The sequence below is a fragment of the Nothobranchius furzeri genome, chromosome 7 (assembly GCF_043380555.1).
Source record: "Nothobranchius furzeri strain GRZ-AD chromosome 7, NfurGRZ-RIMD1, whole genome shotgun sequence".
In the NCBI taxonomy this organism is placed as follows: Eukaryota; Metazoa; Chordata; class Actinopteri; order Cyprinodontiformes; family Nothobranchiidae; genus Nothobranchius; species Nothobranchius furzeri.
Window position 1 is genome coordinate 21,978,666 of NC_091747.1, and position 70,057 is coordinate 22,048,722.

Genomic DNA, 70,057 nt, shown 5'->3' on the forward strand with positions numbered 1-70,057 from the left:
CTTGTCACATGTCAACACTTGGTCTTTCTGAGCGCCTCCAGGAGAGAAGCCCAAGCAAGACGCGCCCCGAGGAGCGTCTTGCCACATGTCAACAATGGGTCTGACTGAGGGCCTCCAGGAGAGAAGCCCAAGCAACACGCGGCCCGAGGACCGTCTTGCCACATGTCAGCACTCGGTCTGACTGAGCGCCTCCAGGAGAGAGGCCAAAGCAAGACGCGCCCCGAGGAGTGTCTTGACACATGTCAACACTGGGTCTGACAGAGGGCCTCTATGAGAGAGGCCAAAGCAAGACGCGCCCCGAGGAGTGTCTTGCCAAATGTCAACACTGGGTCTGACAGAGGGCCTCCAGGAGAGAGGCCCAAGCAAGACGCGCCCCGAGAAGTGTTTCGCCACATGTCACCACTTGGTCTGACTGAGCGCCTCCAGGAGAGAGGCCCAAGCAACACGCGCCCCGAGGAGCGTCTGGCCACATGTGACCACTTGGTCTGACTGAGCGCCTCCAGGAGAGAGGCCCAAGCAAGACGCGCCCCGAGGAGAGTCAGGCCACATGTCACTACTCATTCTGACTGACGGCCTCCAGGAGAGAGGCCCAAGCAAGACGCGCCCCGAGGAGCGTCTTGCCACGTGTCAACACTGGGTCTGATTGAGGGCCTTCTGGAGAGAGGCCTAAGCAAGACGCGCCCCGAGGAGCGTCTTGCCACATGTCACCACTTGGTCTGACTGAGCGCCTCCAGGAGAGAGGCCCAAGCAACACGCGCCACGAGGAGCGTCAGGCCACATGTCACTACTCAGTCTGACTGAGCACCTCCAGGAGAGAGGCCCAAGCAAGACGCGCCCCGAGGAGCGTCTTGCCACATGTCACTACTCGGTCTTACTGAGGGCCTCCAGGATAGAAGCCCAAGCAAGACGCGCCCCGAGGAGCTTCTTGCCACATGTCAGCACTCGGTCTGACTTAGCGCCTCCAGGAGAGAGGCCAAAGCAAGACGCGCCCCGAGGAGCGTCTTGACACATGTCAACACTGGGTCTGACAGAGGGCCTCCATGAGAGAGGCCCAAGCAAGACGCGCCCCGAGGAGTGTCTTGCCACATGTCAACACTGGGTCTGACAGAGGGCCTCCAGGAGAGAGGCCCAAGCAAGACGCGCCCTGAGGAGTGTCTTGCCACATGTCACCACTTGGTCTGACTGAGCGCCTCCAGGAGAGAGGCCCAAGCAACACGCGCCCCGAGGAGCGTCAAGCCACATGTTACTACTCAGTCTGACTGAGCGCCTCCAGGAGAGAGGCCCAAGCAAGACGCGCCCCGAGGAGCGTCTTGCCACATGTCAACAATGGTTCTTACTGAGGGCCTCCAGGAGAGAAGCCCAAGCAAGACACGCCCCGAGGAGCTTCTTGCCACATGTCAGCACTCAGTCTGACTGAGCGCCTCGAGGAGAGAGGCCAAAGCAAGACGCCCCCCGAGGAGCGTTTTGACACATGTCAACACTGGGTCTGACAGAGGGCCTCCATGAGAGAGGCCCAAGCAAGACGCCCCCCGAGGAGTGTCTTGCCAAATGTCAACACTGGGTCTGACTGAGCGCCTCAGGGAGAGAGGTCCAAGCAAGACGCGCCCCGAGGAGCGTCTTGCCACATGTCACTACTCGGTCTGACTGAGCGCCTCAGGGAGAGAGGTCCAAGCAAGACGCGCCCCGAGGAGCGTCTTGCCACATGTCAACACTGGGTCTGACTGAGTGCCTCCATGAGAGAAGCCCCAGCAAGACGCGCCCCGAGGAGCGTCTTGCCACATGTCACTACTCTGTCTGTTTGAGCGCCTCCAGGAGAGAGGCCCAAGCAAGATGTGCCCCGAGGAGCGTCTTGCCACATGTCAACAATGGGTCTGACTGAGGGCCTCCAGGAGAGAAGCCCAAGCAAGACGCGCCCCGAGGAGCGTCTTGCCACATGTCAACACTGGGTCTGACTGAGCGCCTCCAGGAGAGAGGCCCAAGCAAGACGCGCCCCGAGGAGCGTCTTGCCACATGTCAACAATGGGTCTGACTGAGGGCCTCCAGGAGAGAAGCCCAAGCAAGATGCGCCCGGAGGAGCGTCTTGCCTCATGTCAACACTGGGTCTGACAGAGGGCCTCCAGGAGAGAGGCCCAAGCAAGACGCGCCCCGAGGAGCGTCTTGCCACATGTCACCTCTGGTTCTGACTGAGCGCCTCCAGGAGAGAGGCCCAAGCAAGACATTCCCCGAGGAACGTCTTGTCACATGTCAACACTGGGTCTGTCTGAGCGCCTCCAGGAGAGAAGCCCAAGCAAGACGCGCCCCGAGGAGCGTCTTGCCACATGTCAACAATGGGTCTGACTGAGGGCCTCCAGGAGAGAAGCCCAAGCAAGACGCGCCCCGAGGAGCGTCTTGACACATGTCAACACTGGGTCTGACAAAGGGCCTCCAGGAGAGAGGCCCAAGCAAGACGCGCCCCGAGGAGTGTCATGCCACATGTCACCACTGGGTCTGACTGAGTGCCTCCATGAGAGAAGTCCAGCAAGACACGCCCAGAGGAGCGTCTTGCCACATGTCACTACTCGGTCTGTTTGAGCGCCTCCAGGAGAGAGGCCCAAGCAAGACGTGCCCCGAGGAGCGTCTTGCCACATGTCAACAATGGGTCTGACTGAGGGCCTCCAGGAGAGAAGCCCAAGCAAGACGCGCCCCGAGGAGCGTCTTGCCACATGTCAACACTGGGTCTGATTGAGCGCCTCCAGGAGAGAGGCCCAAGCAAGACGCGCCCCGAGGAGCGTCTTGCCACATGTCAACAATGGGTCTGACTGAGGGCCTCCAGGAGAGAGGCCCAAGCAAGATGCGCCCGGAGGAGCGTCTTGCCTCATGTCAACACTGGGTCTGACAGAGGGCCTCCAGGAGAGAGGCCCAAGCAAGACGCGCCCCGAGGAGCGTCTTGCCACATGTCACCTCTGGTTCTGACTGAGAGCCTCCAGGAGAGAGGCCCAAGCAAGACGCGCCCCGAGGAGCGTCTTGCCACATGTCAGCACTGGGTCTGACTGAGCGCCTCCAGGAGAGAGGCCCCAGCAAGACGCGCCCCGAGGAGCGTCTTGCCTTATGTCAGCACTCGGTCTGACTGAGAGCCTCCAGGAGAGAGGCCCAAGCAAGACGCGCCCCGAGGAGCGTCTTGCCTTATGTCAGCACTCGGTCTGACTGAGAGCCTCCAGGAGAGAGGCCCAAGCAAGACGCGCCCCGAGGAGCGTCTTGCCACATGTCAACAATGGGTCTGACTGAGGGCCTCCAGGAGAGAGGCCCAAGCAAGATGCGCCCGGAGGAGCGTCTTGCCACTCGTCAACACTGGGTCTGACTGAGTGCCTCCATGAGAGAAGCCCCAGCAAGACGCGCCCCGAGGAGCGTCTTGCCACATGTCACTACTCGGTCTGTGTGAGCGCCTCCAGGAGAGAGGCCCAAGCAAGACGTGCCCCGAGGAGCGTCTTGCCACATGTCAACAATGGGTCTGACTGAGGGCCTCCAGGAGAGAAGCCCAAGCAAGACGCGCCCCGAGGAGCGTCTTGCCAAATGTCAACACTGGGTCTGACTGAGCGCCTCCAGGAGAGAGGCCCAAGCAAGACGCACCCCGAGGAGCGTCTTTCCACGTGTCACCACTGGGTCTGACTGAGCGCCTCCAGGAGAGAGGCCCAAGCAAGACGCGGCCCGAGGAGCGTCTTGCCACATGTCAACACTGGGTCTGACTGAGCGCCTCCAGGAGAGAGGCCCAAGCAAGACGCGTTCCGAGGAGCGTCTTGCCACGTGTCAACACTGGGTCTGACTGAGCGCCTCCAGCAGAGAGGCCCAAGCAAGACGCACCCCGAGGAGCGTCTTTCCACGTGTCACCACTGGGTCTGACTGAGCGCCTCCAGGAGAGAGGCCCAAGCAAGACGCGCCCTGCGGAGCGTCTTGCCACATGTCAACACTGGGTCTGACTGAGCGCCTCCAGGAGAGAGGCCCAGGCAAGACGCGCCCCGAGGAGCGTCTTGCCACATGTCAACACTGGGTCTGACTGAGCGCCTCCAGGAGAGAGGCCCAAGCAAGATGCGCCCCGAGGAGCATCTTGCCACATGTCAACAATGGGTCTGACTGAGGGCCTCCAGGAGAGAGGCCCAAGCAAGATGCGCCTGGAGGAGCGTCTTGCCACATGTCAACAATGGGTCGGACTGAGGGCCTTCAGGAGAGAAGCCCAAGCAAGACGCGCCCCGAGGAGCGTCTTGACACATGTCAACACTGGGTCTGACAGAGGGCCTCCACGAGAGACGCCCAAGCAAGACGCGCCCCGAGGAGTGTCATGCCACATGTCACCACTGGGTCTGACTGAGCGCCTCCAGGAGAGAGGCCCAAGCAAGACGTGCCCCGAGGAGCGTCAGGCCACATGTAGCTACTCAGTCTGACTGAGCGCCTCCAGGAGAGGGGCCCAAGCAAGACGCGCCCCGAGGAGCGTCTTGCCACATGTCAGCACTGGGTCAACCTGAGCGCCTCCAGGAGAGAGGCCCCTGCAAGACGCGCCCCGAGGAGCGTCTTGCCTTATGTCAGCACTCGGTCTGACTGAGCGCCTCCAGGAGAGAGGCCCAAGCAAGACACGCCCCGAGGAGCGTCTTGCCACATGTCAACAATGGGTCTGACTGAGGGCCTCCAGGAGAGAGGCCCAAGCAAGATGCGCCCGGAGGAGCGTCTTGCCACATGTCAACACTGGGTCTGACAGAGGGCCTCCAGGAGAGAGGCCCAAGCAAGACGCGCCCCGAGGAGCGTCTTGCCACATGTCACCTCTGGTTCTGACTGAGCGCCTCCAGGAGAGAGGCCCAAGCAAGACGCGCCCCGAGGAGCGTCTTGCCACATGTCAACAATGGTTCTTACTGAGGGCCTCCGGGAGAGAAGCCCAAGCAAGACGCGCCCCGAGGAGCTTCTTGCCACATGTCAGCACTCGGTCTGACTGAGCGCCTCCAGGAGAGAGGCCAAAGCAAGACGCCCCCCGAGGAGCGTCTTGACACATGTCAACACTGGGTCTGACAGAGGGCCTCCATGAGAGAGGCCCAAGCAAGACGCGCCCCGAGGAGTGTCTTGCCAAATGTCAACACTGGGTCTGACTGAGCGCCTCAGGGAGAGAGGTCCAAGCAAGACGCGCCCCGAGGAGCGTCTTGCCAATTGTCAACAATGGGTCTGACTGAGGGCCTCCAGGAGAGAAGCCCAAGCAAGACGCGCCCCGAGGAGCGTCTTGCCACATGTCAACACTGGGTCTGACTGAGTGCCTCCAAGGAGAGAGGCCCAAGCAAGACACGCCCCGAGGAGCGTCTTGACACATGTCAACACTGGGTCTGACTGAGGGCCTCCATGAGAGAAGCCCAAGCAAGACGCGCCCCGAGCAGAGTCTTGCCACATGTCAACACTCGGTCTGACAGAGGGCATCCAGGAGAGAGGCCCAAGCAATACGCGCCCCGAGGAGCGTCTTGCCACATGTCACCACTGGGTCTGACTGAGCGCCTGCAGGAGAGAGGCCCAACCAAGACGCGCCCTGAGGAGCGTCTTGCCACATGCCAACACTGGGTCTGACAGAGGGCCTCCAGGAGAGAGGCCCAAGCAAGACGCGCCCCGAGGAGTGTCTTGCCACATGTCACCACTGGGTCTGACTGAGCGCCTCCAGGAGAGAGGCCCAAGCAAGACGCGCCCCGAGGAGCGTCTTGTCACATGTCAACACTGGGTCTTTCTGAGCGCCTCCAGGACAGAAGCCCAAGCAAGACGCGCCCCGAGGAGCGTCTTTCCACATGTCAGCACTCGGTCTGACTGAGCGCCTCCAGGAGAGAGGCCAAAGCAAGACGCGCCCCGAGGAGCGTCTTGACACATGTCAACACTGGGTCTGACAGAGGGCCTCCAGGAGAGAGGCCCAAGCAAGACGCACCCCGAGGAGTGTCTTGCCACATGTCACCACTTGGTCTGACTGAGCGCCTCCAGGAGAGAGGCCCAAGCAACACGCGCCCCGAGGAGCGTCAGGCCACATGTCACTACTCAGTCTGACTGAGCGCCTCCAGGAGAGAGGCCCAAGTAAGACGCGCCCAGAGGAGCGTCTTGCCACGTGTCAACACTGGGTCTGATTGAGGGCCTTCTGGAGAGAGGCCCAAGCAAGACGCGCCCCGAGGAGCGTCTTGCCACATGTCACTACTCGGTCTGACTGAGCGCCTCCAGGAGAGAGGCCCAAGCAAGACGTGCCCCGAGGAGCGTCTTGCCACATGTCAACAATGGGTCTGACTGAGGGCCTCCAGGAGAGAAGCCCAAGCAAGACGTGCCCCGAGGAGCGTCTTGCCACATGTCAACACTGGGTCTGACTGAGGGCCTCCAGGAGAGAGGCCCAAATAAGACGCGCCCCGAGGAGCGTCTTGCCACATGTCAACACTGGGTCTGACTGAGGGCCTCCAGGAGAGAAGCCCAAGCAAGATGCGCCCCGAGGAGCGTCTTGCCACATGTCAGCACTTGGTCTGACTGAGCGCCTCCAGGAGAGAGGCCCAAGCAAGACGCGCCCCGAGGAGCGTCTTGCCACATGTCAACACTGGGTCTGACTGAGCGCCTCCAGGAGAGAGGCCCAACCAAGACGCGCCCTGAGGAGCGTCTTGCCACATGCCAACACTGGGTCTGACAGAGGGCCTCCAGGAGAGAGACCCAAGCAAGACGCGCCCCGAGGAGTGTCTTGCCAAATGTCACCACTGGGTCTGACTGAGCGCCTCCAGGAGAGAGGCCCAAGCAAGACGCGCCCCGAGGAGCGTCTTGTCACATGTCAACACTGGGTCTTTCTGAGCGCCTCCAGGACAGAAGCCCAAGCAAGATGCGCCCCGAGGAGCGTCTTTCCAGATGTCAGCACTCGGTCTGTCTGAGCGCCTCCAGGAGAGAGGCCAAAGCAAGACGCGCCCCGAGGAGCGTCTTGCCACATGTCAACAATGGGTATGACTGAGGGCCTCCAGGAGAGAAGCCCAAGCAAGACGCGCCCCGAGGAGCGTCTTGACACATGTCAACACTGGGTCTGACAGAGGGCCTCCAGGAAAGAGGCCCAAGCAAGACGCACCCCGAGGAGTGTCTTGCCACATGTCACCACTTGGTCTGTCTGAGCGCCTCCAGGAGAGAGGCCCAAGCAACACGCGCCCCGAGGAGCATCAGGCCACATGTCACTACTCAGTCTGACTGAGCGCCTCCAGGAGAGAGGCCCAAGCAAGACGTGCCCCGAGGAGCGTCTTGCCACATGTCAACAATGGGTCTGACTGAGGGCCTCCAGGAGAGAAGCCCAAGCAAGACGTGCCCCGAGGAGCGTCTTGCCACATGTCAACACTGGGTCTGACTGAGGGCCTCCAGGAGAGAGGCCCAAATAAGACGCGCCCCGAGGAGCGTCTTGCCACATGTCAACACTGGGTCTGACTGAGGGCCTCCAGGAGAGAAGCCCAAGCAAGATGCGCCCCGAGGAGCGTCTTGCCACATGTCAGCACTCGGTCTGAGTGAGCGCCTCCAGGAGAGAGGCCCAAGCAAGACGCGCCCCGAGGAGCGTCTTGCCACATGTCAACACTGGGTCTGACAGAGGGCCTCCAGGAGAGAGGCCCAAGCAAGACGCGCCCCGAGGAGTGTCTTGCCACATGTCACCACTTGGTCTGACTGAGCGCCTCCAGGAGAGAGGCCCAAGCAAGACGCACCCCGACGAGCGTCTTGCCACATGTCAAAACTGGGTCTTACTGAGGGCCTCCAGGAGAGAAGCCCAAGCAAGACGCCCCCCGAGGAGCTTCTTGCCACATGTCAGCACTCGGTCTGACTGAGCGCCTCCAGGAGAGAGGCCAAAGCAAGACGCGCCCTGAGGAGCGTCTTGACACATGTCAACACTGGGTCTGACAGAGGGCCTCCATGAGAGAGGCCCAAGCAAGACGCGCCCCGAGGAGTGTCTTGCCACATGTCAACACTGGGTCTGACAGAGGGGCTCCAGGAGAGAGGCCCAAGCAAGACGCGCCCCGAGGATTGTCTTGCCAAATGTCAACACTGGGTCTGACTGAGCGCCTCAGGGAGAGAGGTCCAAGCAAGACGCGCCCCGAGGAGCGTCTTGCCAATTGTCAACAATGGGTCTGACTGAGGGCCTCCAGGAGAGAAGCCCAAGAAAGACGCGCCCCGAGGAGCGTCTTGCCACATGTCAACACTGGGTCTGACTGAGCGCCTCCAGGAGAGAGGCCCAAGCAAGACACGCCCCGAGGAGCGTCTTGACACATGTCAACACTGGGTCTGACTGAGGGCCTCCATGAGAGAAGCCCAAGCAAGACGCGCCCCGAGCAGAGTCTTGCCACATGTCAACACTCGGTCTGACAGAGGGCATCCAGGAGAGAGGCCCAAGCAATACGCGCCCCGAGGAGCATCTTGCCACATGTCACCACTGGGTCTGACTGAGTGCCTCCAGGAGAGAGGCCCAACCAAGACGCGCCCTGAGGAGCGTCTTGCCACATGCCAACACTGGGTCTGACAGAGCGCCTCCAGGAGAGAGGCCCAAGCAAGATGCGCCCCGAGGAGCGTCTTGTCACATGTCAACACTGGGTCTTTCTGAGCGCCTCCAGGACAGAAGCCCAAGCAAGACGCGCCCCGAGGAGCGTCTTTCCACATGTCAGCACTCGGTCTGACTGAGCGCCTCCAGGAGAGAGGCCCAAGCAAGACGCGCCCCGAGGAGTGTCTTGCCACATGTCAACAATGGGTATGACTGAGGGCATCCAGGAGATAAGCCCAAGCAAGACACGCCCCGAGGAGCGTCTTGACACATGTCAACACTGGGTCTGACAGAGGGCCTCCAGGAGAGAGGCCCAAGCAAGACGCACCCCGAGGAGTGTCTTGCCTCATGTCACCACTTAGTCTGACTGAGCGCCTCCAGGAGAGAGGCCCAAGCAACACGCGCCCCGAGGAGCGTCAGGCCACATGTCACTACTCAGTCTGACTGAGCGCCTCCAGGAGAGAGGCCCAAGTAAGACGCGCCCCGAGGAGCGTCTTGCCACGTGTCAACACTGGGTCTGATTGAGGGCCTTCTGGAGAGAGGCCCAAGCAAGACGCGCCCCGAGGAGCGTCTTGCCACTTGTCACTACTCAGTCTGACTGAGCGTCTCCAGGAGAGAGGCCCAAGCAAGACGTGCCCCGAGGAGCGTCTTGCCACATGTTAACAATGGGTCTGACTGAGGGCCTCCAGGAGAGAAGCCCAAGCAAGACGTGCCCCGAGGAGCGTCTTGCCACATGTCAACACTGGGTCTGACTGAGGGCCTCCAGGAGAGAGGCCCAAATAAGACGCGCCCCGAGGAGCGTCTTGCCACATGTCAACACTGGGTCTGACTGAGGGCCTCCAGGAGAGAAGCCCAAGCAAGATGCGCCCCGAGGAGCGTCTTGCCACATGTCAACACTGGGTCTGACTGAGTGCCTCCAGGAGAGAGGCCCAAGCAAGACGCGCCCCGAGGAGCGTCTTGCCACATGTCAACACTGGGTCTGACTGAGCGCCTCCAGGAGAGAGGCCCAAGCAAGACGTGCCCCGAGGAGCGTCTTGCCACATGTGAACACTCGGTCTGACTGAGCGCCTCCAGGAGAGAGGCCCAAGCAAGACGCGCCCCGAGGAGGGTCTTGACACATGTCTCCTCTGGGTCTGACTGAGCGCCTCCAGGAGAGAGGCCCAAGCAAGACGTGCCCCGAGGAGCGTCTTGCCCCATGTCAACACTGGGTCTGACTGAGCACCTCCAGGAGAGAGGCCCAAGCAAGACGCGCCCCGAGGAGCGTCTTGCCACATGTCAACACTGGGTCTGACTGAGCGCCTCCAGGAGAGAGGCACGAGGAGCGTCTTGCCACATGTCACCTCTGGGTCTGACTGAGCGCCTCCAGGAGAGAGGCGCAAGCAAGAAACGCCCGAGGAGCGTCTTGACACATGTCAACACTGGGTTTGACTGAGCGCCTCCAGGAGAGAGGCCCCAGCAAGACGCACCCCGAGGAGCATCTTGCCACATGTCAGCACTCGGTCTGACTGAGCGCCTCCAGGAGAGAGGCCCAAGCAAGAAGCGCCCCGAGGAGCTTCTTGCCACATGTCAACAATGGGTCTGACTGAGGGCCTCCAGGAGAGAAGCCCAAGCAAGAAGCTCCCCGAGGAGCATCGTGCCACATGTCAACACTGGGTCTGACTGAGCGCCTCCAGGAGAGAGGCCCAAGCAAGACACGCCCCGAGGAGCATCTTGACACATGTCAACACTGGGTCTGACTGAGGGCCTCCATGAGAGAAACCCAAGCAAGACGCGCCCCGAGGAGAGTCTTGCCACATGTCAACACTGGGTCTGACAGAGGGCATCCAGGAGAGAGGCCCAAGCAATACGCGCCCCGAGGAGCGTCTTGCCACATGTCAACAATGGGTCTGACTGAGGGCCTCCAGGAGAGAAGCCAAAGCAAGACGCGCCCCGAGGAGCTTCTTTCCACATGTCACCAATGGGTCTTACTGAGGGCCTCCATGAGAGAAGCCCAAGCAAGACGCGCCCCGAGGAGTGTCTTGCCACATGTCAACACTGTGTCTGACTGAGTGCCTCCAGGAGAGAGGCCCAAGCAAGACGCGCCCCGAGGAGCGTCTTGCCACGTGTCAACACTGGGTCTGACTTAGCGCCTCCAGGAGAGAGGCCCAAGCAAGATGCGCCCCGAGGAGCGTCTTGCCACGTGTCACTACTCGGTCTAACTGAGCGCGTCCAGGAGAGAGGTCCAAGCAAGACGCGCCCCGAGGAGCGTCTTGCCAAATGTCACTACTCGGTCTGACTGAGCGCCTCCAGGAGGGAGGTCCAAGCAAGACGCGCCCCGAGGAGCGTCTTGCCACATGTCACTACTCGGTCTGACTGAGCACCTCCATGAGAGAGGCCCAAGCAAGACGTGCCCCGAGGAGCGTCTTGCCACATGTCAACAATGGGTCTGACTGAGGGCCTCCAGGAGAGAAGCCCAAGCAAGACGCGCCCAGAGGAGCGTCTTGCCACATGTCAACACTGGGTCTGACTGAGCGCCTCCAGGAGAGAAGCCCAAGCAAGACGCGCCCCGAGGAGAGTCTTGCCACATGTCAACACTCGGTCTGACAGAGGGCATTCAGGAGAGAGGCCCAAGCAATACGCGCCCCGAGGAGCGTCTTGCCACATGTCACCACTGGGTCTGAATGAGCGCCTTCAGGAGAGAGGCCCAACCAAGACGCACCCCGAGGAGTGTCTTGCCACATGCCAACACTGGGTCTGACTGAGCGCCTCCAGGAGAGAGGCCCAAGCAAGACGCGCCCCGAGGAGCGTCTTGCCACGTGTCAACACTGGGTCTGACTGAGCGCCTCCAGGAGAGAGGCCCAAGCAAGACGCGCCCCGAGGAGCGTCTTTCCACGTGTCACCACTGGGTCTGACTGAGCGCCTCCAGGAGAGAGGCCCAAGCAAGATGCGCCCCGAGGAGCGTCTTGCCACATGTCAACACTGGGTCTGACTGAGCGCCTCCAGGAGAGAGGGCCAAGCAAGATGCGCCCCGAGGAGCGTCTTACCACATGTCAACACTGGGTCTGACTGAGCGCCTCCAGGAGAGAGGCCCAAGAAAGACGCGCCCCGAGGAGCGTCTTGCCACATGTCAGCACTGGGTCTGATTGAGCGCCTCCAGGAGAGAGGCCCCAGCAAGACGCGCCCCGAGGAGCGTCTTGCCACATGTCAACAATGGGTTTGACTGAGGGCCTCCAGGAGAGAGGCCCAAGCAAGATGCGCCCGGAGGAGCGTCTTGCCACATGTCAACACTGGGTCTGACAGAGGGCCTCCAGGAGAGAGGCCCAAGCAAGACGCGCCCCGAGGAGCGTCTTGCCACATGTCACCTCTGGTTCTGACTGAGCGCCTCCAGGAGAGAGGCCCAAGCAAGACGCGCCCCGAGGAGCGTCTTGTCACATGTCAACACTGGGTCTGTCTGAGCGCCTCCAGTAGAGAAGTCCAAGCAAGACGCGCCCCGAGGAGTGTCTTGCCACATGTCAACAATGGGTTTGACTGAGGGCCTCCAGGAGAGAGGCCCAAGCAAGATGCGCCCGGAGGAGCGTCTTGCCACATGTCAACACTGGGTCTGACAGAGGGCCTCCAGGAGAGAGGCCCAAGCAAGACGTGCCCCGAGGAGCGTCTTGCCACATGTCACCTCTGGTTCTGACTGAGCGCCTCCAGGAGAGAGGCCCAAGCAAGACGCGCCCCGAGGAGCGTCTTGTCACATGTCAACACTGGGTCTGTCTGAGCGCCTCCAGGAGAGAAGCCCAAGCAAGACGCGCCCCGAGGAGTGTCTTGCCACATGTCAACAATGGGTCTGACTGAGGGCCTCCAGGAGAGAAGCCCAAGCAAGACGCGCCCCGAGGAGCGTCTTGACACATGTCAACACTGGGTCTGACAGAGGGCCTCCAGGAGAGAGGCCCAAGCAAGACGTGCCCCGAGGAGTGTCTTGCCACATGTCACCACTGGGTCTGACTGAGCGCCTCCAGGAGAGAGGCCCAAGCAAGACGCGCCCCGAGGAGCGTCAGGCCACATGTCACTACTCAGTCTGACTGAGCGCCTCCAGGAGAGAGGCCCAAGCAAGACGCGCCCCGAGGAGCGTCTTGCCACATGTCAACACTGGGTCTGACAGAGGGCCTCTAGGAGAGAGGCCCAAGCAAGACGCGCCCCGAGGAGTGTCTTGCCACATGTCACCTCTGGTTCTGACTGAGCGCCTCCAGGAGAGAGGCCCAAGCAAGACGTGCCCCGAGGAGCGTCTTGTCACATGTCAACACTTGGTCTTTCTGAGCGCCTCCAGGAGAGAAGCCCAAGCAAGACGCGCCCCGACGAGCGTCTTGCCACATGTCAACAATGGGTCTGACTGAGGGCCTCCAGGAGAGATGCCCAAGCAACACGCGGCCCGAGGAGCGTCTTGCCACATGTCATTACTCGGTCTGACTGAGCGCCTCCAGGAGAGAGGCCAAAGCAAGACGCGCCCCGAGGAGTGTCTTGACACATGTCAACACTGGGTGTGACAGAGGGCCTCCATGAGAGAGGCCCGAGCAAGACGCGCCCCGAGGAGTGTCTTGCCACATGTCAACACTGGGTCTGACAGAGGGCCTCCAGGAGAGAGGCCCAAGCAAGACGCGCCCCGAGAAGTGTCTTGCCACATGTCACCACTTGGTCTGACTGAGCGCCTCCAGGAGAGAGGCCCAAGCAACACGCGCCCCGAGGAGCGTCAGGCCACATGTCACCACTTGGTCTGACTGAGCGCCTCCAGGAGAGAGGCCCAAGCAACACGCGCCCCGAGGAGCGTCAGGCCACATGTCACTACTCATTCTGACTGAGCGCCTCCAGGAGAGAGGCCCAAGCAAGACGCGCCCCGAGGAGCGTCTTGCCACGTGTCAACACTGGGTCTGATTGAGGGCCTTCTGGAGAGAGGCCCAAGCAAGACGCGCCCCGAGGAGCGTCTTGCCACATGTCACCACTTGGTCTGACTGAGCGCCTCCAGGAGAGAGGCCCAAGCAACAGGCGCCCCGAGGAGCGTCAGGCCACATGTCACTACTCAGTCTGACTGAGCGCCTCCAGGAGAGAGGCCCAAGCAAGACGCGCCCCGAGGAGCGTCTTGCCACATGTCAACAATGGGTCTTACTGAGGGCCTCCAGGAGAGAAGCCCAAGCAAGACGCGCCCCGAGGAGCTTCGTGCCACATGTCAGCACTCGGTCTGACTGAGCGCCTCCAGGAGAAAGGCCAAAGCAAGACACGCCCCGAGGAGCGTCTTGACACATGTCAACACTGGGTCTGACAGAGGGCCTCCATGAGAGAGGCCCAAGCAAGACGCGCCCCGAGGAGTGTCTTGCCACATGTCAACACTGGGTCTGACAGAGGGCCTCCAGGAGAGAGGCCCAAGCAAGACGCGCCCTGAGGAGTGTCTTGCCACATGTCACCACTTGGTCTGACTGAGCGCCTCCAGGAGAGAGGCCCAAGCAACACGCGCGCCGAGGAGCGTCAAGCCACATGTCACTACTCAGTCTGACTGAGCGCCTCCAGGAGAGAGGCCCAAGCAAGACGCGCCCCGAGGAGCATCTTGCCACGTGTCAACACTGGGTCTGATTGAGGGCCTTCTGGAGAGAGGCCCAAGCAAGACGCGCCCCGAGAAGCGTCTTGCCACATGTCAACAATGGTTCTTACTGAGGGCCTCCAGGAGAGGAGCCCAAGCAAGACGCGCCCCAAGGAGCTTCTTGCCACATGTCAGCACTCGGTCTGACTGAGCGCCTCCAGGAGAGAGGCCAAAGCAAGACGCCCCCCGAGGAGCGTCTTGACACATGTCAACACTGGGTCTGACAGAGGGCCTCCATGAGAGAGGCCCAAGCAAGACGCGCCCCGAGGAGTGTCTTGCCAAATGTCAACACTGGGTCTGACTGAGCGCCTCCAGGAGAGAAGCCCAAGCAAGACGCGCCCCGAGGAGCTTCTTGCCACATGTCAGCACTCGGTCTGACTGAGCGCCTCCAGCAGAGAGGCCAAAGCAAGACGCGCCCCGAGGAGCGTCTTTCCACGTGTCACCACTGGGTCTGACTGAGCGCCTCCAGGAGAGAGGCCCAAGCAAGATGCGCCCCGAGGAGCGTCTTGCCACATGTCAACAATGGGTCTGACTGAGCGCCTCCAGGAGAGAGGGCCAAGAAAGATGCGCCCCGAGGAGCGTCTTACCACATGTCAACACTGGGTCTGACAGAGGGCCTCCAGGAGAGAGGCCCAAGCAAGACGCGCCCCGAGGAATGTCTGGCCACATGTCAGCACTGGGTCTGACTGAGCGCCTCCAGGAGAGAGGCCCCAGCAAGACGCGCCCCGAGGAGCGTCTTGCCTTATGTCAGCACTCGGTCTGACTGAGCACCTCCAGGAGAGAGGCCCAAGCAAGACGCGCCCCGAGGAGTGTCTTGACACATGTCAACAATGGGTCTGACTGAGGGCCTCCAGGAGAGAGGCCCAAGCAAGATGCGCCCGGAGGAGCGGCTTGCCACATGTCAACACTGGGTCAGACAGAGGGCCTCCAGGAGAGAGGCCCAAGCAAGACGCGCCCCGAGGAGTGTCTTGCCACATGTCACCACTGGGTCTGACTGAGCGCCTCCAGGAGAGAGGTCCAAGCAAGACGCGCCCCGAGGAGCGTCAGGCCACATGTCACTACTCAGTCTGACTGAGCGCCTCCAGGAGAGAGGCCCAAGCAAGACGCGCCCCGAGGAGCGTCTTGCCACATGTCAACACTGGGTCTGACTGAGGGCCTCCAGGAAAGAAGCCCAAGCAACACGCGGCCCGAGGAGCGTCTTGCCACATGTCAGCACTCGGTCTGACTGAGCGCCTCCAGAAGAGAGGCCCAAGCAAGACGCGCCCCGAGGAGCGTCTTGCCACATGTCAACACTGGGTCTGACAGAGGGCCTCCATGAGAGAGGCCCAAGCAAGACGCGCCCCGAGGAGTGTCTTGCCACATGTCAACACTGGGTCTGACAGAGGGCCTCCAGGAGAGAGGCCCAAGCAAGACGCGCCCCGAGAAGTGTCTTGCCACATGTCACCACTTGGTCTGACTGAGCGCCTCCAGGAGAGAGGCCCAAGCAACACGCGCCCCGAGGAGCGTCAGGCCACTTGTCACCACTTGGTCTGACTGAGCGCCTCCAGGAGAGAGGCCCAAGCAACACGCGCACCGAGGAGCGTCAGGCCACATGTCACTACTCAGTCTGATTGAGCACCTCCAGGAGAGAGGCCCAAGCAAGACGCGCCCCGAGGAGCGTCTTGCCACATGTCAACAATGGGTCTTACTGAGGGCCTCCAGGAGAGAAGCCCAAGCAAGACGCGCCCCGAGGAGCTTCTTGCCACATGTCAGCACTCGGTCTGACTGAGCGCCTCCAGGAGAGAGGCCAAAGCAAGACGCGCCCCGAGGAGTGTCTTGCCACATGTCAACACTGGGTCTGACAGAGGGCCTCCAGGAGAGAGGCCCAAGCAGGACGCGCCCTGAGGAGTGTCTTGCCACATGTCACCACTTGGTCTGACTGAGCGCCTCCAGGAGAGAGGCCCAAGCAACACGCGCCCCGAGGAGGGTCAAGCCACATGTCACTACTAAGTCTGACTGAGCGCCTCCAGGAGAGAGGCCCAAGCAAGACGCGCCTCGAGGAGCGTCTTGCCACGTGTCAACACTGGGTCTGATTGAGGGCCTTCTGGAGAGAGGCCCAAGCAAGACGCGCCCCGAGGAGCGTCTTGCCACATGTCAACAATGGTTCTTACTGAGGGCCTCCAGGAGAGAAGCCCAAGCAAGACGCGCCCCGAGGAGCTTCTTGCCACATGTCAGCACTCGGTCTGACTGAGCGCCTCCACGAGAGAGGCCCAAGCAAGATGCGCCAAGGAGGAGCGTCTTGCCACATGTCAACACTGGGTCTGACAGAGGGCCTCCAGGAGAGAGGCCCAAGCAAGACGTGCCCCGAGGAGCGTCTTGCCACATGTCACCTCTGGTTCTGACTGAGCGCCTCCAGGAGAGAGGCCCAAGCAAGACGCGCCCCGAGGAGCGTCTTGCCACATGTCAACACTGGGTCTGACTGAGTGCCTCCATGAGAGAAGCCCCAGCAAGACGCGCCCCGAGGAGCGTCTTGCCACATGTCACTACTCGGTCAGTTTGAGCGCCTCCAGGAGAGAGGCCCAAGCAAGACGTGCCCCGAGGAGCGTCTTGCCACATGTCAACAATGGGTCTGACTGAGGGCTTCCAGGAGAGAAGCCCAAGCAAGACGCGCCCCGAGGAGCATCTTGCCACATGTCAACACTGGGTCTGACTGAGCGACAACAGGAGAGAGGCCCAAGCAAGACACGCCCCGAGGAGCGTCTTGACACATGTCAACACTGGGTCTGACTGAGGGCCTCCAGGAGATAAGCCCAAGCAAGACGCGCCCCGAGGACCGTCTTGCCACATGTCAACAATGGGTCTGACTGAGGGCCTCCAGGAGAAAAGCCCAAGCAACACGCGGCCCGAGGAGCGTCTTGCCACATGACAGCACTCGGTCTGACTGACCGCCTCCAGGAGAGAGGCCAAAGCAAGACGCGCCCCGAGGAGCGTCTTGCCACATGTCAACAATGGGTCTGACTGAGGGCCTCCCGGAGAGAAGCCCAAGCAAGACGCGCCCCGAGGAGCGTCTTGACACATGTCAACACTGGGTCTGACAGAGGGCCTCCAGGAGAGAGGCCCAAGCAAGACGCGCCCCAAGGAGTGTCTTGCCACATGTCACCACTTGGTCTGACTGAGCGCCTCCAGGAGAGAGGCCCAAGCAACACGCGCCCCGAGGAGCGTCTTGCCACATGTCAACAATGGGTCTTACTGAGGGCCTCCAGGAGAGAAGCCCAAGCAAGACGCGCCCCGAGGAGCTTCTTGCCACATGACAACACTCGGTCTGACAGAGGGCCTCCAGGAGAGAGGCCCAAGCAAGACGCGCCCCGAGGAGTGTCTTGCCACATGTCAACACTGGGTCTGACTGAGCGCCTCCAGGAGAGAGGCCCAAGCAAGACGCGCCCCGAGGAGCGTCTTGCCACGTGTCACCACTGGGTCTGACTGAGCGCCTCCAGGAGAGAGGCCCAAGCAAGACGCGCCCCGAGGAGCGTCTTGCCACGTGTCACCACTGGGTCTGATTGAGCGCCTCCAGGAGAGAGGCCCCAGCAAGCGGCGCCCCGAGGAGCGTCTTGCCTTATGTCAGCACTCGGTCTGACTGAGCGCCTCCAGGAGAGAGGCCCAAGCAAGACGCGCCCCGAGGAGCGTCTTGCGACATGTCACTACTCGGTCTAACTGAGCGCCTCCAGGAGAGAGGTCCAAGCAAGACGCGCCCCGAGGAGCGTCTTGCCACATGTCACTACTCGGTCTGACTGAGCGCCTCCAGGAGAGAGGCCCAAGCAAGACGTGCCCCGAGGAGCGTCTAGCCACATGTCAACAATGGGTCTGACTGAGGGCCTCCAGGAGAGAAGCCCAAGCAAGACGCGCCCCGAGGAGCGTCTTGCCACATGTCAACACTGGGTCTGACTGAGCGCCTCCAGGAGAGAGGCCCAAGCAAGACGCGCCCCGAGGAGCGTCAGGCCACATGTCACTACTCAGTCTGACTGAGCGCCTCCAGGAGAGAGGCCCAAGCAAGACGCGCCCCGAGCAGCGTCTTGCCACATGTCAACACTGGGTCTGATTGAGGGCCTTCTGGAGAGAGGCCCAAGCAAGACACGCCCCGAGGAGCGTCTTGCCACATGTCACTACTCGGTCTGACTGAGCGCCTCAGTGAGAGAGGTCCAAGCAAGACGCGCCCCGAGGAGCGTCTTGCCACATGTCAACACTGGGTCTGACTGAGTGCCTCCATGAGAGAAGCCCCAGCAAGACGCGCCCCGAGGAGTGTCTTGCCACATGTCACTACTCGGTCTGTTTGAGCGCCTCCAGGAGAGAGGCCCAAGCAAGACGTGCCCCGAGGAGCGTCTTGCCACATGTCAACAATGGGTCTGACTGAGGGCCTCCAGGAGAGAAGCCCAAGCAAGACACGCCCCGAGGAGCGTCTTGCCACATGTCAACACTGGGTCTGACTGAGCGCCTCCAGGAGAGAGGCCCAAGCAAGACACGCCCCGAGGAGCGTCTTGACACATGTCAACACTGGGTCTGACTGAGGGCCTCCATGAGAGAAGCCCAAGCAAGACGCGCCCCGAGGAGAGTCTTGCCACATGTCAACACTCGGTCTGACAAAGGGCCTCCAAGAGAAAGGCCCAAGCAAGACGCGCCCCGAGGAGTGTCTTGCCACATGTCACCACTGGGTCTGACTGAGCGCCTCCAGGAGAGAGGCCCAAGCAAGACGCGCCCCGAGGAGCGTCTTGTCACGTGTCAACACTGGGTCTTTCTGAGCGCCTCCAGGAGAGAAGCCCAAGCAAGACGCGCCCCGAGGAGCGTCTTGCCACATGTCAACAATGGGTCTGACTTAGGGCCTCCAGGAGAGAAGCCCAAGCAACACGCGGCCCGAGGAGCGTCTTGCCACATGTCAACACTGGGTCTGACAGAGGGCCTCCATGAGAGAGGCCCAAGCAAGACGCGCCCCAAGGAGTGTCTTGCCACATGTCAACACTGGGTCTGACAGAGGGCCTCCATGAGAGAGGCCCAAGCAAGACGCGCCCCGAGGAGTGTCTGGCCACATGTCAGCACTGGGTCTGACTGAGCGCCTCCAGGAGAGAGGCCCCAGCAAGACGCGCCCCGAGGAGCGTCTTGCCTTATGTCAGCACTCGGTCTGACTGAGCACCTCCAGGAGAGAGGCCCAAGCAAGACGCGCCCCGAGGAGTGTCTTGACACATGTCAACAATGGGTCTGACTGAGGGCCTCCAGGAGAGAGGCCCAAGCAAGATGCGCCCGGAGGAGCGGCTTGCCACATGTCAACACTGGGTCAGACAGAGGGCCTCCAGGAGAGAGGCCCAAGCAAGACGCGCCCCGAGGAGTGTCTTGCCACATGTCACCACTGGGTCTGACTGAGCGCCTCCAGGAGAGAGGTCCAAGCAAGACGCGCCCCGAGGAGCGTCAGGCAACATGTCACTACTCAGTCTGACTGAGCGCCTCCAGGAGAGAGGCCCAAGCAAGACGCGCCCCGAGGAGCGTCTTGCCACATGTCAACACTGGGTCTGACTGAGGGCCTCCAGGAAAGAAGCCCAAGCAACACGCGGCCCGAGGAGCGTCTTGCCACATGTCAGCACTCGGTCTGACTGAGCGCCTCCAGAAGAGAGGCCCAAGCAAGACGCGCCCCGAGGAGCGTCTTGCCACATGTCAACACTGGGTCTGACAGAGGGCCTCCATGAGAGAGGCCCAAGCAAGACGCGCCCCGAGGAGTGTCTTGCCACATGTCAACACTGGGTCTGACAGAGGGCCTCCAGGAGAGAGGCCCAAGCAAGACGCGCCCCGAGAAGTGTCTTGCCACATGTCACCACTTGGTCTGACTGAGCGCCTCCAGGAGAGAGGCCCAAGCAACACGCGCCCCGAGGAGCGTCAGGCCACTTGTCACCACTTGGTCTGACTGAGCGCCTCCAGGAGAGAGGCCCAAGCAACACGCGCCCCGAGGAGCGTCAGGCCACATGTCACTACTCAGTCTGATTGAGCACCTCCAGGAGAGAGGCCCAAGCAAGACGCGCCCCGAGGAGCGTCTTGCCACATGTCAACAATGGGTCTTACTGAGGGCCTCCAGGAGAGAAGCCCAAGCAAGACGCGCCCCGAGGAGCTTCTTGCCACATGTCAGCACTCGGTCTGACTGAGCGCCTCCAGGAGAGAGGCCAAAGCAAGACGCGCCCCGAGGAGTGTCTTGCCACATGTCAACACTGGGTCTGACAGAGGGCCTCCAGGAGAGAGGCCCAAGCAGGACGCGCCCTGAGGAGTGTCTTGCCACATGTCACCACTTGGTCTGACTGAGCGCCTCCAGGAGAGAGGCCCAAGCAACACGCGCCCCGAGGAGGGTCAAGCCACATGTCACTACTAAGTCTGACTGAGCGCCTCCAGGAGAGAGGCCCAAGCAAGACGCGCCTCGAGGAGCGTCTTGCCACGTGTCAACACTGGGTCTGATTGAGGGCCTTCTGGAGAGAGGCCAGAGCAAGACGCGCCCCGAGGAGCGTCTTGCCACATGTCAACAATGGTTCTTACTGAGGGCCTCCAGGAGAGAAGCCCAAGCAAGACGCGCCCCGAGGAGCTTCTTGCCACATGTCAGCACTCGGTCTGACTGAGCGCCTCCACGAGAGAGGCCCAAGCAAGATGCGCCAAGGAGGAGCGTCTTGCCACATGTCAACACTGGGTCTGACAGAGGGCCTCCAGGAGAGAGGCCCAAGCAAGACGTGCCCCGAGGAGCGTCTTGCCACATGTCACCTCTGGTTCTGACTGAGCGCCTCCAGGAGAGAGGCCCAAGCAAGACGCGCCCCGAGGAGCGTCTTGCCACATGTCAACACTGGGTCTGACTGAGTGCCTCCATGAGAGAAGCCCCAGCAAGACGCGCCCCGAGGAGCGTCTTGCCACATGTCACTACTCGGTCAGTTTGAGCGCCTCCAGGAGAGAGGCCCAAGCAAGACGTGCCCCGAGGAGCGTCTTGCCACATGTCAACAATGGGTCTGACTGAGGGCTTCCAGGAGAGAAGCCCAAGCAAGACGCGCCCCGAGGAGCATCTTGCCACATGTCAACACTGGGTCTGACTGAGCGACAACAGGAGAGAGGCCCAAGCAAGACACGCCCCGAGGAGCGTCTTGACACATGTCAACACTGGGTCTGACTGAGGGCCTCCATGAGATAAGCCCAAGCAAGACGCGCCCCGAGGACCGTCTTGCCACATGTCAACAATGGGTCTGACTGAGGGCCTCCAGGAGAAAAGCCCAAGCAACACGCGGCCCGAGGAGCGTCTTGCCACATGACAGCACTCGGTCTGACTGACCGCCTCCAGGAGAGAGGCCAAAGCAAGACGCGCCCCGAGGAGCGTCTTGCCACATGTCAACAATGGGTCTGACTGAGGGCCTCCCGGAGAGAAGCCCAAGCAAGACGCGCCCCGAGGAGCGTCTTGACACATGTCAACACTGGGTCTGACAGAGGGCCTCCAGGAGAGAGGCCCAAGCAAGACGCGCCCCAAGGAGTGTCTTGCCACATGTCACCACTTGGTCTGACTGAGCGCCTCCAGGAGAGAGGCCCAAGCAACACGCGCCCCGAGGAGCGTCTTGCCACATGTCAACAATGGGTCTTACTGAGGGCCTCCAGGAGAGAAGCCCAAGCAAGACGCGCCCCGAGGAGCTTCTTGCCACATGACAACACTCGGTCTGACAGAGGGCCTCCAGGAGAGAGGCCCAAGCAAGACGCGCCCCGAGGAGTGTCTTGCCACATGTCAACACTGGGTCTGACTGAGCGCCTCCAGGAGAGAGGCCCAAGCAAGACGCGCCCCGAGGAGCGTCGTGCCACGTGTCACCACTGGGTCTGACTGAGCGCCTCCAGGAGAGAGGCCCAAGCAAGACGCGCCCCGAGGAGCGTCTTGCAACGTGTCACCACTGGGTCTGATTGAGCGCCTCCAGGAGAGAGGCCCCAGCAAGCGGCGCCCCGAGGAGCGTCTTGCCTTATGTCAGCACTCGGTCTGACTGAGCGCCTCCAGGAGAGAGGCCCAAGCAAGACGCGCCCCGAGGAGCGTCTTGCGACATGTCACTACTCGGTCTAACTGAGCGCCTCCAGGAGAGAGGTCCAAGCAAGATGCGCCCCGAGGAGCGTCTTGCCACATGTCACTACTCGGTCTGACTGAGCGCCTCCAGGAGAGAGGCCCAAGCAAGACGTGCCCCGAGGAGCGTCTTGCCACATGTCAACAATGGGTCTGACTGAGGGCCTCCAGGAGAGAAGCCCAAGCAAGACGCGCCCCGAGGAGCGTCTTGCCACATGTCAACACTGGGTCTGACTGAGCGCCTCCAGGAGAGAGGCCCAAGCAAGACGCGCCCCGAGGAGCGTCAGGCCACATGTCACTACTCGGTCTGACTGAGCGCCTCCAGGAGAGAGGCCCAAGCAAGACGCGGCCCGAGCAGCGTCTTGCCACATGTCAACACTGGGTCTGATTGAGGGCCTTCTGGAGAGAGGCCCAAGCAAGACACGCCCCGAGGAGCGTCTTGCCACATGTCACTACTCGGTCTGACTGAGCGCCTCAGTGAGAGAGGTCCAAGCAAGACGCGCCCCGAGGAGCGTCTTGCCACATGTCAACACTGGGTCTGACTGAGTGCCTCCATGAGAGAAGCCCCAGCAAGACGCGCCCCGAGGAGTGTCTTGCCACATGTCACTACTCGGTCTGTTTGAGCGCCTCCAGGAGAGAGGCCCAAGCAAGACGTGCCCCGAGGAGCGTCTTGCCACATGTCAACAATGGGTCTGACTGAGGGCCTCCAGGAGAGAAGCCCAAGCAAGACACGCCCCGAGGAGCGTCTTGCCACATGTCAACACTGGGTCTGACTGAGCGCCTCCAGGAGAGAGGCCCAAGCAAGACACGCCCCGAGGAGCGTCTTGACACATGTCAACACTGGGTCTGACTGAGGGCCTCCATGAGAGAAGCCCAAGCAAGACGCGCCCCGAGGAGAGTCTTGCCACATGTCAACACTCGGTCTGACAAAGGGCCTCCAAGAGAGAGGCCCAAGCAAGACGCGCCCCGAGGAGTGTCTTGCCACATGTCACCACTGGGTCTGACTGAGCGCCTCCAGGAGAGAGGCCCAAGCAAGACGCGCCCCGAGGAGCGTCTTGTCACGTGTCAACACTAGGTCTTTCTGAGCGCCTCCAGGAGAGAAGCCCAAGCAAGACGCGCCCCGAGGAGCGTCTTGCCACATGTCAACAATGGGTCTGACTGAGGGCCTCCAGGAGAGAAGCCCAAGCAACACGCGGCCCGAGGAGCGTCTTGCCACATGTCAACACTGGGTCTGACAGAGGGCCTCCATGAGAGAGGCCCAAGCAAGACGCGCCCCAAGGAGTGTCTTGCCACATGTCAACACTGGGTCTGACAGAGGGCCTCCATGAGAGAGGCCCAAGCAAGACGCGCCCCGAGGAGTGTCTTGCCACATGTCAACACTGGGTCTGACAGAGGGCCTCCATGAGAGAGGCCCAAGCAAGACGCGCCCCGAGGAGTGTCTTGCCACATGTCACCACTTGGTCTGACTGAGCGCCTTTAGGAGAGAGGCCCAAGCAACACGCGCCCCGAGGAGCGTCAGGCCACATGTCACTACTCAGTCTCACTGAGCGCCTCCAGGAGAGAGGCCCAAGTAAGACGCGCCCCGAGGAGCGTCTTGCCATGTGTCAACACTGGGTCTTATTGTGGGCCTTCTGGAGAGAGGCCCAAGCAAGACGCGCCCCGAGGAGCGTCTTGCCACATGTCAACAATGGTTCTTACTGAGAGCCTCCAGGAGAGAAGCCCAAGCAAGACGCGCCCCGAGGAGCTTCTTGCCACATGTCAGCAATCGGTCTGACAGAGGGCCTCCATGAGAGAGGCCCAAGCAAGACGCGCCCCGAGGAGTGTCTTGCCAAATGTCAACACTGGGTCTGACTGAGCGCCTCAGGGAAAGAGGTCCAAGCAAGACGCGCCCCGAGGAGCGTCTTGCCACATGTCACTACTCGGTCTGACTGAGCGCCTCAGTGAGAGAGGTCCAAGCAAGACGCGCCCCGAGGAGCGTCTTGCCACATGTCAACACTGGGTCTGACTGAGTGCCTCCATGAGAGAAGCCCCAGCAAGACGTGCTCCGAGGAGCGTCTTGCCACATGTCACTACTCGGTCTGTTTGAGCGCCTCCAGGAGAGAGGCCCAAGCAAGACGTGCCCCGAGGAGCGTCTTGCCACATGTCAACAATGGGTCTGACTGAGGGCCTCCAGGAGAGAAGCCCAAGCAAGACGCGCCCCGAGGAGCGTCTTGACACATGTCACCACTGGGTCTGACTGAGCGCCTCCAGGAGAGAGGCCCAAGCAAGACGCGCCCCGAGGAGCGTCTTGTCACATGTCAACACTGGGTCTTTCTGAGCGCCTCCAGGAGAGAAGCCCAAGCGAGACGCGCCCCGAGGAGCGTCTTTCCACATGTCAGCACTCGGTCTGACTGAGCGCCTCCAGGAGAGAGGCCCAAGCAAGACGCGCCCCGAGGAGCGTCTTGCCACATGTCAACAATGGGTCTGACTGAGGGCCTCCAGGAGAGAAGCCCAAGCAACACGCGGCCCGAGGAGCGTCTTGCCACATGTCAGCACTCGGTCTGACTGAGCGCCTCCAGGAGAGAGGCCAAAGCAAGACGCGCCCCGAGGAGTGTCTTGCCACATGTCAACAATGGGTCTGACTGAGGGCCTCCAGGAGAGAAGCCCAAGCAAGATGCGCCCCGAGGAGCGTCTTGACACATGTCAACACTGGGTCTGACAGAGGGCCTCCAGGAGAGATGCCCAAGCAAGACGCGCCCCGAGGCGTGTCTTGCCACATGTCACCACTTGGTCTGACTGAGCGCCTCCAGGAGAAAGGCCCAAGCAACACGCGCCCCGAGGAGCGTCAGGCCACATGTCACTACTCAGTCTGACTGAGCGCCTCCAGGAGAGAGGCCCAAGCAAGACGCTACCCGAGGAGCGTCTTGCCACGTGTCAACACTGGGTCTGATTGACGGCCTTCTGGAGAGAGGCCCAAGCAAGACGCGCCCCGAGGAGCGTCTTGCCACATGTCAACAATGGGTCTTACTGAGGGCCTCCAGGAGAGAAGCCCAAGCAAGACGCGCCCCGAGGAGCTTCTTGCCACATGTCAGCACTGGGTCTGACTGAGCGCCTCCAGGAGAGAGGCCCAAGCAAGACGCTCCCCGAGGAGCGTCTTGCCACATGTCACTACTCGGTCTGACTGAGCGCCTCCAGGAGAGAGGCCCAAGCAAGACGTGCCCCGAGGAGCGACTTGCCACATGTCAACAATGGGTCTGACTGAGGGCCTCCAGGAGAGAAGCCCAAGCAAGAAGCGCCTAGAGGAGCGTCTTGCCACATGTCAACACTGGGTCTGACAGAGGGCATCCAGGAGAGAGGCCCAAGCAAGACGCGCCCCGAGGAGCGTCTTTCCACGTGTCACCACTGGGTCTGACTGAGCGCCTCCAGGAGAGAGACCCAAGCAAGACGCCCCCCGATGAGCATCTTGCCACATGTCAACACTGGGTCTGACTGAGCGCCTCCAGGAGAGAGGCCCAAGCAAGACGCGCCCCGAGGAGCGTCTTGCCACATGTCAACAATGGGTTTGACTGAGGGCCTCCAGGAGAGAAGCCCAAGCAAGATGCGCCCGGAGGAGCGTCTTTCCACATGTCAACACTGGGTCTGACAGAGGGCCTCCAGGAGAGAGGCCCAAGCAAGACGCGCCCCGAGGAGCGTCTTGCCACATGTCACCTCTGGTTCTGACTGAGCGCCTCCAGGAGAGAGGCCCAAGCAAGACGCGCCCCGAGGAGCGTCTTGTCACATGTCAACAATGGGTCTGTCTGAGCGCCTCCAGGAGAGAAGCCCAAGCAAGACTCGCCCCGAGGAGCGTCTTGCCACATGTCAGCACTGGGTCTGACTGAGCGCCTCCAGGAGAGAGGCCCAAGCATGAAGCGCCCCGAGGAGCGTCTTGCCACATGTCAGCACTGGGTCTGACTGAGCGCCTCCAGGAGAGAGGCCCCAGCAAGACGCGCCCCGAGGAGCGTCTTGCCTTATGTCAGCACTCGGTCTGACTGAGCGCCTCCAGGAGAGAGGCCCAAGCAAGACGCGCCCCGAGGAGCGTCTTGCCACATGTCAACAATGGGTCTGACTGAGGGCCTCCAGGAGAGAAGCCCAAGCAAGACTGCGCCCCGAGGAGCGTCTTGACATGTGTCAACACTGGGTCTGACAGAGGGCCTCCAGGAGAGAGGCCCAAGCAAGACGCGCCCCGAGGAGTGTCTTGCCACATGTCACCACTGGGTCTGACTGAGAGCCTCCAGGAGAGAGGCCCAAGCAAGCCGCGCCCCGAGGAGCGTCAGGCCACATGTCACTACTCAGTCTGACTGAGCGCCTCCAGGAGAGAGGCCCCAGCAATACGCGCCCCGAGGAGCGTCTTGCCTTATGTCAGCACTCGGTCTGACTGAGCGCCTCCAGGAGAGAGGCCCAAGCAAGACGCGCCCCGAGGAGCGTCTTGCCACATGTCAACAATGGGTCTGACTGAGGGCCTCCAGGAGAGAGGCCCAAGCAAGATGCGCCCGGAGGAGCGTCTTGCCACATGTCAACACTGGGTCTGACAGAGGGCCTCCAGGAGAGAGGCCCAAGCAAGACGCGCCCCGAGGAGCGTCTTGCCACATGTCACCTCTGGTTCTGACTGAGCGCCTCCAGGAGAGAGGCCCAAGCAAGACGCGCCCCGAGGAGCGTCTTGTCACATGTCAACACTGGGTCTTTCTGAGCGCCTCCAGGAGAGAAGCCCAAGCAAGACGCGCCCCGAGGAGCGTCTTGCCACATGTCAGCACTCTGTCTGACTGAGCGCCTCCAGGAGAGAGGCCCAAGCAAGACGCGCCCCGAGGAGCGTCTTGCCACATGTCAACAATGGGTCTGACTGAGGGCCTCCAGGAGAGAAGCCCAAGCAACACGCGGCCCGAGGAGCGTCTGGCCACATGTCAGCACTCGGTCTGACTGAGCGCCTCCAGGAGAGAGGCCCAAGCAAGACGCCTCCCGAGGAGCGTCTTGCCACATGTCAACAATGGGTCTGACTGAGGGCCTCCAGGAGAGAAGCCCAAGCAAGACGCGCCCCGAGGAGCGTCTTGACACATGTCAACACTGGGTCTGACAGAGGGCCTCCAGGAGAGAGGCCCAAGCAAGACGCGCCCCGAGGAGTGTCTTGCCACATGTCACCACTTGGTCTGACTGAGCGCCTCCAGGAGAGAGGCCCAAGCAACACGCGCCCCGAGGAGCGTCAGGCCACATGTCACTACTCAGTCTGACTGAGCGCCTCCAGGAGAGAGGCCCAAGCAAGACGCACCCCGAGGAGCGTCTTGCCACGTGTCAACACTGGGTCTAATTGAGGGCCTTCTGGAGAGAGGCCCAAGCAAGAAGCGCCCCGAGGAGCGTCTTGCCACATGTCAACAATGGGTCTGACTGAGGGCCTCCAGGAGAGAAGCCCAAGCAAGACTGCGCCCCGAGGAGCGTCTTGACATGTGTCAACACTGGGTCTGACAGAGGGCCTCCAGGAGAGAGGCCCAAGCAAGACGTGCCCCGAGGAGCGTCTTGCCACATGTCACCTCTGGTTCTGACTGAGCGCCTCCAGGAGAGAGGCCCAAGCAAGACGCGCCCCGAGGAGCGTCTTGCCACATGTCAACACTGGGTCTGACTGAGTGCCTCCATGAGAGAAGCCCCAGCAAGACGCGCCCCGAGGAGCGTCTTGCCACATGTCACTACTCGGTCAGTTTGAGCGCCTCCAGGAGAGAGGCCCAAGCAAGACGTGCCCCGAGGAGCGTCTTGCCACATGTCAACAATGGGTCTGACTGAGGGCTTCCAGGAGAGAAGCCCAAGCAAGACGTGCCCCGAGGAGCATCTTGCCACATGTCAACACTGGGTCTGACTGAGCGACAACAGGAGAGAGGCCCAAGCAAGACACGCCCCGAGGAGCGTCTTGACACATGTCAACACTGGGTCTGACTGAGGGCCTCCATGAGATAAGCCCAAGCAAGACGCGCCCCGAGGACCGTCTTGCCACATGTCAACAATGGGTCTGACTGAGGGCCTCCAGGAGAAAAGCCCAAGCAACACGCGGCCCGAGGAGCGTCTTGCCACATGACAGCACTCGGTCTGACTGACCGCCTCCAGGAGAGAGGCCAAAGCAAGACGCGCCCCGAGGAGCGTCTTGCCACATGTCAACAATGGGTCTGACTGAGGGCCTCCCGGAGAGAAGCCCAAGCAAGACGCGCCCCGAGGAGCGTCTTGACACATGTCAACACTGGGTCTGACAGAGGGCCTCCAGGAGAGAGGCCCAAGCAAGACGCGCCCCAAGGAGTGTCTTGCCACATGTCACCACTTGGTCTGACTGAGCGCCTCCAGGAGAGAGGCCCAAGCAACACGCGCCCCGAGGAGCGTCTTGCCACATGTCAACAATGGGTCTTACTGAGGGCCTCCAGGAGAGAAGCCCAAGCAAGACGCGCCCCGAGGAGCTTCTTGCCACATGACAACACTCGGTCTGACAGAGGGCCTCCAGGAGAGAGGCCCAAGCAAGACGCGCCCCGAGGAGTGTCTTGCCACATGTCAACACTGGGTCTGACTGAGCGCCTCCAGGAGAGAGGCCCAAGCAAGACGCGCCCCGAGGAGCGTCTTGCCACGTGTCACCACTGGGTCTGACTGAGCGCCTCCAGGAGAGAGGCCCAAGCAAGACGCGCCCCGAGGAGCGTCTTGCAACGTGTCACCACTGGGTCTGATTGAGCGCCTCCAGGAGAGAGGCCCCAGCAAGCGGCGCCCCGAGGAGCGTCTTGCCTTATGTCAGCACTCGGTCTGACTGAGCGCCTCCAGGAGAGAGGCCCAAGCAAGACGCGCCCCGAGGAGCGTCTTGCGACATGTCACTACTCGGTCTAACTGAGCGCCTCCAGGAGAGAGGTCCAAGCAAGACGCGCCCCGAGGAGCGTCTTGCCACATGTCACTACTCGGTCTGACTGAGCGCCTCCAGGAGAGAGGCCCAAGCAAGACGTGCCCCGAGGAGCGTCTTGCCACATGTCAACAATGGGTCTGACTGAGGGCCTCCAGGAGAGAAGCCCAAGCAAGACGCGCCCCGAGGAGCGTCTTGCCACATGTCAACACTGGGTCTGACTGAGCGCCTCCAGGAGAGAGGCCCAAGCAAGACGCGCCCCGAGGAGCGTCAGGCCACATGTCACTACTCGGTCTGACTGAGCGCCTCCAGGAGAGAGGCCCAAGCAAGACGCGCCCCGAGCAGCGTCTTGCCACATGTCAACACTGGGTCTGATTGAGGGCCTTCTGGAGAGAGGCCCAAGCAAGACACGCCCCGAGGAGCGTCTTGCCACATGTCACTACTCGGTCTGACTGAGCGCCTCAGTGAGAGAGGTCCAAGCAAGACGCGCCCCGAGGAGCGTCTTGCCACATGTCAACACTGGGTCTGACTGAGTGCCTCCATGAGAGAAGCCCCAGCAAGACGCGCCCCGAGGAGTGTCTTGCCACATGTCACTACTCGGTCTGTTTGAGCGCCTCCAGGAGAGAGGCCCAAGCAAGACGTGCCCCGAGGAGCGTCTTGCCACATGTCAACAATGGGTCTGACTGAGGGCCTCCAGGAGAGAAGCCCAAGCAAGACACGCCCCGAGGAGCGTCTTGCCACATGTCAACACTGGGTCTGACTGAGCGCCTCCAGGAGAGAGGCCCAAGCAAGACACGCCCCGAGGAGCGTCTTGACACATGTCAACACTGGGTCTGACTGAGGGCCTCCATGAGAGAAGCCCAAGCAAGACGCGCCCCGAGGAGAGTCTTGCCACATGTCAACACTCGGTCTGACAAAGGGCCTCCAAGAGAGAGGCCCAAGCAAGACGCGCCCCGAGGAGTGTCTTGCCACATGTCACCACTGGGTCTGACTGAGCGCCTCCAGGAGAGAGGCCCAAGCAAGACGCGCCCCGAGGAGCGTCTTGTCACGTGTCAACACTGGGTCTTTCTGAGCGCCTCCAGGAGAGAAGCCCAAGCAAGACGCGCCCCGAGGAGCGTCTTGCCACATGTCAACAATGGGTCTGACTGAGGGCCTCCAGGAGAGAAGCCCAAGCAACACGCGGCCCGAGGAGCGTCTTGCCACATGTCAACACTGGGTCTGACAGAGGGCCTCCATGAGAGAGGCCCAAGCAAGACGCGCCCCAAGGAGTGTCTTGCCACATGTCAACACTGGGTCTGACAGAGGGCCTCCATGAGAGAGGCCCAAGCAAGACGCGCCCCGAGGAGTGTCTTGCCACATGTCAACACTGGGTCTGACAGAGGGCCTCCATGAGAGAGGCCCAAGCAAGACGCGCCCCGAGGAGTGTCTTGCCACATGTCACCACTTGGTCCGACTGAGCGCCTCCAGGAGAGAGGCCCAAGCAACACGCGCCCCGAGGAGCGTCAGGCCACATGTCACTACTCAGTCTCACTGAGCGCCTCCAGGAGAGAGGCCCAAGTAAGACGCGCCCCGAGGAGCGTCTTGCCATGTGTCAACACTGGGTCTTATTGTGGGCCTTCTGGAGAGAGGCCCAAGCAAGACGCGCCCCGAGGAGCGTCTTGCCACATGTCAACAATGTTTCTTACTGAGAGCCTCCAGGAGAGAAGCCCAAGCAAGACGCGCCCATAGGAGCTTCTTGCCACATGTCAGCAATCGGTCTGACAGAGGGCCTCCATGAGAGAGGCCCAAGCAAGACGCGCCCCGAGGAGTGTCTTGCCAAATGTCAACACTGGGTCTGACTGAGCGCCTCAGGGAGAGAGGTCCAAGCAAGACGCGCCCCGAGGAGCGTCTTGCCACATGTCACTACTCGGTCTGACTGAGCGCCTCAGTGAGAGAGGTCCAAGCAAGACGCGCCCCGAGGAGCGTCTTGCCACATGTCAACACTGGGTCTGACTGAGTGCCTCCATGAGAGAAGCCCCAGCAAGACGTGCTCCGAGGAGCGTCTTGCCACATGTCACTACTCGGTCTGTTTGAGCGCCTCCAGGAGAGAGGCCCAAGCAAGACGTGCCCCGAGGAGCGTCTTGCCACATGTCAACAATGGGTCTGACTGAGGGCCTCCAGGAGAGAAGCCCAAGCAAGACGCGCCCCGAGGAGCGTCTTGACACATGTCACCACTGGGTCTGACTGAGCGCCTCCAGGAGAGAGGCCCAAGCAAGACGCGCCCCGAGGAGCGTCTTGTCACATGTCAACACTGGGTCTTTCTGAGCGCCTCCAGGAGAGAAGCCCAAGCGAGACGCGCCCCGAGGAGCGTCTTTCCACATGTCAGCACTCGGTCTGACTGAGCGCCTCCAGGAGAGAGGACCAAGCAAGACGCGCCCCGAGGAGCGTCTTGCCACATGTCAACAATGGGTCTGACTGAGGGCCTCCAGGAGAGAAGCCCAAGCAACACGCGGCCCGAGGAGCGTCTTGCCACATGTCAGCACTCGGTCTGACTGAGCGCCTCCAGGAGAGAGGCCAAAGCAAGACGCGCCCCGAGGAGTGTCTTGCCACATGTCAACAATGGGTCTGACTGAGGGCCTCCAGGAGAGAAGCCCAAGCAAGATGCGCCCCGAGGAGCGTCTTGACACATGTCAACACTGGGTCTGACAGAGGGCCTCCAGGAGAGATGCCCAAGCAAGACGCGCCCCGAGGCGTGTCTTGCCACATGTCACCACTTGGTCTGACTGAGCGCCTCCAGGAGAAAGGCCCAAGCAACACGCGCCCCGAGGAGCGTCAGGCCACATGTCACTACTCAGTCTGACTGAGCGCCTCCAGGAGAGAGGCCCAAGCAAGACGCTACCCGAGGAGCGTCTTGCCACGTGTCAACACTGGGTCTGATTGACGGCCTTCTGGAGAGAGGCCCAAGCAAGACGCGCCCCGAGGAGCGTCTTGCCACATGTCAACAATGGGTCTTACTGAGGGCCTCCAGGAGAGAAGCCCAAGCAAGACGCGCCCCGAGGAGCTTCTTGCCACATGTCAGCACTGGGTCTGACTGAGCGCCTCCAGGAGAGAGGCCCAAGCAAGACGCTCCCCGAGGAGCGACTTGCCACATGTCAACAATGGGTCTGACTGAGGGCCTCCAGGAGAGAAGCCCAAGCAAGAAGCGCCTAGAGGAGCGTCTTGCCACATGTCAACACTGGGTCTGACTGAGCGCCTCCAGGAGAGAGGCCCAAGCAAGACACGCCCCGAGGAGGGTCTTGACACATGTCAACACTGGGTCTGACTGAGGGCCTCCATGAGAGAAGCCCAAGCAAGACGGGCCCCGAGGAGATTCTTGCCACATGTCAACACTGGGTCTGACAGAGGGCATCCAGGAGAGAGGCCCAAGCAAGACGCGCCCCGAGGAGCGTCTTTCCACGTGTCACCACTGGGTCTGACTGAGCGCCTCCAGGAGAGAGACCCAAGCAAGACGCGCCCCGATGAGCATCTTGCCACATGTCAACACTGGGTCTGACTGAGCGCCTCCAGGAGAGAGGCCCAAGCAAGACGCGCCCCGAGGAGCGTCTTGCCACATGTCAACAATGGGTTTGACTGAGGGCCTCCAGGAGAGAAGCCCAAGCAAGATGCGCCCGGAGGAGCGTCTTTCCACATGTCAACACTGGGTCTGACAGAGGGCCTCCAGGAGAGAGGCCCAAGCAAGACGCGCCCCGAGGAGCGTCTTGCCACATGTCACCTCTGGTTCTGACTGAGCGCCTCCAGGAGAGAGGCCCAAGCAAGACGCGCCCCGAGGAGCGTCTTGTCACATGTCAACAATGGGTCTGTCTGAGCGCCTCCAGGAGAGAAGCCCAAGCAAGACTCGCCCCGAGGAGCGTCTTGCCACATGTCAGCACTGGGTCTGACTGAGCGCCTCCAGGAGAGAGGCCCAAGCATGAAGCGCCCCGAGGAGCGTCTTGCCACATGTCAGCACTGGGTCTGACTGAGCGCCTCCAGGAGAGAGGCCCCAGCAAGACGCGCCCCGAGGAGCGTCTTGCCTTATGTCAGCACTCGGTCTGACTGAGCGCCTCCAGGAGAGAGGCCCAAGCAAGACGCGCCCCGAGGAGCGTCTTGCCACATGTCAACAATGGGTCTGACTGAGGGCCTCCAGGAGAGAAGCCCAAGCAAGACTGCGCCCCGAGGAGCGTCTTGACATGTGTCAACACTGGGTCTGACAGAGGGCCTCCAGGAGAGAGGCCCAAGCAAGACGCGCCCCGAGGAGTGTCTTGCCACATGTCACCACTGGGTCTGACTGAGAGCCTCCAGGAGAGAGGCCCAAGCAAGCCGCGCCCCGAGGAGCGTCAGGCCACATGTCACTACTCAGTCTGACTGAGCGCCTCCAGGAGAGAGGCCCCAGCAATACGCACCCCGAGGAGCGTCTTGCCTTATGTCAGCACTCGGTCTGACTGAGCGCCTCCAGGAGAGAGGCCCAAGCAAGACGCGCCCCGAGGAGCGTCTTGCCACATGTCAACAATGGGTCTGACTGAGGGCCTCCAGGAGAGAGGCCCAAGCAAGATGCGCCCGGAGGAGCGTCTTGCCACATGTCAACACTGGGTCTGACAGAGGGCCTCCAGGAGAGAGGCCCAAGCAAGACGCGCCCCGAGGAGCGTCTTGCCACATGTCACCTCTGGTTCTGACTGAGCGCCTCCAGGAGAGAGGCCCAAGCAAGACGCGCCCCGAGGAGCGTCTTGTCACATGTCAACACTGGGTCTTTCTGAGCGCCTCCAGGAGAGAAGCCCAAGCAAGACGCGCCCCGAGGAGCGTCTTGCCACATGTCAGCACTCTGTCTGACTGAGCGCCTCCAGGAGAGAGGCCCAAGCAAGACGCGCCCCGAGGAGCGTCTTGCCACATGTCAACAATGGGTCTGACTGAGGGCCTCCAGGAGAGAAGCCCAAGCAACACGCGGCCCGAGGAGCGTCTGGCCACATGTCAGCACTCGGTCTGACTGAGCGCCTCCAGGAGAGAGGCCCAAGCAAGACGCCTCCCGAGGAGCGTCTTGCCACATGTCAACAATGGGTCTGACTGTGGGCCTCCAGGAGAGAAGACCAAGCAAGACGCGCCCCGAGGAGTGTCTTGACACATGTCAACACTGGGTCTGACAGAGGGCCTCCAGGAGAGAGGCCCAAGCAAGACGCGCCCCGAGGAGTGTCTTGCCACATGTCACCACTTGGTCTGACTGAGCGCCTCCAGGAGAGAGGCCCAAGCAACACGCGCCCCGAGGAGCGTCAGGCCACATGTCACTACTCAGTCTGACTGAGCGCCTCCAGGAGAGAGGCCCAAGCAAGACGCACCCCGAGGAGCGTCTTGCCACGTGTCAACACTGGGTCTAATTGAGGGCCTTCTGGAGAGAGGCCCAAGCAAGAAGCGCCCCGAGGAGCGTCTTGCCACATGTCAACAATGGGTCTGACTGAGGGCCTCCAGGAGAGAAGCCCAAGCAAGACTGCGCCCCGAGGAGCGTCTTGACATGTGTCAACACTGGGTCTAACAGAGGGCCTCCAGGAGAGAGGCCCAAGCAAGACGCGCCCCGAGGAGTGTCTTGCCACATGTCACCACTGGGTCTAACTGAGAGCCTCCAGGAGAGAGGCCCAAGCAAGCCGCGCCCCGAGGAGCGTCAGGCCACATGTCACTACTCAGTCTGACTGAGCGCCTCCAGGAGAGAGGCCCCAGCAATACGCGCCCCGAGGAGCGTCTTGCCTTATGTCAGCACTCGGTCTGACTGAGCGCCTCCAGGAGAGAGGCCCAAGCAAGACGCGCCCCGAGGAGCGTCTTGCCACATGTCAACAATGGGTCTGACTGAGGGCCTCCAGGAGAGAGGCCCAAGCAAGATGCGCCCGGAGGAGCGTCTTGCCACATGTCAACACTGGGTCTGACAGAGGGCCTCCAGGAGAGAGGCCCAAGCAAGACGCGCCCCGAGGAGCGTCTTGCCACATGTCACCTCTGGTTCTGACTGAGCGCCTCCAGGAGAGAGGCCCAAGCAAGACGCGCCCCGAGGAGCGTCTTGTCACATGTCAACACTGGGTCTTTCTGAGCGCCTCCAGGAGAGAAGCCCAAGCAAGACGCGCCCCGAGGAGCGTCTTGCCACATGTCAGCACTCGGTCTGACTGAGCGCCTCCAGGAGAGAGGCCCAAGCAAGACGCGCCCCGAGGAGCGTCTTGTCACATGTCAACAATGGGTCTGACTGAGGGCCTCCAGGAGAGAAGCCCAAGCAACACGCGGCCCGAGGAGCGTCTTGCCACATGTCAGCACTCGGTCTGACTGAGCGCCTCCAGGAGAGAGGCCCAAGCAAGACGCGCCCCGAGGAGCGTCTTGCCACATGTCAACAATGGGTCTGACTGAGGGCCTCCAGGAGAGAAGCCCAAGCAAGACGCACCCCGAGGAGCGTCTTGACACATGTCAACACTGGGTCTGACAGAGGGCCTCCAGGAGAGAGGCCCAAGCAAGACGCGCCCCGAGGAGTGTCTTGCCACATGTCACCACTTGGTCTGACTGAGCGCCTCCAGGAGAGAGGCCCAAGCAACACGCGCCCCGAGGAGCGTCAGGCCACATGTCACTACTCAGTCTGACTGAGCGCCTCCAGGAGAGAGGCCCAAGCAAGACGCACCCCGAGGAGCGTCTTGCCACGTGTCAACACTGGGTCTAATTGAGGGCCTTCTGGAGAGAGGCCCAAGCAAGAAGCGCCCCGAGGAGCGTCTTGCCACATGTCAACAATGGGTCTTACTGAGGGCCTCCAGGAGAGAAGCCCAAGCAAGACGCGCCCCGAGGAGCTTCTTTCCACATGTCAGCACTCGGTCTGACTGAGCGCCTCCAGGAGAGAGGCCAAAGCAAGACGCGCCCCGAGGAGCGTCTTGACACATGTCAACACTGGGTCTGACAGAGGGCCTCCATGAGAGAGGCCCAAGCAAGACGCGCCCCGAGAAGTGTCTTGCCACATGTCAACACTGGGTATGACAGAGGGCCTCCATGAGAGAGGCCCAAGCAAGACGCGCCCCGAGGAGTGTCTTGCCACATGTCACCACTTGGTCTGACTGAGCGCCTCCAGGAGAGAAGCCCAAGCAACACGCGCCCCGAGGAGCGTCAGGCAACATGTCACTACTCAGTCTGACTGAGCGCCTCCAGGAGAGAGGCCCAAGAAAGACGCGCCCCGAGGAGCGTCTTGCCACGTGTCAACACTGGGTCTTATTGAGGGCCTTCTGGAGAGAGGCCCAAGCAAGACGCGCCCCGAGGAGGGTCTTGCCACATGTCAACAATGGTTCTTACTGAGAGCCTCCAGGAGAGAAGCCCAAGCAAGACGCGCCCCGAGGAGCTTCTTGCCACATGTCATCAATCGGTCTGACAGAGGGCCTCCATGAGAGAGGCCCAAGCAAGACGCGCCCCGAGGAGTGTCTTGCCAAATGTCAACACTGGGTCTGACTGAGCGCCTCAGGGAGAGAGGTCCAAGCAAGACGTGCCCCGAGGAGCGTCTTGCCACATGTCAACAATGGGTCTGACTGAGGGCCTCCAGGAGAGAAGCCCAAGCAAGACGCGCCCCGAGGAGCGTCTTGACACATGTCACCACTGGGTCTGACTGAGCGCCTCCAGGAGAGAGGCCCAAGCAAGACGCGCCCCGAGGAGCGTCTTGTCACATGTCAACACTGGGTCTTTCTGAGCGCCTCCAGGAGAGAAGCCCAAGCAAGACGCGCCCCGAGGAGCGTCTTTCCACATGTCAGCACACGGTCTGACTGAGCGCCTCCAGGAGAGAGGCCCAAGCAAGACGCGCCCCGAGGAGCGTCTTGCCACATGTCAACAATGGGTCTGACTGAGGGCCTCCAGGAGAGAAGCCCAAGCAACACGCGGCCCGAGGAGTGTCTTGCCACATGTCAGCAATCGGTCTGACAGAGGGCCTCCATGAGAGAGGCCCAAGCAAGACGCGCCCCGAGGAGTGTCTTGCCAAATGTCAACACTGGGTTTGACTGAGCGCCTCAGGGAGAGAGGTCCAAGCAAGACGCGCCCCGAGGAGCGTCTTGCCACATGTCAACACTGGGTCTGACTGAGTGCCTCCATGAGAGAAGCCCCAGCAAGACGCGCCCCGAGGAGCGTCTTGCCACATGTCACTACTCGGTCTGTTTGAGCGCCTCAAGGAGAGAGGCCCAAGCAAGACGTGTCCCGAGGAGCGTCTTGCCACATGTCAACAATGGGTCTGACTGAGGGCCTCCAGGAGAGAAGCCCAAGCAAGACGCGCCCCGAGGAGCGTCTTGCCACATGTCAACACTGGGTCAGACTGAGCGCCTCCAGGAGAGAGGCCCAAGCAAGACACGCCCCGAGGAGCGTCTTGACACATGTCAACACTGGGTCTGACTGAGGGCCTCCATGAGAGAAGCCCAAGCAAGACGCGCCCCGAGGAGAGTCTTGCCACATGTCAACACTCGGTCTGACAGACGGCCTCCAGGAGAGAGGCCCAAGCAAGACGCGCCCCGAGGAGTGTCTTGCCACATGTCACCACTGGGTCTGACTGAGCGCCTCCAGGAGAGAGGCCCAAGCAAGACGCGCCCCGAGGAGCGTCTTGCCACATGTCAACAATGGGTCTGACTGAGGGCCTCCAGGAGAGAAGCCCAAGCAACACGCGGCCCGAGGAGCGTCTTGCCACATGTCAGCACTCGGTCTGACTGAGCGCCTCCAGGAGAGAGGCCAAAGCAAGAAGCGCCCCGAGGAGCGTCTTGCCACATGTCAACAATGGGTCTGACTGAGGGCCTCCAGGAGAGAAGCCCAAGCAAGACGCGTCCCGAGGAGCGTCTTGACACATGTCAACACTGGGTCTGACAGAGGGCCTCCAGGAGAGAGGCCCAAGCAAGACGCGCCCCGAGGAGTGTCTTGCCACATGTCACCACTTGGTCTGACTGAGCGCCTCCAGGAGAGAGGCCCAAGCAACACGCGCCCCGAGGAGCGTCAGGCCACATGTCACTACTCAGTCTGACTGAGCGCCTCCAGGAGAGAGGCCCAAGCAAGACGCATCCCGAGGACCGTCTTGCCACGTGTCAACACTGGGTCTGATTGAGCGCCTCCAGGAGAGAAGCCCAAGCAAGATGCGCCCGGAGGAGCGTCTTTCCACATGTCAACACTGGGTCTGACAGAGGGCCTCCAGGAGAGAGGCCCAAGCAAGACGCGCCCCGAGGAGCGTCTTGCCACATGTCACCTCTGGTTCTGACTGAGCGCCTCCAGGAGAGAGGCCCAAGCAAGACGCGCCCCGAGGAGCGTCTTGTCACATGTCAACAATGGGTCTGTCTGAGCGCCTCCAGGAGAGAAGCCCAAGCAAGACTCGCCCCGAGGAGCGTCTTGTCACATGTCAGCACTGGGTCTGACTGAGCGCCTCCAGGAGAGAGGCCCAAGCATGAAGCGCCCCGAGGAGCGTCTTGCCACATGTCAGCACTGGGTCTGACTGAGCGCCTCCAGGAGAGAGGCCCCAGCAAGACGCGCCCCGAGGAGCGTCTTGCCTTATGTCAGCACTCGGTCTGACTGAGCGCCTCCAGGAGAGAGGCCCAAGCAAGACGCGCCCCGAGGAGCGTCTTGCCACATGTCAACAATGGGTCTGACTGAGGGCCTCCAGGAGAGAAGCCCAAGCAAGACTGCGCCCCGAGGAGCGTCTTGACATGTGTCAACACTGGGTCTGACAGAGGGCCTCCAGGAGAGAGGCCCAAGCAAGACGCGCCCCGAGGAGTGTCTTGCCACATGTCACCACTGGGTCTGACTGAGAGCCTCCAGGAGAGAGGCCCAAGCAAGCCGCGCCCCGAGGAGCGTCAGGCCACATGTCACTACTCAGTCTGACTGAGCGCCTCCAGGAGAGAGGCCCCAGCAATACGCGCCCCGAGGAGCGTCTTGCCTTATGTCAGCACTCGGTCTGACTGAGCGCCTCCAGGAGAGAGGCCCAAGCAAGACGCGCCCCGAGGAGCGTCTTGCCACATGTCAACAATGGGTCTGACTGAGGGCCTCCAGGAGAGAGGCCCAAGCAAGATGCGCCCGGAGGAGCGTCTTGCCACATGTCAACACTGGGTCTGACAGAGGGCCTCCAGGAGAGAGGCCCAAGCAAGACGCGCCCCGAGGAGCGTCTTGCCACATGTCACCTCTGGTTCTGACTGAGCGCCTCCAGGAGAGAGGCCCAAGCAAGACGCGCCCCGAGGAGCGTCTTGTCACATGTCAACACTGGGTCTTTCTGAGCGCCTCCAGGAGAGAAGCCCAAGCAAGACGCGCCCCGAGGAGCGTCTTGCCACATGTCAGCACTCTGTCTGACTGAGCGCCTCCAGGAGAGAGTTCCAAGCAAGACGCGCCCCGAGGAGCGTCTTGCCACATGTCAACAATGGGTCTGACTGAGGGCCTCCAGGAGAGAAGCCCAAGCAACACGCGGCCCGAGGAGCGTCTGGCCACATGTCAGCACTCGGTCTGACTGAGCGCCTCCAGGAGAGAGGCCCAAGCAAGACGCCTCCCGAGGAGCGTCTTGCCACATGTCAACAATGGGTCTGACTGAGGGCCTCCAGGAGAGAAGCCCAAGCAAGACGCGCCCCGAGGAGCGTCTTGACACATGTCAACACTGGGTCTGACAGAGGGCCTCCAGGAGAGAGGCCCAAGCAAGACGCGCCCCGAGGAGTGTCTTGCCACATGTCACCACTTGGTCTGACTGAGCGCCTCCAGGAGAGAGGCCCAAGCAACACGCGCCCCGAGGAGCGTCAGGCCACATGTCACTACTCAGTCTGACTGAGCGCCTCCAGGAGAGAGGCCCAAGCAAGACGCACCCCGAGGAGCGTCTTGCCACGTGTCAACACTGGGTCTAATTGAGGGCCTTCTGGAGAGAGGCCCAAGCAAGAAGCGCCCCGAGGAGCGTCTTGCCACATGTCAACAATGGGTCTGACTGAGGGCCTCCAGGAGAGAAGCCCAAGCAAGACTGCGCCCCGAGGAGCGTCTTGACATGTGTCAACACTGGGTCTGACAGAGGGCCTCCAGGAGAGAGGCCCAAGCAAGACGCGCCCCGAGGAGTGTCTTGCCACATGTCACCACTGGGTCTAACTGAGAGCCTCCAGGAGAGAGGCCCAAGCAAGCCGCGCCCCGAGGAGCGTCAGGCCACATGTCACTACTCAGTCTGACTGAGCGCCTCCAGGAGAGAGGCCCCAGCAATACGCGCCCCGAGGAGCGTCTTGCCTTATGTCAGCACTCGGTCTGACTGAGCGCCTCCAGGAGAGAGGCCCAAGCAAGACGCGCCCCGAGGAGCGTCTTGCCACATGTCAACAATGGGTCTGACTGAGGGCCTCCAGGAGAGAGGCCCAAGCAAGATGCGCCCGGAGGAGCGTCTTGCCACATGTCAACACTGGGTCTGACAGAGGGCCTCCAGGAGAGAGGCCCAAGCAAGACGCGCCCCGAGGAGCGTCTTGCCACATGTCACCTCTGGTTCTGACTGAGCGCCTCCAGGAGAGAGGCCCAAGCAAGACGCGCCCCGAGGAGCGTCTTGTCACATGTCAACACTGGGTCTTTCTGAGCGCCTCCAGGAGAGAAGCCCAAGCAAGACGCGCCCCGAGGAGCGTCTTGCCACATGTCAGCACTCGGTCTGACTGAGCGCCTCCAGGAGAGAGGCCCAAGCAAGACGCGCCCCGAGGAGCGTCTTGTCACATGTCAACAATGGGTCTGACTGAGGGCCTCCAGGAGAGAAGCCCAAGCAACACGCGGCCCGAGGAGCGTCTTGCCACATGTCAGCACTCGGTCTGACTGAGCGCCTCCAGGAGAGAGGCCCAAGCAAGACGCGCCCCGAGGAGCGTCTTGCCACATGTCAACAATGGGTCTGACTGAGGGCCTCCAGGAGAGAAGCCCAAGCAAGACGCGCCCCGAGGAGCGTCTTGACACATGTCAACACTGGGTCTGACAGAGGGCCTCCAGGAGAGAGGCCCAAGCAAGACGCGCCCCGAGGAGTGTCTTGCCACATGTCACCACTTGGTCTGACTGAGCGCCTCCAGGAGAGAGGCCCAAGCAACACGCGCCCCGAGGAGCGTCAGGCCACATGTCACTACTCAGTCTGACTGAGCGCCTCCAGGAGAGAGGCCCAAGCAAGACGCACCCCGAGGAGCGTCTTGCCACGTGTCAACACTGGGTCTAATTGAGGGCCTTCTGGAGAGAGGCCCAAGCAAGAAGCGCCCCGAGGAGCGTCTTGCCACATGTCAACAATGGGTCTTACTGAGGGCCTCCAGGAGAGAAGCCCAAGCAAGACGCGCCCCGAGGAGCTTCTTTCCACATGTCAGCACTCGGTCTGACTGAGCGCCTCCAGGAGAGAGGCCAAAGCAAGACGCGCCCCGAGGAGCGTCTTGACACATGTCAACACTGGGTCTGACAGAGGGCCTCCATGAGAGAGGCCCAAGCAAGACGCGCCCCGAGAAGTGTCTTGCCACATGTCAACACTGGGTATGACAGAGGGCCTCCATGAGAGAGGCCCAAGCAAGACGCGCCCCGAGGAGTGTCTTGCCACATGTCACCACTTGGTCTGACTGAGCGCCTCCAGGAGAGAGGCCCAAGCAACACGCGCCCCGAGGAGCGTCAGGCAACATGTCACTACTCAGTCTGACTGAGCGCCTCCAGGAGAGAGGCCCAAGTAAGACGCGCCCCGAGGAGCGTCTTGCCACGTGTCAACACTGGGTCTTATTGAGGGCCTTCTGGAGAGAGGCCCAAGCAAGACGCGCCCCGAGGAGGGTCTTGCCACATGTCAACAATGGTTCTTACTGAGAGCCTCCAGGAGAGAAGCCCAAGCAAGACGCGCCCCGAGGAGCTTCTTGCCACATGTCATCAATCGGTCTGACAGAGGGCCTCCATGAGAGAGGCCCAAGCAAGACGCGCCCCGAGGAGTGTCTTGCCAAATGTCAACACTGGGTCTGACTGAGCGCCTCAGGGAGAGAGGTCCAAGCAAGACGTGCCCCGAGGAGCGTCTTGCCACATGTCAACAATGGGTCTGACTGAGGGCCTCCAGGAGAGAAGCCCAAGCAAGACGCGCCCCGAGGAGCGTCTTGACACATGTCACCACTGGGTCTGACTGAGCGCCTCCAGGAGAGAGGCCCAAGCAAGACGCGCCCCGAGGAGCGTCTTGTCACATGTCAACACTGGGTCTTTCTGAGCGCCTCCAGGAGAGAAGCCCAAGCAAGACGCGCCCCGAGGAGCGTCTTGCCACATGTCAACAATGGGTCTGACTGAGGGCCTCCAGGAGAGAAGCCCAAGCAACACGCGGCCCGAGGAGTGTCTTGCCACATGTCAGCAATCGGTCTGACAGAGGGCCTCCATGAGAGAGGCCCAAGCAAGACGCGCCCCGAGGAGTGTCTTGCCAAATGTCAACACTGGGTCTGACTGAGCGCCTCAGGGAGAGAGGTCCAAGCAAGACGCGCCCCGAGGAGCGTCTTGCCACATGTCAACACTGGGTCTGACTGAGTGCCTCCATGAGAGAAGCCCCAGCAAGACGCGCCCCGAGGAGCGTCTTGCCACATGTCACTACTCGGTCTGTTTGAGCGCCTCAAGGAGAGAGGCCCAAGCAAGACGTGTCCCGAGGAGCGTCTTGCCACATGTCAACAATGGGTCTGACTGAGGGCCTCCAGGAGAGAAGCCCAAGCAAGACGCGCCCCGAGGAGCGTCTTGCCACATGTCAACACTGGGTCAGACTGAGCGCCTCCAGGAGAGAGGCCCAAGCAAGACACGCCCCGAGGAGCGTCTTGACACATGTCAACACTGGGTCTGACTGAGGGCCTCCATGAGAGAAGCCCAAGCAAGACGCGCCCCGAGGAGAGTCTTGCCACATGTCAACACTCGGTCTGACAGACGGCCTCCAGGAGAGAGGCCCAAGCAAGACGCGCCCCGAGGAGTGTCTTGCCACATGTCACCACTGGGTCTGACTGAGCGCCTCCAGGAGAGAGGCCCAAGCAAGACGCGCCCCGAGGAGCGTCTTGCCACATGTCAACAATGGGTCTGACTGAGGGCCTCCAGGAAAGAAGCCCAAGCAACACGTGGCCCGAGGAGCGTCTTGCCACATGTCAGCACTCGGTCTGACTGAGCGCCTCCAGGAGAGAGGCCAAAGCAAGAAGCGCCCCGAGGAGCGTCTTGCCACATGTCAACAATGGGTCTGACTGAGGGCCTCCAGGAGAGAAGCCCAAGCAAGACGCGTCCCGAGGAGCGTCTTGACACATGTCAACACTGGGTCTGACAGAGGGCCTCCAGGAGAGAGGCCCAAGCAAGACGCGCCCCGAGGAGTGTCTTGCCACATGTCACCACTTGGTCTGACTGAGCGCCTCCAGGAGAGAGGCCCAAGCAACACGCGCCCCGAGGAGCGTCAGGCCACATGTCACTACTCAGTCTGACTGAGCGCCTCCAGGAGAGAGGCCCAAGCAAGACGCACCCCGAGGACCGTCTTGCCACGTGTCAACACTGGGTCTGATTGAGGGCCTTCTGGAGAGAGGCCCAAGCAAGACGCGCCCCGAGGAGCGTCTTGCCACATGTCAACAATGGGTCTTACTGAGGGCCTCCAGGAGAGAAGCCCAAGCAAGACGCGCCCCGAGGAGCTTCTTGCCACATGTCAGCACTGGGTCTGACTGAGCGCCTCCAGGAGAGAGGCCCAAGCAAGACGCGCCCCGAGGAGCGTCTTGCCACATGTCACTACTCGGTCTGACTGAGCGCCTCAAGGAGAGAGGTCCAAGCAACACGCGCCCCGAGGAGCGTCTTTCCACATGTCAACACTGGGTCTGACTGAGTGCCTCCATGAGAGAAGCCCCACCAAGACGCGCCCCGAGGAGCGTCTTGCCACATGTCACTACTCGGTCTGACTGAGCGCCTCCAGGAGAGAGGCCCAAGCAAGACGTGCCCTGAGGAGCGTCTTGCCACATGTAAACAATGGGTCTGACTGAGGGCCTCCAGGAGAGAAGCCCAAGCAAGAAGCGCCTAGAGGAGCGTCTTGCCACATGTCAACACTGGGTCTGACTGAGCGCCTCCAGGAGAGAGGCCCAAGCAAGACACGCCCCGAGGAGCGTCATGACACATGTCAACACTGGGTCTGACTGAGGGCCTCCATGAGAGAAGCCCAAGCAAGACGGGCCCCGAGGAGAGTCTTGCCACTTGTCAACACTGGGTCTGACAGAGGGCATCCAGGAGAGAGGCCCAAGCAATACGCGCCCCGAGGAGCGTCTTGCCACATGTCAACAATGGTTCTTACTGAGAGCCTCCAGGAGAGAAGCCCAAGCAAGACGCGCCCCGAGGAGCTTCTTGCCACATGTCAGCAATCGGTCTGACAGAGGGCCTCCATGAGAGAGGCCCAAGCAAGACGCGCCCCGAGGAGTGTCTTGCCAAATGTCAACACTGGGTCTGACTGAGCGCCTCAGGGAGAGAGGTCCAAGCAAGACGTGCCCCGAGGAGCGTCTTGCCACATGTCAACAATGGGTCTGACTGAGGGCCTCCAGGAGAGAAGCCCAAGCAAGACGCGCCCCAAGGAGCGTCTTTCCACATGTCAGCACACGGTCTGACTGAGCGCCTCCAGGAGAGAGGCCCAAGCAAGACGCGCCCCGAGGAGCGTCTTGCCACATGTCAACAATGGGTCTGACTGAGGGCCTCCAGGAGAGAAGCCCAAGCAACACGCGGCCCGAGGAGCGTCTTGCCACATATCAGCAATCGGTCTGACAGAGGGCCTCCATGAGAGAGGCCCAAGCAAGACGCGCCCCGAGGAGTGTCTTGCCAAATGTCAACACTGGGTCTGACTGAGCGCCTCAGGGAGAGAGGTCCAAGCAAGACGCGCCCCGAGGAGTGTCTTGCCACATGTCAACACTGGGTCTGACTGAGTGCCTCCATGAGAGAAGCCCCAGCAAGACGCGCCCCGAGGAGCGTCTTGCCACATGTCACTACTCGGTCTGTTTGAGCGCCTCCAGGAGAGAGGCCAAAGCAAGACGTGCCCCGAGGAGCGTCTTGCCACATGTCAACAATGGGTCCGACTGAGGGCCTCCAGGAGAGAAGCCCAAGCAAGACGCGCCCCGAGGAGCGTCTTGCCACATGTCAACACTGGGTCAGACTGAGCGCCTCCAGGAGAGAGGCCCAAGCAAGACACGCCCCGAGGAGCGTCTTGACACATGTCAACACTGGGTCTGACTGAGGGCCTCCATGAGAGAAACCCAAGCAAGACGCGCCCCGAGGAGTGTCTTGCCACATGTCAACACTCGGTCTGACAGAGGGCCTCCAGGAGAGAGGCCCAAGCAAGACGCGCCCCGAGGAGTGTCTTGCCAAATGTCACCACTGGGTCTGACTGAGCGCCTCCAGGAGAGAGGCCCAAGCAAGACGCGCCCCGAGGAGCGTCTTGTCACATGTCAACACTGGGTCTTTCTGAGCGCCTCCAGGAGAGAAGCCCAAACAAGACGCGCCCCGAGGAGCATCTTTCCACATGTCAGCACTCGGTCTGACTGAGCGCCTCCAGGAGAGAGGCCCAAGCAAGACGCGCCCCGAGGAGCGTATTGCCACATGTCAACAATGGGTCTGACTGAGGGCCTCCAGGAGAGAAGCCCAAGCAACACGCGGCCCGAGGAGCGTCTTGCCACATGTCAGCACTCGGTCTGACTGAGCGCCTCCAGGAGAGAGGCCAAAGCAAGAAGCGCCCCGAGGAGCGTCTTGCCACATGTCAACAATGGGTCTGACTGAGGGCCTCCATGAGAGAAGCCCAAGCAAGACGCGCCCCGAGGAGAGTCTTGCCACATGTCAACACTCGGTCTGACAGACGGCCTCCAGGAGAGAGGCCCAAGCAAGACGCGCCCCGAGGAGTGTCTTGCCACATGTCACCACTGGGTCTGACTGAGCGCCTCCAGGAGAGAGGCCCAAGCAAGACGCGCCCCGAGGAGCGTCTTGCCACATGTCAACAATGGGTCTGACTGAGGGCCTCCAGGAGAGAAGCCCAAGCAACACGCGGCCCGAGGAGCGTCTTGCCACATGTCAGCACTCGGTCTGACTGAGCACCTCCAGGAGAGAGGCCAAAGCAAGAAGCGCCCCGAGGAGCGTCTTGCCACATGTCAACAATGGGTCTGACTGAGGGCCTCCAGGAGAGAAGCCCAAGCAAGACGCATCCCGAGGAGCGTCTTGACACATGTCAACACTGGGTCTGACAGAGGGCCTCCAGGAGAGAGGCCCAAGCAAGACGCGCCCCGAGGAGTGTCTTGCCACATGTCACCACTTGGTCTGACTGAGCGCCTCCAGGAGAGAGGCCCAAGCAACACGCGCCCCGAGGAGCGTCAGGCCACATGTCACTACTCAGTCTGACTGAGCGCCTCCAGGAGAGAGGCCCAAGCAAGACGCACCCCGAGGACCGTCTTGCCACGTGTCAACACTGGGTCTGATTGAGGGCCTTCTGGAGAGAGGCCCAAGCAAGACGCGCCCCGAGGAGCGTCTTGCCACATGTCAACAATGGGTCTTACTGAGGGCCTCCAGGAGAGAAGCCCAAGCAAGACGCGCCCCGAGGAGCTTCTTGCCACATGTCAGCACTGGGTCTGACTGAGCGCCTCCAGGAGAGAGGCCCAAGCAAGACGCGCCCCGAGGAGCGTCTTGCCACATGTCACTACTCGGTCTGACTGAGCGCCTCAAGGAGAGAGGTCCAAGCAACACGCGCCCCGAGGAGCGTCTTTCCACATGTCAACACTGGGTCTGACTGAGTGCCTCCATGAGAGAAGCCCCACCAAGACGCGCCCCGAGGAGCGTCTTGCCACATGTCACTACTCGGTCTGACTGAGCGCCTCCAGGAGAGAGGCCCAAGCAAGACGTGCCCTGAGGAGCGTCTTTTCACATGTAAACAATGGGTCTGACTGAGGGCCTCCAGGAGAGAAGCCCAAGCAAGAAGCGCCTAGAGGAGCGTCTTGCCACATGTCAACACTGGGTCTGACTGAGCGCCTCCAGGAGAGAGGCCCAAGCAAGACACGCCCCGAGGAGCGTCATGACACATGTCAACACTGGGTCTGACTGAGGGCCTCCATGAGAGAAGCCCAAGCAAGACGGGCCCCGAGGAGAGTCTTGCCACTTGTCAACACTGGGTCTGACAGAGGGCATCCAGGAGAGAGGCCCAAGCAATACGCGCCCCGAGGAGCGTCTTGCCACATGTCAACAATGGTTCTTACTGAGAGCCTCCAGGAGAGAAGCCCAAGCAAGACGCGCCCCGAGGAGCTTCTTGCCACATGTCAGCAATCGGTCTGACAGAGGGCCTCCATGAGAGAGGCCCAAGCAAGACGCGCCCCGAGGAGTGTCTTGCCAAATGTCAACACTGGGTCTGACTGAGCGCCTCAGGGAGAGAGGTCCAAGCAAGACGTGCCCCGAGGAGCGTCTTGCCACATGTCTACAATGGGTCTGACTGAGGGCCTCCAGGAGAGAAGCCCAAGCAAGACGCGCCCCGAGGAGCGTCTTTCCACATGTCAGCACACGGTCTGACTGAGCGCCTCCAGGAGAGAGGCAGAAGCAAGACGCGCCCCGAGGAGCGTCTTGCCACATGTCAACAATGGGTCTGACTGAGGGCCTCCAGGAGAGAAGCCCAAGCAACACGCGGCCCGAGGAGCGTCTTGCCACATGTCAGCAATCGGTCTGACAGAGGGCCTCCATGAGAGAGGCCCAAGCAAGACGCGCCCCGAGGAGTGTCTTGCCAAATGTCAACACTGGGTCTGACTGAGCGCCTCAGGGAGAGAGGTCCAAGCAAGACGCGCCCCGAGGAGTGTCTTGCCACATGTCAACACTGGGTCTGACTGAGTGCCTCCATGAGAGAAGCCCCAGCAAGACGCGCCCCGAGGAGCGTCTTGCCACATGTCACTACTCGGTCTGTTTGAGCGCCTCCAGGAGAGAGGCCAAAGCAAGACGTGCCCCGAGGAGCGTCTTGCCACATGTCAACAATGGGTCCGACTGAGGGCCTCCAGGAGAGAAGCCCAAGCAAGACGCACCCCGAGGAGCGTCTTGCCACATGTCAACACTGGGTCAGACTGAGCGCCTCCAGGAGAGAGGCCCAAGCAAGACACGCCCCGAGGAGCGTCTTGACACATGTCAACACTGGGTCTGACTGAGGGCCTCCATGAGAGAAACCCAAGCAAGACGCGCCCCGAGGAGTGTCTTGCCACATGTCAACACTCGGTCTGACAGAGGGCCTCCAGGAGAGAGGCCCAAGCAAGACGCGCCCCGAGGAGTGTCTTGCCAAATGTCACCACTGGGTCTGACTGAGCGCCTCCAGGAGAGAGGCCCAAGCAAGACGCGCCCCGAGGAGCGTCTTGTCACATGTCAACACTGGGTCTTTCTGAGCGCCTCCAGGAGAGAAGCCCAAACAAGACGCGCCCCGAGGATCATCTTTCCACATGTCAGCACTCGGTCTGACTGAGCGCCTCCAGGAGAGAGGCCCAAGCAAGACGCGCCCCGAGGAGCGTATTGCCACATGTCAACAATGGGTCTGACTGAGGGCCTCCAGGAGAGAAGCCCAAGCAACACGCGGCCCGAGGAGCGTCTTGCCACATGTCAGCACTCGGTCTGACTGAGCGCCTCCAGGAGAGAGGCCAAAGCAAGAAGCGCCCCGAGGAGCGTCTTGCCACATGTCAACAATGGGTCCGACTGAGGGCCTCCAGGAGAGAAGCCCAAGCAAGACGCGCCCCGAGGAGCGTCTTGACACATGTCAACACTGGGTCTGACAGAGGGCCTCCAGGAGAGAGGCCCAAGCAAGACGCGCCCCGAGGAGTGTCTTGCCACATGTCACCACTTGGTCTGACTGAGCGCCTCCAGGAGAGAGGCCCAAGCAACACGCACCCCGAGGAGCGTCAGGCCACATGTCACTACTCAGTCTGACTGAGCGCCTCCAGGAGAGAAGACCAAGCAAGACGCACCCCGAGGACCATCTTGCCACGTGTCAACACTGGGTCTGATTGAGGGCCTTCTGGAGAGAGGCCCACGCAAGACGCGCCCCAAGGAGCGTCTTGCCACATGTCAACAATGGGTCTTACTGAGGGCCTCCAGGAGAGAAGCCCAAGCAAGACGCGCCCCGAGGAGCTTCTTGCCACATGTCAGCACTGGGTCTGACTGAGCGCCTCCAGGAGAGAGGCCCAAGCAAGACGCGCCCCGAGGAGTGTCTTGCCACATGTCACTACTCGGTCTGACTGAGCGCCTCAAGGAGAGAGGTCCAAGCAACACGCGCCCCGAGGAGCGTCTTTCCACATGTCAACACTGGGTCTGACTGAGTGCCTCCATGAGAGAAGCCCCAGCAAGACGCGCCCCGAGGAGCGTCTTGCCACATGTAACTACTCGGTCTGACTGAGCGCCTCCAGGAGAGAGGCCCAAGCAAGACGTGCCCCGAGGAGCGTCTTGCCACATGTCAACAATGGGTCTGACTGAGGGCCTCCAGGAGAGAAGCCCAAGCAAGAAGCGCCTAGAGGAGCGTCTTGCCACATGTCAACACTGGGTCTGACAGAGGGCATCCAGGAGAGAGGCCCAAGCAATACGCGCCCCGAGGAGCGTCTTGCCACATGTCATCAATGGGTCTGACTGAGGGCCTCCAGGAGAGAGGCCCAAGCAAGACGCGCCCCGAGGAGCGTCTTGCGACGTGTCAACACTGGGTCTGACTTAGCGCCTCCAGGAGAGAGGCCAAAGCAAGATGCGCCCCGAGGAGCGTCTTGCCACGTGTCACCACTGGGTCTGACTGAGGTCCTCCAGGAGAGAGGCCCAAGCACGACGCGCCCCGAGGAGCGTCTTGCCACGTGTCACCACTGGGTCTGATTGAGCACCTCCAATAGAGAGGCCCCAGCAAGACGCGCCCCGAGGAGCGTCTTGCCACATGTCACTACTCGGTCTAACTGAGCGCCTCCAGGAGAGAGGTCCAAGCAAGATGCGCCCCGAGGAGCGTCTTGCCACATGTCACTACTCGGTCTGACTGAGCGCCTCCAGGAGGGAGGTCCAAGCAAGACGCGCCCCGAGGAGCGTCTTGCCACATGTCACTACTCGGTCTGACTGAGCGCCTCCAGGAGAGAGGCCCAAGCAAGACGTGCCCCGAGGAGCGTCTTGCCACATGTCAACAATGGGTCTGACTGAGGGCCTCCAGGAGAGAAGCCCAAGCAAGACGCGCCCAGAGGAGCGTCTTGCCACATGTCAACACGGGGTCTGACTGAGCGCCTCCAGGAGAGAGGCCCAAGCAAGACACGCCCCGAGGAGCGTCTTGACACATGTCAACACTGGGTCGGACTGAGGGCCTCCATGAGAGAAGCCCAAGCAAGACGCGCCCCGAGGAGTGTCTTGCCACATGTCAACACTCGGTCTGACAGAGGGCATTCAGGAGAGAGGCCCAAGCAATACTCGCCCCGAGGAGCGTCTTGCCACATGTCACCACTGGGTCTGAATGAGCGCCTCCAGGAGAGAGGCCCAACCAAGACGCGCCCCGAGGAGTGTCTAGCCACATGCCAACACTGGGTCTGACTGAGCGCCTCCAGGAGAGAGGCCCAAGCAAGACGCGCCCCGAGGAGCGTCTTGCCACGTGTCAACACTGGGTCTGACTGAGTGCCTCCAGGAGAGAGGCCCAAGCAAGACGCGCCCCGAGGAGCGTCTTTCCACGTGTCACCACTGGGTCTGACTGAGCGCCTCCAGGAGAGAGGCCCAAGAAAGACGCGCCCCGAGGAGCGTCTTGCCACATGTCAACACTGGGTCTGACTGAGCGCCTCCTGGAGAGAGGCCCAAGCAAGACGCGCCCCGAGGAGCGTCTTGCCACATGTCAACAATGGGTCTGACTGAGGGCCTCCAGGAGAGAGGCCCAAGCAAGATGCGCCCGGAGGAGCGTCTTGCCACATGTCACCTCTGTTTCTGACTGAGCGCCTCCAGGAGAGAGGCCCAAGCAAGACGCGCCCCGAGGAGCGTCTTGTCACATGTCAACACTGGGTCTGTCTGAGCGCCTCCAGGAGAGAAGCCCAAGCAAGACGCGCCCCGAGGAGCGTCTTGCCACATGTCAACAATGATTCTGACTGAGGGCCTCCAGGAGAGAAACCCAAGCAAGACTGCGCCCCGAGGAGCGTCTTGACACATGTCACTACTCAGTCTGACTGAGGACCTCCAGGAGAGAGGCCCAAGCAAGACGCGCCCCGAGGAGCGTCTTGCCAAATGTCAGCACTGGGTCTGACTGAGCGCCTCCAGGAGAGAGGCCCCAGCAAGACGCGCCCCGAGGAGCGTCTTGCCTTATGTCAGCACTCGGTCTGACTGAGCGCCTCCAGTAGAGAGGCCCAAGCAAGACGCGCCCCGAGGAGCGTATTGCCACATGTCAACAATGGGTCTGACTGAGGGCCTCCAGGAGAGAAGCCCAAGCAAGACTGCGCCCCGAGGAGCGTCTTGACACATGTCACTACTCAGTCTGACTGAGGGCCTCCAGGAGAGAGGCCCAAGCAAGACGCGCCCCGAGGAGCGTCTTGCCACATGTCAGCACTGGGTCTGACTGAGCGCCTCCAGGAGAGAGGCCCCAGCAAGACGCGCCCCGAGGAGCGTCTTGCCTTATGTCAGCACTCGGTCTGACTGAGCGCCTCCAGGAGAGAGGCCCAAGCAAGACGCGCCCCGAGGAGCGTCTTGCCACATGTCAACAATGGGTCTGACTGAGGGCCTCCAGGAGAGAAGCCCAAGCAACACGCGGCCCGAGGAGCGTCTTGCCACATGTCAGCAATCGGTCTGACAGAGGGCCTCCATGAGAGAGGCCCAAGCAAGACGCGCCCCGAGGAGTGTCTTGCCAAATGTCAACACTGGGTCTGACTGAGCGCCTCAGGGAGAGAGGTCCAAGCAAGACGCGCCCCGAGGAGCGTATTGCCACATGTCAACACTGGGTCTGACTGAGTGCCTCCATGAGAGAAGCCCCAGCAAGACGCGCCCCGAGGAGCGTCTTGCCACATGTCACTACTCGGTCTGTTTGAGCGCCTCAAGGAGAGAGGCCCAAGCAAGACGTGTCCCGAGGAGCGTCTTGCCACATGTCAACAATGGGTCTGACTGAGGGCCTCCAGGAGAGAAGCCCAAGCAAGACGCGCCCCGAGGAGCGTCTTGCCACATGTCAACACTGGGTCAGACTGAGCGCCTCCAAGAGAGAGGCCCAAGCAAGACACGCCCCGAGGAGCGTCTTGACACATGTCAACACTGGGTCTGACTGAGGGCCTCCATGAGAGAAGCCCAAGCAAGACGCGCCCCGAGGAGAGTCTTGCCACATGTCAACACTCGGTCTGACAGAGGGCCTCCAGGAGAGAGGCCCAAGCAAGACGCGCCCCGAGGAGTGTCTTGCCACATGTCACCACTGGGTCTGACTGAGCGCCTCCAGGAGAGAGGCCAAAGCAAGAAGCGCCCCGAGGAGCGTCTTGCCACATGTCAACAATGGGTCTGACTGAGGGCCTCCAGGAGAGAAGCCCAAGCAAGACGCGCCCCGAGGAGCGTCTTGACACATGTCAACACTGGGTCTGACAGAGGGCCTCCAGGAGAGAGGCCCAAGCAAGACGCGCCCCGAGGAGTGTCTTGCCACATATCACCACTTGGTCTGACTGAGCGCCTCCAGGAGAGAGGCCCAAGCAACACGCGCCCCGAGGAGCGTCAGGCCACATGTCACTACTCAGTCTGACTGAGCGCCTCCAGGAGAGAGGCCCAAGCAAGACGCACCCCGAGGACCGTCTTGCCACGTGTCAACACTGGGTCTGATTGAGGGCCTTCTGGAGAGAGGCCCAAGCAAGACGCGCCCCGAGGAGCGTCTTGCCACATGTCAACAATGGGTCTTACTGAGGGCCTCCAGGAGAGAAGCCCAAGCAAGACGCGCCCCGAGGAGCTTCTTGCCACATGTCAGCACTGGGTCTGACTGAGCGCCTCCAGGAGAGAGGCCCAAGCAAGACGCGCCCCGAGGAGCGTCTTGCCACATGTCACTACTCGGTCTGACTGAGCGCCTCAAGGAGAGAGGTCCAAGCAACACGCGCCCCGAGGAGCGTCTTTCCACATGTCAACACTGGGTCTGACTGAGTGCCTCCATGAGAGAAGCCACACCAAGACGCGCCCCGAGGAGCGTCTTGCCACATGTCACTACTCGGTCTGACTGAGCGCCTCCAGGAGAGAGGCCCAAGCAAGACGTGCCCTGAGGAGCGTCTTGCCACATGTAAACAATGGGTCTGACTGAGGGCCTCCAGGAGAGAAGCCCAAGCAAGAAGCGCCTAGAGGAGCGTCTTGCCACATGTCAACACTGGGTCTGACTGAGCGCCTCCAGGAGAGAGGCCCAAGCAAGACACGCCCCGAGGAGCGTCATGACACATGTCAACACTGGGTCTGACTGAGGGCCTCCATGATAGAAGCCCAAGCAAGACGGGCCCCGAGGAGAGTCTTGCCACTTGTCAACACTGGGTCTGACAGAGGGCATCCAGGAGAGAAACCCAAGCAATACGCGCCCCGAGGAGCGTCTTGCCACATGTCAACAATGGTTCTTACTGAGAGCCTCCAGGAGAGAAGCCCAAGCAAGACGCGCCCCGAGGAGCTTCTTGCCACATGTCAGCAATCGGTCTGACAGAGGGCCTCCATGAGAGAGGCCCAAGCAAGACGCGCCCCGAGGAGTGTCTTGCCAAATGTCAACACTGGGTCTGACTGAGCGCCTCAGGGAGAGAGGTCCAAGCAAGACGTGCCCCGAGGAGCGTCTTGCCACATGTCAACAATGGGTCTGACTGAGGGCCTCCAGGAGAGAAGCCCAAGCAAGACGCGCCCCGAGGAGCGTCTTTCCACATGTCAGCACACGGTCTGACTGAGCGCCTCCAGGAGAGAGGCCCAAGCAAGACGCGCCCCGAGGAGCGTCTTGCCACATGTCAACAATGGGTCTGACTGAGGGCCTCCAGGAGAAAAGCCCAAGCAACACGCGGCCCGAGGAGCGTCTTGCCACATGTCAGCAATCGGTCTGACAGAGGGCCTCCATGAGAGAGGCCCAAGCAAGACGCGCCCCGAGGAGTGTCTTGCCAAATGTCAACACTGGGTCTGACTGAGCGCCTCAGGGAGAGAGGCCCAAGCAAGACGCGCCCCGAGGAGTGTCTTGCCACATGTCAACACTGGGTCTGACTGAGTGCCTCCATGAGAGAAGCCCCAGCAAGACGCGCCCCGAGGAGCGTCTTGCCACATGTCACTACTCGGTCTGTTTGAGCGCCTCCAGGAGAGAGGCCAAAGCAAGACGTGCCCCGAGGAGCGTCTTGCCACATGTCAACAATGGGTCCGACTGAGGGCCTCCAGGAGAGAAGCCCAAGCAAGACGCGCCCCGAGGAGCGTCTTGCCACATGTCAACACTGGGTCAGACTGAGCGCCTCCAGGAGAGAGGCCCAAGCAAGACACGCCCCGAGGAGCGTCTTGACACATGTCAACACTGGGTCTGACTGAGGGCCTCCATGAGAGAAACCCAAGCAAGACGCGCCCCGAGGAGTGTCTTGCCACATGTCAACACTCGGTCTGACAGAGGGCCTCCAGGAGAGAGGCCCAAGCAAGACACGCCCCGAGGAGTGTCTTGCCAAATGTCACCACTGGGTCTGACTGAGCGCCTCCAGGAGAGAGGCCCAAGCAAGACGCGCCCCGAGGAGCGTCTTGTCACATGTCAACACTGGGTCTTTCTGAGCGCCTCCAGGAGAGAAGCCCAAACAAGACGCGCCCCGAGGAGCATCTTTCCACATGTCAGCACTCGGTCTTACTGAGCGCCTCCAGGAGAGAGGCCCAAGCAAGACGCGCCCCGAGGAGCGTATTGCCACATGTCAACAATGGGTCTGACTGAGGGCCTCCAGGAGAGAAGCCCAAGCAACACGCGGCCCGAGGAGCGTCTTGCCACATGTCAGCACTCGGTCTGACTGAGCGCCTCCAGGAGAGAGGCCAAAGCAAGAAGCGCCCCGAGGAGCGTCTTGCCACATGTCAACAATGGGTCCGACTGAGGGCCTCCAGGAGAGAAGCCCAAGCAAGACGCGCCCCGAGGAGCGTCTTGACACATGTCAACACTGGGTCTGACAGAGGGCCTCCAGGAGAGAGGCCCAAGCAAGACGCGCCCCGAGGAGTGTCTTGCCACATGTCACCACTTGGTCTGACTGAGCGCCTCCAGGAGAGAGGCCCAAGCAACACGCGCCCCGAGGAGCGTCAGGCCACATGTCACTACTCAGTCTGACTGAGCGCCTCCAGGAGATAAGCCCAAGCAAGACGCACCCCGAGGACCATCTTGCCACGTGTCAACACTGGGTCTGATTGAGGGCCTTCTGGAGAGAGGCCCAAGCAAGACGCGCCCCAAGGAGCGTCTTGCCACATGTCAACAATGGGTCTTACTGAGGGCCTCCAGGAGAGAAGCCCAAGCAAGACGCGCCCCGAGGAGCTTCTTGCCACATGTCAGCACTGGGTCTGACTGAGCGCCTCCAGGAGAGAGGCCCAAGCAAGACGCGCCCCGAGGAGTGTCTTGCCACATGTCACTACTCGGTCTGACTGAGCGCCTCAAGGAGAGAGGTCCAAGCAACACGCGCCCCGAGGAGCGTCTTTCCACATGTCAACACTGGGTCTGACTGAGTGCCTCCATGAGAAAAGCCCCAGCAAGACGCGCCCCGAGGAGCGTCTTGCCACATGTAACTACTCGGTCTGACTGAGCGCCTCCAGGAGAGAGGCCCAAGCAAGACGTGCCCCGAGGAGCGTCTTGCCACATGTCAACAATGGGTCTGACTGAGGGCCTCCAGGAGAGAAGCCCAAGCAAGAAGCGCCTAGAGGAGCGTCTTGCCACATGTCAACACTGGGTCTGACTGAGCGCCTCCAGGAGAGAGGCCCAAGCAAGACACGCCCCGAGGAGCGTCATGACACATGTCAACACTGGGTCTGACTGAGGGCCTCCATGAGAGAAGCCCAAGCAAGACGGGCCCCGAGGAGAGTCTTGCCACATGTCAACACTGGGTCTGACAGAGGGCATCCAGGAGAGAGGCCCAAGCAATACGCGCCCCGAGGAGCGTCTTGCCACATGTCAACAATGGGTCTGACTGAGGGCCTCCAGGAGAGAGGCCCAAGCAAGACGCGCCCCGAGGAGCGTCTTGCGACGTGTCAACACTGGGTCTGACTTAGCGCCTCCAGGAGAGAGGCCAAAGCAAGATGCGCCCCGAGGAGCGTCTTGCCACGTGTCACCACTGGGTCTGACTGAGGTCCTCCAGGAGAGAGGCCCAAGCACGACGCGCCCCGAGGAGCGTCTTGCCACGTGTCACCACTGGGTCTGATTGAGCACCTCCAATAGAGAGGTCCCAGCAAGACGCGCCCCGAGGAGCGTCTTGCCACATGTCACTACTCGGTCTAACTGAGCGCCTCCAGGAGAGAGGTCCAAGCAAGATGCGCCCCGAGGAGCGTCTTGCCACATGTCACTACTCGGTCTGACTGAGCGCCTCCAGGAGGGAGGTCCAAGCAAGACGCGCCCCGAGGAGCGTCTTGCCACATGTCACTACTCGGTCTGACTGAGCGCCTCCAGGAGAGAGGCCCAAGCAAGACGTGCCCCGAGGAGCGTCTTGCCACATGTCAACAATGGGTCTGACTGAGGGCCTCCAGGAGAGAAGCCCAAGCAAGACGCGCCCAGAGGAGCGTCTTGCCACATGTCAACACGGGGTCTGACTGAGCGCCTCCAGGAGAGAGGCCCAAGCAAGACACGCCCCGAGGAGCGTCTTGACACATGTCAACACTGGGTCGGACTGAGGGCCTCCATGAGAGAAGCCCAAGCAAGACGCGCCCCGAGGAGTGTCTTGCCACATGTCAACACTCGGTCTGACAGAGGGCATTCAGGAGAGAGGCCCAAGCAATACTCGCCCCGAGGAGCGTCTTGCCACATGTCACCACTGGGTCTGAATGAGCGCCTCCAGGAGAGAGGCCCAACCAAGACGCGCCCCGAGGAGTGTCTAGCCACATGCCAACACTGGGTCTGACTGAGCGCCTCCAGGAGAGAGGCCCAAGCAAGACGCGCCCCGAGGAGCGTCTTGCCACGTGTCAACACTGGGTCTGACTGAGTGCCTCCAGGAGAGAGGCCCAAGCAAGACGCGCCCCGAGGAGCGTCTTTCCACGTGTCACCACTGGGTCTGACTGAGCGCCTCCAGGAGAGAGGCCCAAGAAAGACGCGCCCCGAGGAGCGTCTTGCCACATGTCAACACTGGGTCTGACTGAGCGCCTCCTGGAGAGAGGCCCAAGCAAGACGCGCCCCGAGGAGCGTCTTGCCACATGTCAACAATGGGTCTGACTGAGGGCCTCCAGGAGAGAGGCCCAAGCAAGATGCGCCCGGAGGAGCGTCTTGCCACATGTCACCTCTGTTTCTGACTGAGCGCCTCCAGGAGAGAGGCCCAAGCAAGACGCGCCCCGAGGAGCGTCTTGTCACATGTCAACACTGGGTCTGTCTGAGCGCCTCCAGGAGAGAAGCCCAAGCAAGACGCGCCCCGAGGAGCGTCTTGCCACATGTCAACAATGGGTCTGACTGAGGGCCTCCAGGAGAGAATCCCAAGCAAGACTGCGCCCCGAGGAGCGTCTTGACACATGTCACTACTCAGGCTGACTGAGGACCTCCAGGAGAGAGGCCCAAGCAAGACGCGCCCCGAGGAGCGTCTTGCCACATGTCAGCACTGGGTCTGACTGAGCGCCTCCAGGAGAGAGGCCCCAGCAAGACGCGCCCCGAGGAGCGTCTTGCCACATGTCAACAATGGGTCTGACTGAGGGCCTCCAGGAGAGAAGCCCAAGCAAGACTGCGCCCCGAGGAGCGTCTTGACACATGTCACTACTCAGTCTGACTGAGGGCCTCCAGGAGAGAGGCCCAAGCAAGACGCGCCCCGAGGAGCGTCTTGCCACATGTCAGCACTGGGTCTGACTGAGCGCCTCCAGGAGAGAGGCCCCAGCAAGACGCGCCCCGAGGAGCGTCTTGCCTTATGTCAGCACTCGGTCTGACTGAGCGCCTCCAGGAGAGAGGCCCAAGCAAGACGCGCCCCGAGGAGCGTAATGCCACATGTCAACAATGGGTCTGACTGAGGGCCTCCAGGAGAGAGGCCCAAGCAAGATGCGCCCGGAGGAGCGTCTTGCCACATGTCAACACTGGGTCTGACAGAGGGCCTCCAGGAGAGAGGCCCAAGCAAGACGCGCCCCGAGGAGCGTCTTGCCACATGTCACCTCTGGTTCTGACTGAGCGCCTCCAGGAGAGAGGCCCAAGCAAGACGCGCCCCGAGGAGCGTCTTGACACATGTCAACACTGGGTCAGACAGAGCGCCTCCAGGAGAGAGGCCCAAGCAAGACGCGCCCCGAGGAGCGTCTTGCCACGTGTCAACACTGGGTCTGATTGAGGGCCTTCTGGAGAGAGGCCCAAGCAAGACGCGCCCCGAGGAGCGTCTTGCCACATGTCAACAATGGGTCTTACTGAGGGCCTCCAGGAGAGAAGCCCAAGCAAGACGCGCCCCGAGGAGCTTCTTTCCACATGTCAGCACTCGGTCTGACTGAGCGCCTCCAGGAGAGAGGCCAAAGCAAGACGCGCCCCGAGGAGGGTCTTGACACATGTCAACACTGGGTCTCACAGAGGGCCTCCATGAGAGAGGCCCAAGCAAGACGCGCCCCGAGGAGTGTCTTGCCACATGTCAACACTGGGTCTGACAGAGGGCCTCCATGAGAGAGGCCCAAGCAAGACGCGCCCCGAGGAGCGTCTTGCCACGTGTCAACACTGGGTCTGATTGAGGGCCTTCTGGAGAGAGGCCCAAGCAAGACGCGCCCCGAGGAGTGTCTTGCCAAATGTCAACACTGGGTCTGACTGAGCGCCTCAGGGAGAGAGGTCCAAGCAAGACGCGCCCCGAGGAGCGTCTTGCCACATGTCACTACTCGGTCTGACTGAGCGCCTCAGTGAGAGAGGTCCAAGCAAGACGCGCCCCGAGGAGCGTCTTGCCACATGTCAACACTGGGTCTGACTGAGGGCCTCCAGGAGAGAGGCCCAAGCAAGATGCGCCCGGAGGAGCGTCTTGTCACATGTCAACACTGGGTCTGACAGAGGGCCTCCAGGAGAGAGGCCCAAGCAAGCCGCGCCCCGAGGAGCGTCTTGACACATGTCAACACTGGGTCTGACTGAGGGCCTCCATGAGAGAAGCCCAAGCAAGACGCGCCCCGAGGAGAGTCTTGCCACATGTCAACACTCGGTCTGACAGAGGGCCTCCAGGAGAGAGGCCCAAGCAAGACGCGCCCCGAGGAGTGTCTTGCCACATGTCACCACTGGGTCTGACTGAGCGCCTCCAGGAGAGAGGCCCAAGCAAGACGCGCCCCGAGGAGCGTCTTGTCACATGTCAACACTGGGTCTTTCTGAGCGCCTCCAGGAGAGAAGCCCAAGCAAGACGCGCCCCGAGGAGCGTCTTTCCTCATGTCAGCACTCGGTCTGACTGAGCGCCTCCAGGAGAGAGGCCCAAGCAAGACGCGCCCCGAGGAGCGTCTTGCCACATGTCAACAATGGGTCTGACTGAGGGCCTCCAGGAGAGAAGCCCAAGCAACACGCGGCCCGAGGAGCGTCTTGCCACATGTCAGCACTCGGTCTGACTGAGGGCCTCCAGGAGAGAGGCCAAAGCAAGACGCGCCCCGAGGAGCGTCTTGTCACATGTCAACACTGGGTCTGACTGAGCGCCTCCAGGAGAGAAGCCCAAGCAAGACGCGCCCCGAGGAGCGTCTTGTCACATGTCAACACTGGGTCTGACTGAGCGCCTCCAGGAGAGAGGCCCAAGCAAGCCACGCCCCGAGGAGCGTCTTGACACATGTCAACACTGGGTCTGACTGAGGGCCTCCATGAGAGAAGCCCAAGCAAGACGCGCCCCGAGGAGAGTCTTGCCACATGTCAACACTCGGTCTGACAGAGGGCCTCCAGGAGAGAGGCCCAAGCAAGACGCGCCCCGAGGAGTGTATTGCCACATGTCACCACTGGGTCTGACTGAGCGCCTGCAGGAGAGAGGCCCAAGCAAGACGCGCCCCGAGGAGAGTCTTGTCACATGTCAACACTGGGTCTTTCTGAGCGCCTCCATGAGAGAAGCCCAAGCAAGACGCGCCCCGAGGAGCGTCTTTCCTCATGTCAGCACTTGGTCTGACTGAGCGCCTCCAGGAGAGAGGCCCAAGCAAGACGCGCCCCGAGGAGCGTCTTGCCACATGTCAACAATGGGTCTGACTGAGGGCCTCCAGGAGAGAGGCCCAAGCAAGATGCGCCCGCCGGAGCGTCTTGCCACATGTCAACACTGGGTCTGACAGAGGGCCTCCAGGAGAGAAACCCAAGCAAGACGCGCCCCGAGGAGCATCTTTCCTCATGTCAGCACTCGGTCTGACTGAGCGCCTCCAGGAGAGAGGCCCAAGCAAGACGCGCCCCGAGGAGCGTCTTGCCACATGTCAACAATGGGTCTGACTGAGGGCCTCCAGTAGAGAAGCCCAAGCAACAAGCGGCCCGAGGAGCGTCTTGCCACATGTCAGCACTCGGTCTGACTGAGGGCCTCCAGGAGAGAGGCCAAAGCAAGACGCGCCCCGAGGAGCGTCTTGTCACATGTCAACACTGGGTCTGACTGAGCGCCTCCAGGAGAGAGGCCCAAGCAAGCCACGCCCCGAGGAGCGTCAGGCCACATGTCACTACTCAGTCTGACTGAGCGCCTCCAGGAGAGAGGCCCAAGCAAGACGCGCCCCGAGGAGCGTCTTGCCACATGTCAGCACTGGGTCTGACTGAGCGCCTCCAGGAGAGAGGCCCAAGCAAGACGCGCCCCGAGGAGCGTCTTGCCTTATGTCAGCACTCGGTCTGACTGAGCGCCTCCAGGAGAGAGGCCCAAGCAAGACGCGCCCCGAGGAGCGTCTTGCCACATGTCAACAATGGGTCTGACTGAGGGCCTCCAGGAGAGAGGCCCAAGCAAGATGCGCCCGCAGGAGCGTCTTGCCACATGTCAACACTGGGTCTGACAGAGGGCCTCCAGGAGAGAGGCCCAAGCAAGATGCGCCCCAAGGAGCGTCTTGCCACATGTCACCTCTGGTTCTGACTGAGCGCCTCCAGGAGAGAGGCGCAAGCAAGACTCGCCCCGAGGAGCGTCTTGTCACATGTCAACACTGGGTCTTTCTGAGCGCCTCCAGGAGTGAAGCCCAAGCAAGACGCGGCCCGAGGAGCGTTTTGCCACATGTCAGCACTCGGTCTGACTGAGCGCCTCCAGGAGAGAGGCCCAAGCAAGTCGCGCCCTGAGGAGCGTCTTGCCACATGTCAACAATGGGTCTGACTGAGGGCCTCCAGGAGAGAAGCCCAACCAAGACGCGCCCCGAGGAGCGTCTTGACACATGTCAACACTGGGTCTGACAGAGGGCCTCCAGGAGAGAGGCCCAAGCAAGACGCACCCCGAGGAGTGTCTTGCCACATGTCACCACTTGGTCTGACTGAGCGCCTCCAGGAGAGAGGCCCAAGCAACACGCGCCCCGAGGAGCGTCAGGCCACATGTCACTACTCAGTCTGACTGAGCGCCTCCAGGACAGAGGCCCAAGCAAGACGCGCCCCCAGGAGCGTCTTGCCATGTGTCAACACTGGGTCTGATTGAGGGCCTTCTGGAGAGAGGCCCAAGCAAGACGCGCCCCGAGGAGCGTCTTGCCACATGTCAACAATGGGTCTTACTGAGGGCCTCCAGGAGAGAAGCCCAAGCAAGACGCGCCCCGACGAGCTTCTTTCCACATGTCAGCACTCGGTCTGACTGAGCGCCTCCAGGAGAGAGGCCAAAGCAAGACGCGCCCCGAGGAGGGTCTTGACACATGTCAACACTGGGTCTGACTGAGGGCCTCCATGAGAGAGGCCCAAGCAAGACGCGCCCCAAGGAGTGTCTTGCCACATGTCAACACTGGGTCTGACAGAGGGCCTCCATGAGAGAGGCCCAAGCAAGACGCGCCCCGAGGAGTGTCTTGCCACATGTCACCACTTGGTCTGACTGAGCGCCTCCAGGAGAGAGGCCCAAGCAACACGCGCCCCGAGGAGCGTCAGGCCACATGTCACTACTCAGTCTGACTGAGCGCCTCCAGGAGAGAAGCCCAAGTAAGACGCGCCCCGAGGAGCGTCTTGCCACGTGTCAACACTGGGTCTGATTGAGGGCCTTCTGGAGAGAGGCCCAAGCAAGACGCGCCCCGAGGAGCGTCTTGCCACATGTCAACAATGGTTCTTACTGAGAGCCTCCAGGAGAGAAGCCCAAGCAAGACGCGCCCCGAGGAGCTTCTTGCCACATGTCAGCAATCGGTCTGACAGAGGGCCTCCATGAGAGAGGCCCAAGCAAGACGCGCCCCGAGGAGTGTCTTGCCAAATGTCGACACTGGGTCTGACTGAGCGCCTCAGGGAGAGAGGTCCAAGCCAGACGCGCCCCGAGGAGCGTCTTGCCACATGTCACTACTCGGTCTGACTGAGCGCCTCAGTGAGAGAGGTCCAAGCAAGACGCGCCCCGAGGAGCGTCTTGCCACATGTCAACACTGGGTCTGACTGAGTGCCTCCATGAGAGAAGCCACAGCAAGACGCGCCTCGAGGAGCGTCTTGCCACATGTCACCACTGGGTCTGACTGAGCCTCTCCAGGAGAGAGGCCCAAGCAAGACGCGCCCCGAGGAGCGTCTTGTCACATGTCAACACTGGGTCTTTCTGAGCGCCTCCAGGAGAGAAGCCCAAGCGAGACGCGCCCCGAGGAGCGTCTTTCCACATGTCAGCACTCGGTCTGACTGAGCGCCTCCAGGAGAGAGGCCCAAGCAAGACGCGCCCCGAGGAGCGTCTTGCCACATGTCAACAATGGGTTTGACTGAGGGCCTCCAGGAGAGAAGCCTAAGCAACACGCGCCCCGAGGAGCGTCTTGCCACATGTCAACAATGGGTCTGACTGAGGGCCTCCAGGAGAGAAGCCCAAGCAAGACGCGCCCCGAGGAGAATCTTGACACATGTCAACACTGGGTCTGACAGAGGGCCTCCAGGAGAGAGGCCCAAGCAAGACGCACCCCGAGGAGTGTCTTGCCACATGTCACCACTTGGTCTGACTGAGCGCCTCCAGGAGAGAGGCCCAAGCAACACGCGCCCCGAGGAGCGTCAGGCCACATGTCACTACTCAGTCTGACTGAGCGCCTCCAGGACAGAGGCCCAAGCAAGACGCGCCCCGAGGAGCGTCTTGCCATGTGTCAACACTGGGTCTGATTGAGGGCCTTCTGGAGAGAGGCCCAAGCAAGACGCGCCCCGAGGAGCGTCTTGCCACATGTCAACAATGGGTCTTACTGAGGGCCTCCAGGAGAGAAGCCCAAGCAAGACGCGCCCCGAGGAGCTTCTTTCCACATGTCAGCACTCGGTCTGACTGAGCGCCTCCAGGAGAGAGGCCAAAGCAAGACGCGCCCCGAGGAGGGTCTTGACACATGTCAACACTGGGTCTGACTGAGGGCCTCCATGAGAGAGGCCCAAGCAAGACGCGCCCCAAGGAGTGTCTTGCCACATGTCAACACTGGGTCTGACAGAGGGCCTCCATGAGAGAGGCCCAAGCAAGACGCGCCCCGAGGAGTGTCTTGCCACATGTCACCACTTGGTCTGACTGAGCGCCTCCAGGAGAGAGGCCCAAGCAACACGCGCCCCGAGGAGCGTCAGGCCACATGTCACTACTCAGTCTGACTGAGCGCCTCCAGGAGAGAAGCCCAAGTAAGACGCGCCCCGAGGAGCGTCTTGCCACGTGTCAACACTGGGTCTGATTGAGGGCCTTCTGGAGAGAGGCCCAAGCAAGACGCGCCCCGAGGAGCGTCTTGCCACATGTCAACAATGGTTCTTACTGAGAGCCTCCAGGAGAGAAGCCCAAGCAAGACGCGCCCCGAGGAGCTTCTTGCCACATGTCAGCAATCGGTCTGACAGAGGGCCTCCATGAGAGAGGCCCAAGCAAGACGCGCCCCGAGGAGTGTCTTGCCAAATGTCGACACTGGGTCTGACTGAGCGCCTCAGGGAGAGAGGTCCAAGCCAGACGCGCCCCGAGGAGCGTCTTGCCACATGTCACTACTCGGTCTGACTGAGCGCCTCAGTGAGAGAGGTCCAAGCAAGACGCGCCCCGAGGAGCGTCTTGCCACATGTCAACACTGGGTCTGACTGAGTGCCTCCATGAGAGAAGCCACAGCAAGACGCGCCTCGAGGAGCGTCTTGCCACATGTCACCACTGGGTCTGACTGAGCCTCTCCAGGAGAGAGGCCCAAGCAAGACGCGCCCCGAGGAGCGTCTTGTCACATGTCAACACTGGGTCTTTCTGAGCGCCTCCAGGAGAGAAGCCCAAGCGAGACGCGCCCCGAGGAGCGTCTTTCCACATGTCAGCACTCGGTCTGACTGAGCGCCTCCAGGAGAGAGGCCCAAGCAAGACGCGCCCCGAGGAGCGTCTTGCCACATGTCAACAATGGGTTTGACTGAGGGCCTCCAGGAGAGAAGCCTAAGCAACACGCGCCCCGAGGAGCGTCTTGCCACATGTCAACAATGGGTCTGACTGAGGGCCTCCAGGAGAGAAGCCCAAGCAAGACGCGCCCCGAGGAGCGTCTTGACACATGTCAACACTGGGTCTGACAGAGGGCCTCCAGGAGAGAGGCCCAAGCAAGACGCGCCCCGAGGAGTGTCTTGCCACATGTCACCACTTGGTCTGACTGAGCGCCTCCAGTAGAGAGGCCCAAGCAACACGCGCCCCGAGGAGCGTCAGGCCACATGTCACTACTCAGTCTGACTGAGCGCCTCCAGGAGAGAGGCCCAAGCAAGACGCGCCCTGAGGAGCGTCTTGCCACGTGTCAACACTGGGTCTGATTGAGGGCCTTCTGGAGAGAGGCCCAAGCAAGACGCGCCCCGAGGAGCGTCTTGCCACATGTCAACAATGGGTCTTACTGAGGGCCTCCAGGAGAGAAGCCCAAGCAAGACGCGCCCCGAGGAGCTTCTTTTCACATGTCAGCACTGGGTCTGACTGAGCGCCTCCAGGAGAGAGGCCCAAGCAAGACGCGCCCCGAGGAGCGTCTTGCCACATGTCACTACTCGGTCTGACTGAGCGCCTCCAGGAGAGAGGTCCAAGCAACACGCGCCCCGAGGAGCGTCTTGCCAGATGTCAACACTGGGTCTGACTGAGTGCCTCCATGAGAGAAGCCCCAGCAAGATGCGCCCCGAGGAGCTTCTTGCCACATTTCACTACTCGGTCTGACTGAGCGCCTCCAGGAGAGAAGCCCAAGCAAGAAGCGCCCCGAGGAGCGTCTTGCCACATGTCAACACTGGGTCTGACTGAGCGCCTCCAGGAGAGAGGCCCAAGCAAGACACGCCCCGAGGAGCGTCATGACACATTTCAACACTGGGTCTGACTGAGGGCCTCCATTAGAGAAGCCCAAGCAAGAAGGGCCCCGAGGAGAGTCTTGCCACATGTCAACACTGGGTCTGAAAGAGGGCATCCAGGAGAGAGGCCCAAGCAATACGCGCCCAGAGGAGCGTCTTGCCACATGTCAATAATGGGTCTGACTGAGGGCCTCCAGGAGAGAAGCCCAAGCATGACGCACCCCGAGGAGCTTCTTGCTACATGTCAGCACTCGGTCTGACTGAGCGCCTCCAGGAGAGAGGCCAAAGCAAGACGCGCCCCGAGGAGCGTCTTGACACATGTCAACACTGGGTCTGACAGAGGGCCTCCATGAGAGAGGCCCAAGCAAGACGCGCCCCGAGGAGTGTCTTGCCAAATGCCAACACTGGGTCTGACTGAGCGCCTCAGGGAGAGAGGTCCAAGCAAGACGCGCCCCGAGGAGCGTCTTGCCACATGTCACTACTCGGTCTGACTGAGCGCCTCAGTGAGAGAGGTCCAAGCAAGACGCGCCCCGAGGAGCGTCTTGCCACATGTCAACACTGGGTCTGACTGAGTGCCTCCATGAGAGAAGCCCCAGCAAGACGCGCCCCGAGGAGCGTCTTGCCACATGTCACTACTCGGTCTGTTTGAGCGCCTCCAGGAGAGAGGCCCAAGCAAGACGTGCCCCGAGGAGCGTCTTGCCACATGTCAACACTGGGTCTGACTGAGGGCCTCCATGAGAGAAGCCCAAGCAAGACACGCCCCGAGGAGCGTCTTGTCACATGTCAACACTGGGTCTTTCTGAGCGCCTCCAGGAGAGAAGCCCAAGCGAGACGCGCCCCGAGGAGCGTCTTTCCACATGTCAGCACTCGGTCTGACTGAGCGCCTCCAGGAGAGAGGCCCAAGCAAGACGCGCCCCGAGGAGCGTCTTGCCACATGTCAACAATGGGTATGACTGAGGGCCTCCAGGAGAGAAGCCTAAGCAACACGCGGCCCGAGGAGCGTCTTGCCACATGTCAGCACTCGGTCTGACTGAGCGCCTCCAGGAGAGAGGCCAAAGCAAGACGCTCCCCGAGGAGCGTCTTGCCACATGTCAACAATGGGTCTGACTGAGGGCCTCCAGGAGAGAAGCCCAAGCAAGACGCGCCCCGAGAAACGTCTTGACACATGTCAACACTGGGTCTGACAGAGGGCCTCCAGGAGAGAGGCCCAAGCAAGACGCGCCCCGAGGAGTGTCTTGCCACATGTCACCACTTGGTCTGACTGAGCGCCTCCAGGAGAGAGGCCCAAGCAACACGCGCCCCGAGGAGCGTCAGGCCACATGTCACTACTCAGTCTGACTGAGCGCCTCCAGGAGAGAGGCCCAAGCAAGACGCGCCCTGAGGAGCGTCTTGCCACGTGTCAACACTGGGTCTGATTGAGGGCCTTCTGGAGAGAGGCCCAAGCAAGACGCGCCCCGAGGAGCGTCTTGCCACATGTCAACAATGGGTCTTACTGAGGGCCTCCAGGAGAGAAGCCCAAGCAAGACGCGCCCCGAGGAGCTTCTTTTCACATGTCAGCACTGGGTCTGACTGAGCGCCTCCAGGAGAGAGGCCCAAGCAAGACGCGCCCCGAGGAGCGTCTTGCCACATGTCACTACTCGGTCTGACTGAGGGCCTCCAGGAGAGAGGTCCAAGCAACACGCGCCCCGAGGAGCGTCTTGCCACATGTCAACACTGGGTCTGACTGAGTGCCTCCATGAGAGAAGCACCAGCAAGATGCGCCCCGAGGAGCTTCTTGCCACATGTCACTACTCGGTCTGACTGAGCGCCTCCAGGAGAGAGGCCCAAGCAAGACATGCCTCGAGGAGCGTCTTGCCACATGTCAACAATGGGTCTGACTGAGGGCCTCCATTAGAGAAGCCCAAGCAAGAAGCGCCCCGAGATGCGTCTTGCCACATGTCAACACTGGGTCTGACTGAGCGCCTCCAGGAGAGAGGCCCAAGCAAGACACGCCCCGAGGAGCGTCTTGACACATGTCAACACTGGGTCTGAAAGAGGGCCTCCATTAGAGAAGCCCAAGCAAGAAGGGCCCCGAGGAGAGTCTTGCCACATGTCAACACTGGGTCTGACAGAGGGCATCCAGGAGAGAGGCCCAAGCAATACGCGCCCAGAGGAGCGTCTTGCCACATGTCAATAATGGGTCTGACTGAGGGCCTCCAGGAGAGAAGCCCAAGCATGACGCACCCCGAGGAGCTTCTTGCTACATGTCAGCACTCGGTCTGACTGAGCGCCTCCAGGAGAGAGGCCAAAGCAAGACGCGCCCCGAGGAGCGCCTTGACACATGTCAACACTGGGTCTGACAGAGGGCCTCCATGAGAGAGGCCCAAGCAAGACGCGCCCCGAGGAGTGTCTTGCCACATGTCAACACTGTGTCTGACTGAGCGCCTCCAGGAGAGAGGCCCAAGAAAGACGCGCCCCGAGGAGCGTCTTGCCACATGTCACTACTCGGTCTGACTGAGCGACTCCAGGAGGGAGGTCCAAGCAAGACGCGCCCCGAGGAACGTCTTGCCACATGTCACTACTCGGTCTGACTGAGCGCCTCCAGGAGAGAGGCCCAAGTAAGACGCGCCCCGAGGAGCGTCTTGCCACGTCTCAACACTGGGTCTGATTGAGGGCCTTCTGGAGAGAGGCCCAAGCAAGACGCGCCCCGAGGAGTGTCTTGCCAAATGTCAACACTGGGTCTGACTGAGCGCCTCAGGGAGAGAGGTCCAAGCAAGACGCGCCCCGAGGAGCGTCTTGCCACATGTCACTACTCGGTCTGACTGAGCGCCTCAGTGAGAGAGGTCCAAGCAAGACGCGCCCCGAGGAGCGTCTTGCCACATGTCAACACTGGGTCTGACTGAGTGCCTCCATGAGAGAAGCCCCAGCAAGACGCGCCCCGAGGAGCGTCTTGCCACATGTCACTACTCGGTCTGTTTGAGCGCCTCCAGGAGAGAGGCCCAAGCAAGACGTGCCCCGAGGAGCGTCTTGCCACATGTCAACAATGGGTCTGACTGAGGGCCTCCAGGAGAGAAGCCCAAGCAAGACGCGCCCCGAGAAACGTGTTGTCACATGTCAACACTGGGTCTGACTGAGCGCCTCCAGGAGAGAGGCCCAAGCAAGCCGCGCCCCGAGGAGCGTCTTGACACATGTCAACACTGGGTCTGACTGAGGGCCTCCATGAGAGAAGCCCAAGCAAGACGCGCCCCGAGGAGAGTCTTGCCACATGTCAACACTCGGTCTGACAGAGGGCCTCCAGGAGAGAGGCCCAAGCAAGACGCGCCCCGAGGAGTGTCTTGCCACTTGTCACCACTGGGTCTGACTGAGCGCCTCCAGGAGAGAGGCCCAAGCAAGACGCGCCCCGAGGAGCGTCTTGCCACATGTCAACAATGGGTCTGACTGAGGGCCTCCAGGAGAGAAGCCCAAGCAACACGCGGCCCGAGGAGCGTCTTGCCACATGTCAGCACTCGGTCTGACTGAGCGCCTCCAGGAGAGAGGCCAAAGCAAGACGCGCCCCGAGGAGCGTCTTGCCTCATGTCAACAATGGGTCTGACTGAGGGCCTCCAGGAGAGAAGCCCAAGCAAGACGCGCCCCGAGGAGCGTCTTGTCAGATGTCAACACTGGGTCTGACTGAGCGCCTCCAGGAGAGAGGCCCAAGCAAGCCGCGCCCCGAGGAGCGTCAGGCCGCATGTCACTACTCAGTCTGACTGAGCGCCTCCAGGAGAGAGGCCCAAGCAAGACGCGCCCCGAGGAGCGTCTTGCCACATGTCAGCACTGGGTCTGACTGAGCGCCTCCAGGAGAGAGGCCCAAGCAAGACTCGCCCCGAGGAGCGTCTTGCCTTATGTCAGCACTCGGTCTGACTGAGCGCCTCCAGGAGAGAGGCCCAAGCAAGACGCGCCCCTAGGAGCGTCTTGCCACATGTCAACAATGGGTCTGACTGAGGGCCTCCAGGAGAGAGGCCCAAGCAAAATGCGCCCGCAGGAGCGTCGTGCCACATGTCAACACTGGGTCTGACAGAGGGCCTCCAGGAGAGAGGCCCAAGCAAGACGCGCCCCGAGGAGCGTCTTGCCACATGTCACCTCTGGTTCTGACTGAGCGCCTCCAGGAGAGAGGCACAAGCAAGACGCGCCCCGAGGAGCGTCTTGTAGCATGTCAACACTGGGTCTTTCTGAGCGCCTCCAGGAGAGAAGCCCAAGCAAGACGCGCCCCGAGGAGCGTCTTGCCACATGTCAGCACTAGGTCCGACTGAGCGCCTCCAGGAGAGAGGCCCAAGCAAGACGCGCCCCGAGGAGCGTCTTGCCACATGTCAACAATGGGTCTGACTGAGGGCCTCCAGGAGAGAAGCCCAAGCAAGACGCGCCCCGAGGAGCGTCTTGACACATGTCAACACTGGGTCTGACAGAGGGCCTCCAGGAGAGAGGCCCAAGCAAGACGCGCCCCGAGGAGTGTCTTGCCACATGTCACCAATTGGTCTGACTGAGCGCCTCCAGGAGAGAGGCCCAAGCAACACGCGCCCCGAGGAGCGTCAGGCCACATGTCACTACTCAGTCTGACTGAGCTCCTCCAGGAGAGAGGCCGAAGCAAGACGCGCCCCGAGGAGCGTCTTGCCATGTGTCAACACTGGGTCTGATTGAGGGCCTTCTGGAGAGAGGCCCAAGCAAGACGCGCCCCG